The sequence below is a fragment of the Oncorhynchus gorbuscha genome, linkage group LG04 (genome assembly GCF_021184085.1).
Source record: "Oncorhynchus gorbuscha isolate QuinsamMale2020 ecotype Even-year linkage group LG04, OgorEven_v1.0, whole genome shotgun sequence".
Lineage (NCBI taxonomy): Eukaryota > Metazoa > Chordata > Actinopteri > Salmoniformes > Salmonidae > Oncorhynchus > Oncorhynchus gorbuscha.
The window spans coordinates 78,969,735-79,041,823 of record NC_060176.1 but is presented as its reverse complement, the minus strand read 5'-3'; the positions used below and the strand labels follow the sequence as shown (position 1 = coordinate 79,041,823).

Sequence of the window (72,089 nt, the reverse complement as noted above, 5' to 3'; positions counted from 1 at the left end):
GTGTCGCGCCTGCAGGGTTGATATATGCTACTCTCTCTTTGTTTACTGTTGTGCTATCATCAGATAATAGCATCTTATGCTTTCGCCGAAAATCCTTTTTGAAATCTGACATGTTGGCTGGATTCACAACGAGTGTAGCTTTAATTTGGTATCTTACATGTGTGATTTAATGAAAGTTTGAATTTTATAGTATTTTATTTGAATTTGGCGCTCTGCATTTTCCTGGCAACTGTCCCGCCTATCCCAGAGAGGTTTAAATAAAGGTGAAATTAAAAATTACAAAAAATTATTATAATAATTGTAAAAAATACCAAGAAGACAGTGAATGTTCCTGAGTGGCCAATTTACAGTTTGACTTAAATCTAGTTGAAAGTCTATGGTAAGACCTGAAAATGGTTGTCTAGCAATGATCACCAACCAACTTGACAGAGCTTGAAGCATTCTGAAATGAATAATGTTGCACAATCCAGGTGTAGAAATTTCCTTAGAGACTTACCCATAAATAAAATACATTTAAGAAAATTACTCAGGGGTGTGTTATCGTATATATATTAGATATTTATATTTAATTTTCAATCAATTTGCAAACATATCTAAAAACATTTAATACATTTTGAATTCAGGCAGTACATTTTTGGGGGGGAATAAGTCAAGTCATATGAATACTTTATGTATTAGAGAGGGAGAGGGAGAGGGAGAGGTACTTTATGTATGGAGAACAGTAGTAACGCCATGGTGCTACAGAATACAATACAGGAATAACAGTTCACCTCTATTAGAACATGTAGGAAAGTAACATAAGAGGAAGAGGGAGAGGGAGTGAGAGAGGACGAGGAAGAGGGAGAGGGAGAGGGAGAGAGAGAGAGAGGGAGATGGAGAGGGAGAGAGAGAGAGAGGGAGAGCGAGAGGGAGAGAGAGGGAGAGTGAGAGTGAAAGAGAGATAATCTTTTAGTTTTTTTCTACTCCCAGAAACAGCTAGCTATTATGAAGAAGGGAAAAAAAGGGATCTGCACCATTTGACACAGTTCTCTGTATCTCCTCAATCTGTTATGTCCCCATTAAAACCTCCAGTTCATGTACATATACTGTCCCCTGTCTGATGGCCCAGCAGCAGCAGCTGAGGAGGATGAAGAGCAAACTGTGCCTGAAAGACTAACAGAAACCTCATCCTGCATATTTTCTGCATCTTTCCTGCATATTTTCTGCATCTTTCCTGCATATTTTGTGCCCATCAGACAGCTTTCCTGCCACCCATTCATCTTTGCTCGAGTTATGGAGATATATACAGTGTCCTCAGAAAGATTTCAAGCCCCTTAATTCAAAAATTGATTAAATATAAAGTATGTTTTTTTACTCACAATACTACACACAATACCCCGTAATGACAACGTGAAAACATGTTTTTAGAAATCTTTGCTAATTTATTGAAAATTAAATACAGAAATATCTAATTTACACAAAATCTTTAAAAACATCAGCAAATCAGCTCCAAGTGATTTTAAGTTATGAAATGTGTTCAAAAGAATTTCCACGCGTAACAGAGAGATATAGGGAGCTCTAAAAGTATCAGGACAGTGGCATATTTGTTGTTGTTTTGGTCGACATCGTGAATAATTATGAGTCAGAAGGTTACAAAACGCACAAATATCATACCCTCAAGACATGCTAACCTCTCATCGTTACAATAACAGGTAGGGGTTAGCATGTTATATCATACCCTCAAGACATGCTAACCTCTCATCATTACAATAACAGGGAGCGGTTAGCATGTTATATCATAACCCCAAGACATGCTAACCTCTCATCATTACAATAACAGGGAGCGGTTAGCATGTTATATCATACCCTCAAGACATGCTAACCTCTCATCGTTACAATAACAGGGAGCGGTTAGCATGTTATATCATACCCTCAAGACATGCTAACCTCTCATTGTTACAATAACAGGGAGGGGTTAGCATGTTATATCATACCCTCAAGACATGCTAACCTCTCATCGTTACAATAACAAGGAGGGGTTAGCATGTTATATCATACCCCCAAGACATGCTAACCTCTCATCGTTACAATAACAGGTAGGGGTTAGCATGTTATATCATACCCTCAAGACATGCTAACCTCTCATCGTTACAATAACAGGGAGGGGTTAGCATGTTATATCATACCCTCAAGACATGCTAACCTCTCATCATTACAATAACAGGGAGGGGTTAGCATGTTATATCATACCCTCAAGACATGCTAACCTCTCATCGTTACAATAACAGATAGGGGTTAGCATGTTATATCATACCCTCAAGACATGCTAACCTCTCATCGTTACAATAACAGGGAGGGGTTAGCATGTTATATCATACCCTCAAGACATGCTGATCTCTCATCGTTACAATAACAGGGGAGGTTAGAATTTTTTGGGGTGGTATGAGTCATCACAAGTCATTCCCCAATCATGGTAGCATCAACATTAGCGTAGAAGTGTTTAGAAATATATTCAATTTTTATTTATAATAAAAGTGACACCAAAATGACACAACACGTGATTTACCATTGATTTCTAAATGGGCACAACATAATTTGAAACAGAACGTACACAAACAGAAAATTAATCCAACAAGTTTGTAGATTCACAAACTTGATGTAGTCATTGAGTGCTATGAATATGGGACTAAATACTATATGAATATGGGATCAAATACGATATGAATATGGGATCAAATACTATATGAATATGGGATCAAATACTATATGAATATGGGATCAAATACTATATGAATATGGGATCAAATACTATATGAATATGGGATCAAATACTTCTGTTTTTCTACTTTAATACACATAAGGGAATTTGTCCCAATACTTTTGGTCCCCTAAAATGAGGAGAATGTGTACAAAAAGTGCTGTAATCTCGAAACCGTTCACCCGATAAGGATGAAAATACCCTCTAATTAAAGGTGACAGTCTGCAATGTATTATTTCAAAACCAAAGTGCTGGAGTACAGAACCAAAACAATAATAAAATGTGTCACTGTCCCAACACTTCTGGAGCTCACTGGATATGTGGTCATATACAAATATAAGCAAGGTTTGAAATTATTACATTTTAGTCAAATATTATATATTTTTGGACTTCTTGCAGTCAATTTGCAGTCTACAAATAATTTGTGATTATATTCTGGCCCCCTGACCATCCACTCAAGGAAAAATCAGCCCGTGGCTGAATCTAGTTGATGATCCCTTCTATAGAAATTGTATAGAATCAGCTTGATCCCGTCGAAGATTCTTGGACCTTCTTTTTTGATATTTTCAGTGGTATTGTTAACAAACACGCCCCCATGAAGATAATGAGAATTATAAACAGGTTCAGCCCCTGGTTTGACAGTGATCTTGCAGAGTTACTCCACCTCAAGAATTGCATTTGGCGAAAAGCTCGGCACACGCATACTCAGGCTAACTGGCTCTCGTTCAGGCAAATGAGAAATAAGTGCACTCAGGCTATCTGGAAGGTCAAAGTTAGTTACCTTAATTAAGGAGCACTACTCTCTCTGTGGGTCTAACCCCAATAAGTTCTGGAGAGGACAAAAAACAGTTAACCACCGAGGAACTTAATTTAACCTTGCCCTAGATGCAGTTGCACCCCTAAAAACTAAAAACATTTGTCATAAGAAACTAGCTCCCTGGTATACAGAAAATACTCTGAAAATGCTCTGAAGCAAGCTTCCAGAAAATTGGAACGGAAATGGCGTCACACCAAACTGGAAGTCTTCCGACTAGCTTGGAAAGACAGTACCGTGCCGTATCGTTGAGCCCTTACTGCTGCTCCACCAAACTGGAAGTCTTCCGACTAGCTTTGAAAGACAGTACCGTGCCGTATCTTTGAGCCCTTACTGCTGCTCGATCATCCTATTTTTCCAACTTAATTGAGGAAAACAACAATCCAAAATGTATTTTTGATACTGTCACAAAGCGAACTAAAAAGCAGCATTCCCCAAGTGAGGATGGCTTTCACTTCAGCAGTAATAAATTAATGAACTTCTTTGAAGAAAAGATCATGATCATTAGAAATCAAATTACTTACTCCTCTTTAAATCTGTGTATTCCTTCAAAGATCAGTTGACCTGAGTCTGCACAACTCTGCCAGGACCTAGGATCAAGAGGGACAATGATGAAAATAATCATGGCCTCTAAACCTTCAAGCTGTTTACTGAACTGTGGTCCAACTAAACTACTGAAAGAGCTGCTTCCTGTGCTTATAATAAACGTCTCTCTATCCACCGGATGTGTACCAAACTCACTAAAAGTCGCAGTAATAAAGCCTCTCTTGAAAAAGCCAAACCTTGACCCAGAAAATATAAAAAACTATCGACCTATATTGAATCTTCCATTCCTCTCAAAATGTTTTGAAAAAGCTGTTGCACAGCAACTCACTGCCTTCCTGAAGACAAACAATGTATACGAAATGCTTCAGTCTGGTTTTAGACGCCATCATAGCACTGAGACTGCACTTGTGGAGGTGGTTACCTTTTAATGCCATCAAAATGAGGCTCTGCATCTGTCCTCGTGCTCCTAGATCTTAGTGCTGCTTTTGATACCATCGATCACCACATTCTTTTGGAGAGATTGGAAACCCAAATTGGTCTACACAAGTTCTGTCCTGGTTTAGATCTTATCTGTCAGAAAGATATCAGTTTGTCTCTGTGAATGGTTTGCCCTCTGACAAATCAACTGTAAATATCGGTGTTCTACAAGGTTCCATTTTAGGACCACTATTGTTTTCACTAAGTATCTTACCTCTTGGGGATGTCATTTGAAAACATAATGTTAACTTTCACTGCTATGCGGATGACACACAGCTGTACATTTCAATGAAACATGGTGAAGCCCCAAAATTGCCCTCGCTAGAAGCCTGTGTTTCAGACATAAGGAAGTGGATGGCTGCAAACGTTCTACTTTTAAACTCGGACAAAACAGAGATGCTTGTTCTAGGTCCCAAGAAACAAAGAGATCTTCTGTTGAATCTGACAATTAATCTTGATGGTTGTACAGTCGTCTCAAATAAAACTCTGAAGGACCTCGGCGTTACTCTGGACCCTGATCTCTCTTTTGACGATCATATCAAGACCATTTCAAGGACAGCTTTTTTCCGTCTACATAACATTGCAAAAATCAGAAACTTTCTGTCCAAAAATGATGCAGAAAAATTAATCCATGCTTTTGTTACTTCTAGGTTAGAATACTGCAATGCTCTACTTTCCGGCTACCCAGATAAAGCTCTAAATAAACTTCAGTTAGTGCTAAATACGGCTGCTAGAATCCCGACTAGAACCAAAAAATGTGATCATATTACTCCAGTGCTAGCCTCCCTACACTGGCTTCCTGTTAAGGCAAGGGCTGATTTCAAGGTTTAATTGTTAACCTACAAAGCATTACATGGCCTTGCTCCTACCTATCTTTCTGATTTGGTCCTGCCTTACATACCTACACGTATGCCACGGTCACAAGACGCAGGCCTCCTAATTGTCCCTAGAATTTCTAAGCAAACAGCTGGAGGCAGGGCTTTCTCCTATCGAGCTCCATTTTATGGAATGGTCTGCCTACCCATGTGAGAGACGCAGACTCGGTCTCAACCTTTAAGTCTTTACTGAAGACTCATCTCTTCAGTGGGTCATATGATTGAGTGTAGTCTGGCCCAGGAGTGTGAAGGAGAACGGAACGTCTCTGGAGCAACCGCCCTTGCTGTCTCTGCCTGACTGGTTCCCCTCTCTCCACTGGGATTCTCTGCCTCTAACGCTATTACAGGGGCTGAGTCACTGGCTTACTGGTGCTCTTTCATGCCGTCCCTAGGAAGGGTGCGTCACTTGAGAGGATTGAGTTACTAACGTGATCTTCCTGTCTGGGTTGGAGCCCCCCTTGGGTTGTGCCGTGGCGGAGATCTTTGTGGGCTATACTTGGCCTTGTCTCAGGATGGTAAGTTGGTGGTTGAAGAAATCCCTCTAGTGGTGTGGGGGCTGTGCTTTGGCAAAGTGGGTGGGGTTATATCCTTCCTGTTTGGCCCTGTCCGGGGGTATCATCGGATGGGGCCACAGTGTCTCCTGACTCCTCTTGTCTCAGCCTCCAGTATGTGTCGGGGGACTAGGGTCAGTTTGTTATATCTGGAGTACTTCTCCTGTCTTATCCGGTGTCCTGTGTGAATTTAAGTATGCTCTCTCTAATTCTCTCTTTCTCTCTTTCTTTCTCTCTCTCGGAGGACCTGAGCCCTAGGACCATGCCTCAGGACTACCTGGCATGATGACTCCTTGCTGTCCCCAGGCAACCTGGCCGTGCTGCTGCTCCAGTTTCAACTGTTTCGCCTGCGGCTATGGAATCTTGACCTGTTCACCGGACTTGCTACCTGTCCCAGACCTGCTGTTTTCAACTCTCTAGAGACAGCAGGAGAGGTAGAAATACTCTTAATGATTGGCTATGAAAAGCTAACTGACATTTACTCCTGAGGTGCTGCCTTGCTGCACCCTCGAAAACTACTGTGATTATAAATATTTGACCATGCTGGTCATTTATGAACATTTGAACATCTTGGCCATGTTCTCTAATAATCTCCACCCGGCACAGCCAGAAGAGGACTGGCCACCCCACATAGCCTGGTTCCTCTCTAGGTTTCTTCCTAGGTTTTGGCCTTCCTAGGGAGTTCTTCCTAGCCACCGTGCATCTACACCTGCATCGCTTGCTGTTTGGGGTTTTAGGCTGGGTTTCTGTACAGCACTTTGAGATATCAGCTGATGTACGAAGGGCTATATAAATACATTTGATTTGATTTGAAAACGGTTAAAGACCTGGAGAATAAACCCTCTTCCTCACAGCTGCCCATGTCCCTTAATGTTGATGATGCAGTTGTTATTGACAATAAGCACATGGCTGAGCTCTTTAATAAGTCAGGATTCCTATTTGACTCAGCCATGCCTTCTTGCCCGTCCAACATTTCCTCATCTCCCACCCCTTGTAATGGGACTATCCCTGATGCTCCTCCCACTTTTTAGCCCTGCCCCGCTACAAAGTTTCTCCCTGCAGGCGGTCACTGAGTCTGAGGTGCAAAAGGAGCTCCTGAAACTTGGCCCCCAAAAAAACCATCTGGGTCAGATGGTTTATACCCTTTCTTCTTTAAGGTTGCTGCACCTATCATCGCCAAGCCTTTCTCTAACCTTTAACCCTCTCAGGGGAGGTGCCCATTGCTTGGAAGGCAGCCACGGTTCATCCTTTATTTAAAAGGGGTAGATCAACCTGATCCAAACTGTTATAGGCTATGTCTACTTTGCCCTGGTTTATGAAAAGTGTTTGAAAAACCTGTCAATAATCAACTGACTGGCTTTCTTGATGTCTATAGTATTCTCTCTGGTATGCGATCTGGTTTCCGCTCAGGTTATGGATGTGTCACTGCAACCTTAAAGGTCCTCAATTATGTCATCATTGCCCTTGATTCTAAGCAATGTTGTGCTGCTATTTTTATTGACTTGGCTAAAGCTTTTGATATGGTAGACCATTCCATTATTGTGGGCCAGCTAAGCAGTATTGGTGTATCTGAGGGGTCTTTGGCCTGGTTTGCTAACTACCTCTCTCAAAGAGTGCAGTGTATAAAGTCAGACAATCGGCTGTCTCAGTCACTGCCTGTCACCAAGGGAGTACCCCAAGGCTTGATCCTAGGCCCCATGCTGTTCTCAATTTACATCAACAACATAGCTCAGGCAGTAGGGAGCTCTCGCATGCATTTATATGCATATAATACAGTCTTATACTCAGCTGGCCGCTCCCCAGAATTTGTGCTAAATGCTCTACAACAAAGCTTTCTTAGTGTCCAACAAGCTTTCTCTGCCCTTAACCTTCTTCTGAACACGTCCAAAACAAAGGTAATGTGGTTTGGAAAGAAGAATGCACCTCTCCCCACTGGTGTGATTACTACCTCTGAGGGTTTAGAGCTGGAGGTAGTCACCTCATACAAGTACTTGGCGAGTATGGCTAGACGGTACACTGTCCTTCTCTCAGCACATATCAAAGCTGCAGGCTAAAGTTAAATCTAGATGTGGATTCCTCTATCATAATCGCTCCTCTTTCAGCCCAGCTACCAAACTAACCCTGATTCAGATGACCATCCTACGCATGCTAGATTATGGAGACATAATTTATAGATCAGCAGGTAAGGGTGCTCTCGAGCGGCGAGATGTTCTTTACCATTCGGCCTTCAGATTTGCCTCCAATGCTCCTTATAGGACACATCACTGTACTCTATACTCCTCTGTAAACTGGTCATCTCTGTATGCCTGTCGCAAGAACCACTGGTTGATGTTTATTTATAAAATCCTCTTAGGCCTCACGAGCTGCACCAAACACTCAAACTGGACAGTTTTATCACAATCTCTTCATTCAAAGACTAAATCATGGACACTCTTACCGACAGTTGTGGCTGCTTTGTGAGATGTATTGTTGTCTCTACCTTCTTGCCCTTTGTGCTGTTGTCTGTGCCCAATAATGTTTGTACAATGTTTTGTGCTGCTACCATGTTGTGTTGCTATCATGCTGTGTTGTCATGTTGTGTTGCTACCATGCTGTGTTGTCATTTTGTGTTGCTACCATGCTGTGTTGTCATTTTGTGTTGCTATCATGCTGTGTTGTCATTTTGTGTTGCTACCATGCTGTGTTGTCATTTTGTGTTGCTACCATGCTGTATTGTCATTTTGTGTTGCTACCATGCTGTGTTGTAATTTTGTGTTGCTACCATGCTATGTTGTTGTCTTAAGTCTCTCTTTATGTATTGTTGTCTCTCTTGTCGTGATGTCTTTTGTCCTATATTTATTTATATATTTGTATTTATTTTTGTTATTATTACTATTTATTATTTATTTTATTTTTAACCCCTTGCAGGAGGCCGTCATTCTTAAACTGACTTGCCTAGTTAAATAAATGTTAAATAAAATAAAAATCCCTGATGTAGAAGGATCTTTGGTGGTGATTACTGCTTTGATTAGTCTTGGGTATGTGCTCATCAGCTTTGATTAGTCTTGGGTATGTGCTCATCAGCTTTGATTAGTCTTGGGTATGTGCTCATCAGCTTTGATTAGTCTTGGGTATGTGCTCATCAGCTTTGATTAGTCTTGGGTATGTGCTCATCAGCTTTGATTAGTCTTGGGTATGTGCTCATCAGCTTTGATTAGTCTTGGGTATGTGCTCATCAGCTTTGATTAGTCTTGGGTATGTGCTCATCAGCTTTGATTAGTCTTGGGTATGTGCTTATCAGCTTTGATTAGTCTTGGGTAGCTTTGATTGTCTTATCAGCTTTGATTAGTCTTGGGTATGTGCTCATCAGCTTTGATTAGTCTTGGGTATGTGCTCATCAGCTTTGATTAGTCTTGGGTATGTGCTCATCAGCTTTGATTAGTCTTGGGTATGTGCTCATCAGCTTTGATTAGTCTTGGGTATGTGCTCATCAGCTTTGATTAGTCTTGGGTATGTGCTCATCAGCTTTGATTAGTCTTGGGTATGTGCTCATCAGCTTTGATTAGTCTTGGGTATGTGCTCATCAGCTTTGATTAGTCTTGGGTATGTGCTCATCAGCTTTGATTAGTCTTGGGTATGTGCTCATCAGCTTTGATTAGTCTTGGGTATGTGCTCATCAGCTTTGATTAGTCTTGGGTATGTGCTCATCAGCTTTGATTAGTCTTGGGTATGTGCTCATCAGCTTTGATTAGTCTTGGGTATGTGCTCATCAGCTTTGATTAGTCTTGGGTATGTGCTCATCAGCTTTGATTAGTCTTGGGTATGTGCTCATCAGCTTTGATTAGTCTTGGGTATGTGCTCATCAGCTTTGATTAGTCTTGGGTATGTGCTCATCAGCTTTGATTAGTCTTGGGTATGTGCTCATCAGCTTTGATTAGTCTATGTGGTCAGCTTTGATTGCTCATCAGCTTTGATTAGTCTTGGGTATGTGCTCATCAGCTTTGATTAGTCTTGGGTATGTGCTCATCAGCTTTGATTAGTCTTGGGTATGTGCTCATCAGCTTTGATTAGTCTTGGGTATGTGCTCATCAGCTTTGATTAGTCTTGGGTATGTGCTCATCAGCTTTGATTAGTCTTGGGTATGTGCTCATCAGCTTTGATTAGTCTTGGGTATGTGCTCATCAGCTTTGATTAGTCTTGGGTATGTGCTCATCAGCTTTGATTAGTCTTGGGTATGTGCTCATCAGCTTTGATTAGTCTTGGGTATGTGCTCATCAGCTTTGATTAGTCTTGGGTATGTGCTCATCAGCTTTGATTAGTCTTGGGTATGTGCTCATCAGCTTTGATTAGTCTTGGGTATGTGCTCATCAGCTTTGATTAGTCTTGGGTATGTGCTCATCAGCTTTGATTAGTCTTGGGTATGTGCTCATCAGCTTTGATTAGTCTTGGGTATGTGCTCATCAGCTTTGATTAGTCTTGGGTATGTGCTCATCAGCTTTGATTAGTCTTGGGTATGTGCTCATCAGCTTTGATTAGTCTTGGGTATGTGCTCATCAGCTTTGATTAGTCTTGGGTATGTGCTCATCAGCTTTGATTAGTCTTGGGTATGTGCTCATCAGCTTTGATTAGTCTTGGGTATGTGCTCATCAGCTTTGATTAGTCTTGGGTATGTGCTCATCAGCTTTGATTAGTCTTGGGTATGTGCTTATCAGCTTTGATTAGTCTTGGGTATGTGCTCATCAGCTTTGATTAGTCTTGGGTATGTGCTCATCAGCTTTGATTAGTCTTGGGTATGTGCTCATCAGCTTTGATTAGTCTTGGGTATGTGCTCATCAGCTTTGATTAGTCTTGGGTATGTGCTCATCAGCTTTGATTAGTCTTGGGTATGTGCTCATCAGCTTTGATTAGTCTTGGGTATGTGCTCATCAGCTTTGATTAGTCTTGGGTATGTGCTTATCAGCTTTGATTAGTCTTGGGTATGTGCTTATCAGCTTTGATTAGTCTTGGGTATGTGCTCATCAGCTTTGATTAGTCTTGAGTATGTGCTTATCAGCTTTGATTAGTCTTGGGTATGTGCTCATCAGCTTTGATTAGTCTTGGGTATGTGCTTATCAGCTTTGATTAGTCTTGGGTATGTGCTTATCAGCTTTGATTAGTCTTGGGTATGTGCTCATCAGCTTTGATTAGTCTTGGGGGATTTTCATCAGCTTTGATTAGTCTTGGGTATGTGCTCATCAGCTTTGATTAGTCTTGGAGTATGTGGTCATCAGCTTTGATTAGTCTTGGGTATGTGCTTTCAGCTTTGATTAGTCATATTTATCAGCTTTGATTAGTCTTGGGTATGTGCTCATCAGCTATTGATTAGTTTGAGTATGTGCTTATCAGCTTTGATTAGTCTTGACATTGCTCATTCTTGATTAGTCTTGGGTATGTGCTTATCAGCTTTGATTAGTCTTGGGTATGTGCTTATCAGCTTTGATTAGTCTTGGGTATGTGCTTATCAGCTTTACACATCTGGATTTGGGGATTTTCTCCCATTCTTCCCTGCAGATGTTTAGTTAGATGGGGAGTAGTGGTGAACAGCAATCTTCAAGTCTTTCCACATATTTTCAAATTGGATTCAACTATTGGTTTTGGCTGGGCAACTCAATGACATTCACATTCTTGTTATTTTAAATTGTACCTTTATTTAACTAGGAAAGTCAGTTAAGAACAAAATGTCTTATTTTCAATGACGGCCTAGAATCAGTTCTGAAGCCATTCCAGCATTGTGTGGCTGTTATACTTGGGGTCATTGTCCTGTTGGAACTTAGATACTCTCTCCCAGCATTGTGTGGCTGTATGCTTGGGGTCATTGTCCTGTTGGAACTTAGATACTCTCTCTCAGCATTGTTTGGCTGTATGTTTGTTTGGCTGTATGCTTGGGGTCATTGTCCTGTTGGAACTTAGATACTCTCTCCCAGTCTAAGCTCGTTTGCACTTTGAAGCAGGTTCTCGTCAAGGATTTGCCTGTCGTTGGCTCCTTTCATTGTTCCCTCCATCCTAACCAGTCTCCTAGTCCCTGCCATCCTCATAGCATGATGATAACGCCACCATGCTTCATGGTGGGGGTGGTGTTAAGACATAGTGATGAGCTGTGTCTGGTTTTCTTTGAATTCAGGCCAAACAGTTCAATTTGTGTTTTTATCAGACTACAGAATAGTTTGTTTGGGTAGTTTCATATGTAACATTTCTCAATGATGGAGACCACTTTGCTTATGGAAACGTTCAACCCTCTGGAAATGGTTTTATACTCTTCCCCAGATATATATCTCAGAGATCAACGGACAGTTCATTGGACTTCATGGAATAGTTTCTGCTCTGACATGCACTGTAAACAGTGGGACATTATATAGACAGGCGTTTGTCTTTCTAAATCATGTCCATGTGACATCTAAAGGACGGTCAATGCACCTGAGTCGTGGTAAAGGGGTGTGAGATATTTCTGTATTTCATTATTTTCATAGATTTCTACAAATATGTCATTATGGGTTATTGTGATGTCATTATGTGGTATTGTGATGTCATTATGGAGTTATTGTGATGTCATTATGGGGTATTGTGATGTCATTATGGAGTTATTGTGATGTCATTATGGGGTATTGTGTGTGAGAAAAAATATATATTTAATCCATTTTGAATTCAAGCTGTAACACAACAAAATGTGGAATAGGTCAAGGGGTATGAATACTTTTTGAAGGCACTGTATGTGCCAAAAACACAATAACAAATAATAAATACATTGTTATAATCACAATACTCTTGGCAGGCATTTATCCCCATAGCTGTCCATTCACCATGCCCATAACATGATACTAACTCACATTTACAAATGTTTGTTATTAATGTAATAATGTATTAATATACACTGAGTGTACAAAACATTAGGAACACCTGCTCTTTCCATGACATAGACTTGACCAGGTGAAAGCTATGATCCCTTATTGATGTCACCTGTTAAATCCACTTCCATCAGTGTAGATGAAGGGGAGGAGACATGTAGGTGAAGGGGAGGAGACATGTAGGTGAAGGGGAGGAGACATGTAGATGAAGGGGAGGAGACATGTAGATGAAGGGGAGGAGACATGTAGATGAAGGGGAGGAGACATGTAGATGAAGGGTAGGAAACAGGTTAAAAATAATGATGTTTAAGCCTTGATACAATTCAGACATGGATTGTGTATGTGTGCCGTTGAGGGTGAACGGGCAAGACAAAAGATTTAAGTGCCTTTGAACGGGGTACGGTAGTAGGTACCAGGCCGCACTGATTTGTGTCAAGAACTGCAACGCTGCTGGGTTTTTCACGCTCAACAGTTTCCCGTGTGTATCAAGAATGATCCACCATCCAAAGGACATCCAGACAACCTGACACAACTGTGGGAATCATTGGAGTCAACATGGGCCAGCATCACTGTGGAACACTTTCAACTCCTTGTAGAGTCCATGCCCCGACAAATTGAGGCTATCCTGAGGTCAAAAGGGGTTGCAACTCAATACTAGGAATGTGTTCCAAATGTTTTGTACATAACCATACCTCATATCTAGTTCTATCTTTAAAAAAAAAATTATTGAAGAAATTAAATATATTTACAATTCAGAGCTAACAAAATATTTAAATTATTTATGCAGAATCCAAAGGAATTTACAAAAAAATAAAATAAAACTGTACAACAAAAGAGAATAACAGAAGAACTAAATACATTTCAACAAATAATTTTGAATAATAATAATACAGTATAATTTACAAGCTAAATTAACTATTGGTCTGATTGAATCTAGGCCTAACTCTTGTCCAGTGTGAATTCGTCCTTTTTCTGTTTCGCTAAACCCATATATTTTTTTAAAAGTTACATTACATAATTTCATTGTTGATCATTTTGGCTCTAACAAACCCTATTCTAAGGCCTAATCCACAAGGTTTTGACATATAGGGTTTAAACCTAATCCCTAACTTTTTTGCCAGCTCTAGTTTCCTGTACAGCACAATCTGAACCTAAGGCCACTCCTGACACCAACAAATGCCTACAAAGCCACCAAGAAATGTGTTGGGGTTCATTTTAAGAGTCCCACCCTAAAAAATAGCCATATACTTCTTTCTATTACCAGAGAAAATATATACTGTTTTTCCGACTGAAACTCAGGGAAAGTGGTTGGTTGGACGCACCGTCACATATATAAGAATCATGTAGGGACCACAGGCATAGTCAGACGCTAGATACCTCTAACACAGCAGCCCTCTCTGTGGTTCTTTCTCAAGGACTTTAAGGCATACACAAGAAAAATGACTCTCTTTCTCGTTACATACTACCAATCAGAATAATTTGAAGCATTTAAAAAAAAAAAAAACGTTGATAAACATGATTTATCTCTTTAGTAGACCCATTTTTACAATAGGGAGGTTCGGGTGGGGTTGGGGTCGCCATGGTGATTATACAGCCTTTCCAAACAACACATTCCGTTAAGAACACCAAAACACACCTCCAAAGTCATACGTTGTTTTCATTGGACATCCTTCCTTCTTTATCCACCTCTACTGCCTTTCCATTTTTTTTTCCCCTCAACAATGATACATGAGATCATCATTAGTCAATAAATAAACGTGTGTAAGTATATGCATGTACAGTGCGTATGGATAGATATATAGACAAGAGTTCAAAGCTTATTGAATCACTTGGTTTTGTCTGTAATCGCGGTACTGCAGCTCCTCCTAAAGCGGTGCAGTTGTATTGGTTAATGGGGTAGAGAGGCGGGGTAGGTGGGAGGAGCTAGGGTTTCGGGGTCAGAACAGGGGTGAAGACACTGTAAAAAGACACAAAACGTTGTCCGTCTGTTGCTAGGTTACATGCACTTGGCCCGGCTCTGCCCTTTTCTTTCCTGACAATTGCAGTGATAGGTCAGTTCGTCCCATCCATCAAAACAACAGGATGTGAAGGGAGGAGCCAGAGGATGTTATCTGGGCTTGTCCAATCAGAGTCAGGTTTGACAGTCCATCGTTGGTAATCATTGGTGGTGCCACGTCCTGACAGATTGCTATAACATACAGATGATGTGGTTAGCCGATACGTAAAATACGTATCCAAGCTTTGTAAGATCTGGCATGCGTCAGCAACGCCTGGGCAGAGGAACGCACCCATAGCGTTAACAAGATGATTAAAATCAGGAATCTGGAGATTGAAGAAGCAAGTTTAAACCGGTTGTCCATTTGTATTTACTCCACAAAGAGATGTGGAGATTGTCGACAGCTGTATCACACACACTAAGAAAGCGTTTATTTTCTGTTTTTATAACAAAACTACTTTTCCTACGTACGTCCTACTACAAAGCAGGGGATCTCTGGGTGAATGAACCTCAGAGAAAAGCATGTCGGCATGGATCCATTGGATGACAAGTCCTTTAACCAGTCTCTGAAATGTTCCATTAACAATTAGCACTAGCATTAGCATTAGAACTAGCATTAGCGCGTTAGCATAGCATTGGCATTCAAAGAGTGGCACAGCTAGATGAATGATAGATAGAGTATACTCTGTAGCATGGTAGCATGGTAAAGTAAAACACAGCTAGGGATAGTATACATTATGTGATGGGGCCAAGGCAGTCAGTAGCTAGCCTTGTCTCCTTTCTGTAAAATATCCCCAGGCAGTTTGGTGTGTGTGTGTGAGTTTAGTGGACATCCATACATAGGGAAGTATAGCGTATTTGTGCCTGCATGCTTGCACATTAATGCATGTTTATGTCTGTGAGTGTGTGTGTTTCATACGCCTCTCCATAGTACAATAATTACACTTTAAACCAGTCATATCAAGGTCTCTTCTCCATGAGTATCCCATCGTCTTGTGCTGTAGTATGCTGTATATCCATCTTTGGCCCTCTGAATCCTTTTCCCCTATCCACCTTCCACCCTCATCCTCTACTGTGGCCTCTGGGCCCTGGGTTCAGTCTAGGGTTGCAAGTCTAGGGTTCTGGCAACTTTCCCGAAATCCCTAGGCTGGAGGATATACAGATGTCCGACTTATTCCCTCTTGATTCCAGGAATCTCCCAACCAGGATTCCTGGAAAACCTGAATTTTGGAATCCTAGTTGAGTCGGTCAGGTCAGAGTGGCCCCTGAGGCTCTTGGGGCGCCTGGCTGTCCTCCAGACCCCTCAGGGTAACGTAGATGAAAGGCACCAGGCCCCGCTGGGCCCCCAGGGAGCAGAAGAGCCAGTCGGAGTCAGCCCGGCTCAGGACACTCAGTACGTCCCCTTTATGGAAACTCAGCTGGTCAGGCTCTGTGGCTATGTGGTGGCACAGGGCACGCACCTCACTGGGGGGGGGGGGAGCAAGAGAGAGAAAGAGAAAGAGAAGGAGAGAGAGAAAGAAGGACAAAAAAATATTGTTGCTGGTATCCTGTATTTTTTAATTGTCCATGTTGTATTGCAGTGTTTTTAGTCTATTGTATTGCTGTGTTTTTAGTCTATTGTATTGCAGTGTTTTTAGTCTATTGTATTGCTGTGTTTTTAGTCTATTGTATTGCTGTGTTTTTAGTCTATTGTATTGCTGTGTTTTTAGTCTATTGTATTGCTGTGTTTTTAGTCTATTGTATTGCTGTGTTTTTAGTCTATTGTATTGCTGTGTTTTTAGTCTATTGTATTGCTGTGTTTTTGTCTGTGTTTTTAGTCTATTGTATTGCTGTGTTTTTAGTCTATTGTATTGCAGTGTTTTTAGTCAAATCAAATCAAATCAAATCAAATTTTATTTGTCACATACACATGGTTAGTCAGATGTTAATGCGAGTCTATTGTATTGCTTGTGCTTCTAGTTTTTAGTCAATGCAGTGATAACCAACAAGTAATCTAACTAACAATTCCAAAACTACTGTGTTTTTATCCTTTAAGTCTGATAACAAATCAAGAAGATAATCAGATATGTCGTATTTCGTACAGCTTTGGTTTATCTTACCACAGCTGTTTGGTTTGGGTCTCCTGTGGCGGCTGAGGAGGTGGAGAGGGTTGGTTCAGAGTGGGAGGGGCCGGAGGAGCTGAAGGCTCCACCCTCTTCACTGTCCCCACCCCCACCGTCTGGGCTAAGAGGTCCAGCACGGACATGTCCAGACCTGTCAGCCATCCAGACGGCAGCCTGCTAGGGACAAACAGAACAAAGAGAAATGTATTACAAAGAGTTAATTCATTTATTACCGTAGCACCTGTACATCACTTCACTTCAGTCACCTGCTCCTCTTGCTTTTGGATGGTCTCTGCTCTGCTCCATCTGGCCTGGAGGGGGGGCCACCACCACCCATGCTGGACCCAAACAGTCTGACCCAGCGCATGCTCTGGCCCTGGGAGGGGTCTTCAGTCTGGGCTGCTGGCTGGGTTGCTGTGGCTTCTGTGGCCCTTGTGGTTCCTGGATCCTTCTCTTTCTCCTTGTCCTGGGTGAGCACTGACTCTGGGGGACTCCCCATCCAGGATGGTCTTCCTCTTCCTCTGGACCCCGTCCACTCACCACTGGCGCTGCTCTTGCTGCTTCTCTCCCTAAGAACCTCCTCTTCCTGGCTAGACTCTGCCCCTTCCACAACACCCTTCCTGGGGAGTGGGTGCTGACTCTGGCTCCGCCTCTCTGCAGACTTCTTCCTCTTCTCGCTCTTAACGAACTTTGACCCACCCTGAGCTGATTGGTCGATGTAGACCTGGGAACTCTGCATGAGCTGGTACCACCAGCCCGCCTGGCGATCACGCTCCTGCTGCTGACGACCCTCCTCCGCCCAATCCCTCTCTATCCCCTTCGTCCTCTCTTCCTTCTCTCTCTCCTCCTCATGGCTTACTCCTCCCACCCCCTTCACTCTCTTTCCTGTGCCCTTCCCCCTCCCGCTCTCTCTCCACAGGTTTGCAAATCCTGTCCCTACTTCGGTTGTCATTGGCTGTGCTTCTACAAGCCCCGCCCCTAAACTATCAATCCCCACCCCCTCTCTCCTCGACCCCATCCTCTGCATCATCCCCTCTCTCCTCCCTCTCTCTCCAACCCCTTCCATCCTCGGCCACGTCCCCTCTCGTCTCAGCCCCAACCTTTCTCTGTTCCCCACCCCGCCTCCTTCCTTTTTAACCTCTGCCCCTTCTCTCATAGACTCTGCTCTCCGTGACTCAGAGCTCCACCCCCTCATGAGCTGGAAGGTGGAGCATGCTGATTGGTCCAGGCCCTGGCCAGCGGAGGCGGAGCAGAGCTGTTCCTTGCTTCTCAGGTGTTCCTGGTTCCTCTGGACCAATCGCGGCTCAAAGAGCAGATCCAGATCAAAGGGCAACAGAGACAGAGGCTGGAGGAGGAGGAGGAGCTCCTCCAAGAGAGGCTGGCACGGCCCCTGGGACAACGGCAGGAAACCCCACGGATGGTAGTGAGCCGATACGATGTCTGGGGGGGACAGGCAGAGGAAGAAGAAGTAGAAGAAGAAGTAGAAGAAGAAGAAGAAGTAGAAGTAGGAGAAGAAGAAGAAGTAGAAGTAGAAGAAGAAGTAGAAGAAGTAGAAGAAGTAGAAGTAGAAGAAGAAGTAGAAGTAGGAGAAGAAGAAGTAGAAGTAGGAGAAGAAGAAGTAGAAGAAGAAGAAGTAGAAGAAGAAGTAGAAAGAAGAAGAAGTAGAAGAAGTAGAAGTAGAAGAAGAAGTAGAAGAAGAAGTAGAAGTAGAAGAAGAAGAAGAAGTAGAAGAAGAAGAAGAAGTAGAAGTAGAAGAAGAAGTAGAAGTAGGAGAAGAAGAAGAAGAAGTAGAAGTAGGAGAAGAAGAAGTAGGAGAAGAGGAAGAAGAAGAAGTAGAAGAAGAAGTAGGAGAAGAAGAAGTAGAAGTAGAAGAAGAAGATGTTAGACTATCGGAAGCAATACAATACCAAACCTGGATGAACTGTTCTCTTTCAAAGACTTTAGCTAGGTGTGCTTGAATTGACTTACCTTCATGAGTGTAGAGATGGTTGAACCAAAATTCCAAAGATCTCAAGCTGAAAACAGAGAGAAACAAAAGAGAGTCGTTAACTTGACTCTTTCACTTGTACATGCTGCTGGCAACAATAAACATACCTGTTTGATGGTGACGAGACACCAGTAAACAGTTGTAGTATAGAGCACATAGAGGGTACTCACTTCAGCAGTCCAAAGATGAATGAGTTGAGTCTCATGCTGTGGCTGGTGAGCTCTGAGTACTGGGACACCTTGGAGAACAGGCTGTGGACAACACAGGTGGATGGGCCTGATGTAGGTATCACGGGGGCGGGAGTGGGGATTGATATATAAACATGAGAGAGACAGAGAGAGAGAGACAGAGAGAGAGAGAGAGAGAGACAGAGAGAGAGAGAGAGAGAGAGAGAGGGAGAGAGAGAGAGAGAGGGAGATAGAGAGAGAGAGGAGGTCAGAATTATAACACCTAGGAGACCCCTGCTCCATTTGAAAAGACTCATTCATCTGTTAATTCACACAAAAACGTTATTGAATCATCTTCATAGTCATCATCATCATTAATATCATCTTCCTCACCACTCCACCTGCTCCACCCCCTCCTCCTCCTGCCTTCTCCTCCTCCACTTTCCAGACATACCTAGTTGTGTGGAGGCCTCTACCAGGCTTCAGGGCTTATGGCCTAATCATCCTCATCGTCATCATCACCATCATCATCATCACCTAGTTGTGTGTGGAGGCCTCTTCCAGGCTTCAGGGCTTATGGCCTAATCATCATCATCATCATCACCTAGTTGTGTGGAGGCCTCTACCAGGCTCCAGGGCTGGTTGCGTCTCTGTCCAATTATCAGGTCCAGGACGTAGGCCTTCAGCCCATCCCCCAGCACCTCCCTTAGGGCCGGACACAGGTACTTCAGGATCAGGTGGCCCACGTTGGGACTCACCCAACTGTTACCCAGCTTCGCCTAGAGGACGAGGGAGGGTGGGGGTGGGACGAAGGAGAGGGGGAGCGGTAGAAGGAGAGAGTGTGAACAGGATGTGGAAGGAAGGAGAGAGAGAGGAGGTGGTGGAAGGGGAGGAAAGAAAAAAGGAGAGGTTAGACAGATCGATAGAGAGAAATAGAGAGAAATGGGGAGAAAAAGGGGGAGAGAAATAGATAGAGAAAGGGGGAGAGAAATAGAGAGAGAAAGGGGGAGAGAAATAGAGAGAGAAATAGAGAGAGAGCGAGAAATAGAGAGAGAGGAATAGAGAAATTATGATTAGGAAAAATAGACATTCTAATGTTGCAAAATCAGAACAGTCCCCAACAAGAGAAGTAAACTCACAGAATGTAATATAACAGAACTATATAGTTGTCTTTAGGGGTAAATCACCCAGTAGAACACAATACCTTAACATCAGGGTCCCGACTTGTGCCAAAATGAGCCACGATTAAATCTACCGCTGTATTGATGGCTTTGACTAAACCTGAGACAGAGAAATAAAGGGAGAGAGGAGGGAGAGACAGCAAGAGAAGAGGTAGTCGATTACAAGAGGCACTTCACAGCCTCTCAGCAGTAAGTATAGTCTAATACAGGCTGCAGTCACACTCTTGTATGTTATGGTAATCACTCGTTTCTCCTTTCCACAATGAGAATTAGTTAGTCCCCAATGGACAACCTAAAGCAGAAAATGTTGATTTGCAAGGCTTGAAAGTAGATGTACATGTCTTCATTATAGACAAAGCTGTTGTGAAGATGAGGAGGGCCTTGGAACAGTGGGTTAACTGCCTTGTTCAGGGAAAGAACAACAGATTTTTTAACCTTGTCCGCTCTGGGATTTGATCTAGCAACCTTTCGGTTACAGATCCAACGCTATAACCACTAAGCTACCTGCCGTTCTTGATCACTGTAATACGGTGCAGTAAAGAATGATAGAGCAAAGCAACATGTTCAAAAACAAAAGTTATACTTTGACAGAATATTTTGTGCAGATCATTGACAAAAAAAAAGGACAATTCAATCCATTTTAATCCCACTTTGTAACAACAACAAAATGTGGAAAAAGTCAAGGGGTGTGAATACTATTCTGCAGGCACTGTATCTTTATCATATTTTGTGGATACTGGTTTAGGAGTTCAGAGTCACTAGTGGGAGTTAGTGGGGTCTAGTGGAAGGACAAAGATCAAAGACCTAGTGACACTCAGAGAGAGATTACAGGGAGAGAAAAGACAGATCGCGAGAGAGAGAGATAGTGAGAGAGAGATAGTGAGAGAGAGAGAGGAGGTAGTGAGAGAGAGGAGAGAGAGAGAGAGAGACCTCCTGCCAAATGTATGACCATATTAGAGAAACATATTTCCCTCAGATTACACAGATCCACAAAGAATTCATAAACAAATCCAATTTAGAAAAACTCCCATATCTACTGGGTGAAATTCCACAGTGTGCCATCACTGTTGCCACAAGAAAAGGGCAACCAGTGAAGAACACGCACCATTGTAAATACAACCCATATTTATGCTTATTTATTTTATCTTGTGTCCTTTACCATTGGTACACTGTATATATAATATGACATTTGTAATGTCTATATTGTTTTGAAACTTCTGTATGTGTAATGTTTACTGTTATTTTTTATTGTTTATTTCACTTTATATATTATCTACCTCACTTGCTAGGGTCAGTCTGTTATATCTGGAGTATTTCTCCTGTCTTATCCGGTGGCCTGTGTGAATTTAAGTATGGTTCTTTCTTTCTTTCTTTCTTTCTTTCTTTCTTTCTTTGAGGAGGACCTGAGCCCTAGGACCATGCCTCACGACTACCTGTCCTAATGACTCCTTGCTGTCCCCAGTCCACCTGGCCGTGCTGCTGCTCCAGTTTCAACTGTTCTGCCTTATTATTATTCGACCATGCTGGTCATTTATGAAAATTTAAACATCTTGGCCATGTTCTGTTATAATCTCCACTGGCCACCCCTCTGGTTCCTCTCTAGGTTTATAATCTCCAGAAGAGGACTGGCCACCCCTCATAGCCTGGTTCCTCTCTAGGTTTCTTCCTAGGTTTTGGCCTTTCTAGGGAGTTTTTCCTAGCCACCGTGCTTCTACACCTGCATTGCTTGCTGTTTGGGGTTTCAGGCTGGGTTTCTGTACAGCTCTTTGAGATATCAGCTGATGTAAGAAGGGCTTTATAAATACATTTGATTTTAGTGGAAAAAAATGGCCTGAATGGACTATTACTACCAAGTACTATCAATAAAACACTTTAACAAACCAAAACCTGCATTAGAAACACAGCACACAGTACTTAACCAAGGTGGGCCTACAGCAGCACCTATATCTTCTGCACAGATTCTGTCAGACCTGGGCCCTGACAGTCAATCTCAGTAAGACAAAAATAATGTTGTTCCAAAAAAGGTCCAGTTGCCCCGAACCCAATTTCCACCTAGACACTGTTACCCTAGAGCACACAAAAAACGATACATACCTTGGCCTAAAGATAAGCGCCACAGGTAACTTCCACAAAGGTGTGGACGATCAAAAGGAACATCAAATTTGACATACCAATTAGAATCTGGCTAAAAATACTTGAATCAACCTTTATTGTTGTGAGGTTTGGGGTCCGCTTACCAACCAAGAATTCACAAAATGGGACAAACACCAAAAATATCCTCAGTGTACAACGTTAAACACCAAATAACGTATGCAGAGCAGAGTTAGGCCGATACTGTCACGCCTTGGTCATTGTATTTTGTGTTTTTGGTATATGTTTGGGTAGGCCAGGGTGTGACATGGGTTAATATGTTGTGTTTCGTATTGGGGTTTGTATTAATTGGGATTGTGTATGATTTGGGGTGTGTCTAGTTAGGCTTGGCTGCCTGAGGCGATTCTCAATTTGAGTCAGGTGATTCTCGTTGTCTCGGATTGGGAACCATATTTAGGTAGCCTGGTTTCGCTGTGTATTTTGTGGGTGTTTGTTCCTGTCTCTGTGTAGTGTTCACCAGATAGGCTGTAATAGTTTTCACGTTCCGTTTGTTGTTTTTGTATTTATTCAGTTATTTCATGTACCGCGATATATTTCATTAAAGTCATGAGTAACCTACACGCTGCATTTCGGTCTGACTCTCTTCATTCAACAGACGAACAACGTTACAGAAACACCCACCACTCACAGACCGAGCAGCGTGTGAACTGGCAGGAGCTAAAGGACAACGTTATGGACAGCAGAAGCATGGAGTATACTACGTGGGAAGAAATCGACAGGTGGGCGGCCGACCCAGAGCGAGTGCAGGAGCCCGCCTGGGATTCGCTCCAGCAGTGCGAAGAGGGCTACAGGCTAATGGAGTCTAAGAGGAAAACACGGCGACGCAGAGCGAAAACCGAAAGTAACTGGGGAGAGAGCAGAGAGAGAGTGGCTGAGTCAGGAGTCAGACCTGAGCCTACTCTCCCTGTTAATCGTGAAGAGCAGTTGCAGTGGGAGAGGCTGCACCACTTGGAGATTTGGACATGGGAGGAGGAATTAGACGGTAAAGGACCCTGGGCGCAGCCGGGAGAATATCGCCGTCCCAAGGAAGAAATAGACGCAGCTAAAGCGGAGAGGCGCAGGTATGAGGAGGCAGCACGGCGACGCGGTTGGAAACCGGAAAAACAGCCCCAAAAAATTATTGGGGAGTGGCTAGAAGGGAGAATAGTTATGCCAGGTAGGAGACCTGCGCATACTCCCTGTGCTCACCGTTGGGCTAGAGAGACCGGGCAGGCACCGTGTTATGCTATGGAGCGCACGGTGTTTCCAGTGCGGGTGCAGAGCCAGGTGCGGCACATACCAGCTCTTCCTATTGGCCGGGCTAGAGTGGGCATCGAGCCAGGTAAGCTTGGGCAGGCTCGGTTCTCAAGAGCTCCAGTGCGCCTGCATGGTCCGGTCTATCCAGAGCCACACCTACACACCAGTCCTCCGGTAGCAGTCATGAGTAACCTACACGCTGCATTTCGGTCTGACTCTCTTCATTCAACAGACGAACGACGTTACAGATACCCTCTAATTATCAAAATCCAGAAAAGAGCCGTTAAATTGTACAACCACCTAAATGGAAGTGATTCCCAAACCTTCTATAACAAAGCCATCAGCTACAGAGGAACGAAACTGGAGAAGAGTCCCCTAAAGCAAGCTGGTCCTGGGGCTCTGTTCACAAACACAAACACACCCCACAGAGCCCCAGGAGAGCAGCACAATTAGACCGAACCAAATCATGAGTAAACAACAAGATAATTACATGACACGTTGGAAAGAATTGACAAAAATACAGAGCAAACTAGAATGCTATTTGGCCCTAAACAGAGAGTACACAGCGGCAGAATACCTGACCACTGTGACTGACCCAAAATTAAGGAAAGCTTTGACTACAGGCAGACCTGGCTGTCAAGAGAAGACAGGCTTCCCATGCCAATAAACCCCCTTAAATTGAAATTGAATTGAAATTGATAGAAAGAGGGAGCCAGGGAGAGATAAAGACTACACTTAACATACTGCGGTGTTCAGTACCACAGTCAAGGAAAGTAAATATATGCTATTATATCCTGTCATAAGCACAAACATCCAGCGCCTTCGGAAAGTATTCAGACCCCTTGACATTTTGGTACATTACAGCCTTATTTTAAAACATATTCAATAGTTTGTACACACAATACCACATTTTTTTAACATAAAATGTTTTAAAAAATCAAATATCACATTTACATTAGTATTCAGACCCATTACTCAGTACTTTGTTGAAGCACCTTTGGCAGCAATTACAGCATTGAGTCTTCTTGGGTGTGACGCTACAAGCTTCGCACACCTGTATTTGGGGAGTTTCTCCCCGTCTCTCTGCAATCCTCTCAAGCTCTGTCAGGTTGGATGGGGAGCGTTGCTGCACAGATATTTTCAGGTCTCTCCAGTGATGTTCGATCAGGTTCAAGTCCGGGCTCTGCCTAGGCCACTCAAGGACATTCAGAGAATTGTCCCGAAGTCACTCCAGCATTGTCTTGGCCGTGTGCTTAGGGTTGTTGTCCTGTTGGAAGATGAAACAACACCCCAGTCTGAGGTTGCTCGGTAGTCCTTCTGTAGCTCAGTTGGTAGAGCATGGCGCTTGTAACGCCAGGGTAGTGGGTTCGATCCCCGGGACCACCCATACGTAGAATGTATGCAAACATGACTGTAAGTCGCTTTGGATAAAAGCGTCTGCTAAATGGCATATATTATATTATTATATTATTATTATTAGGTCCTGAGGCTCTGGAGCAGGTTTTCATCAAGGATCTCTCTGTACTTTGCTCTGTTCATCTTTACCTTGATCCTGACTAGTCTCCCAGTCCCAGCCTCTGAAAAACATCCCCACAGCATGATGCTGCCACCACAATGCTTCACCGTAGGGATGGTGCCAGACGTGACACTTCGCATACAGGCCAAAGTGTTCAATCTTGGTTTCATCAGACCAGAGAATCTTGTTTCTCATGGTCTGAGAGTCTTTAGGTGCCTTTTGGTAAAACTCCAAGCAGGCTGTCATGTGCCTTTTACTGAGGAGTGGCTTCCATCTGGTCATTCTACCATAAAAGCCAGATTGGTGGAGTGCTGCAGAGATAGTTGTCCTTCTGGAAGGTTCTCCCTACAGAGGAACTCCAGAGCTCTATCAGAGTGACCATCGGGTTCTTTGTCACCTCCCTGACCAAGGCCCTTCTCCCCCTATTGCTCAGTTTGGCATTTAATAATGATGGAGGCCACTGTGTTCTTGGGGACCTTCAATGCTGCAGAAGTGTTTTCATACCCTTCTCCAGATCTGTGCCTCGACACAATCGTGTCTCGGAGCTCTACAGACAATTCCTTCGACCTCATGGCTTGGTTTTTGCTCTGACATGCACTGTCAACTGTGGGACCTTATATAGACAGGTGTGTGCATTTCCAAATCATGTCCAATCCATTTAATTTAGCACAGTTGGACTTCAATCAAGTTGTAGAAACATCTCAAGGATGATCAATGGAAACAGGATGCACCTGAGCTCAATTTCGAGTTTCATAGTAAGGGGTCTGAATCCTTATGTAAATAAGGGGGGGGGGGGTGTTTTGTAAATTTGTCAAAGGGCCCTTGACCTTTAAAAAAAAAAATGTTTAGATAAAGCTGTAATGTAACAAAATGTGGAAAAGGTCAAGGGGTCTGAATACTTTCTGAATGCATGGTTTATACTACACCACTTCATCACACCTCTCTTCTGCTGCAGGTTCACAGAGATGTGGGATTGTGAGGAAGTGGAGGACGATGACGAAGAGGAGGCGTCAGGAGAGAGACAGAACTCGTCTGGAGGACGCTCCGTCAGGGAGAAGTAGTCTGGCAGGAAGTCACTGTAGTACTGCTGCAGCTGCTTCACAGACTGGCCTGAGAACACACATGGGAGGGATGAGAAAACCACACACACACACACACACACACACACACACACACACACACACACACACACACACACACACACACACACACACACACACACCTTACCATGCACACACACACACACACACCTTACCATGCACACACACACACACACACAGAAACACACCTTACCATGCACACACAGAACACACCTTACCATGCACACACAGAAACACACCTTACACCACACACACACACACACACACACACACACACACACACACACACACACACACACACACACACACACACACACACACACACACACACACACACACACACACACACACACACACACACATCAGCAATGTTAGTAGTATATGTGCACCATTGAGTCGTCCCAGGGGGGCGTGGCCACTAGAGGCCGGAGGGAAGTCAAACACATTCCGTCGTGTGATTCGCTGTCCCCTGGCCACGCCCCGACGACCATTCCCATCCAGACTGCCTGATAGGGCAGGTACGCCTGATCCCCCAGAGGAACACCTCTCCACCCCCAGGGGGTTCCTACGACGATACTCCCTCCATTTCAGAGTCTGGGGAGAGAGGTGGTGTCCTGTGGGGGAGGATGGGCGGAGGGGACAGGGGGAGGATGGGCGGAGGGGACGGGGGAGGGGAGGATGGGCGGAGGGGACGGGGGGAGGATGGGCGGAGGGGACGGGGGATGGGGGAAGATGGGGGGACAGGGGGAGGATGGGCGGGGGAGGATGGGCGGAGGGGACGGGGGAGGATGGGCGGAGGGGGAGGATAGGCGTAGGGGACGGGGGAGGATGGGCGGAGGGGACGGGGGAGGATGGGCGGAGGGGACGGGGGGAGGATGGGCGGAGGGGACGGGGGGACGGGGGGATGACGAAGTGGGTGTGAAAAGAGAAGGAGCCAAAAGAGGGGTGATGGTAGACAGGGAGATGAGAGAGGTTTGTTATCATGTGGAGGATTGGGGAAAGCAAGATTAAATGAGGAGAGAGAGGTCGACAAAGTGTACATGGTACAAGGCAGAGGAAGAGGAAGGTTGAGAAAATGAGAGAGATGGGGTGAGTGTACATGGTAGAAGGCAGAGGATAAGAATAAGAAATTATTATGGATAAGAAGAAAAAGAAAGACGAGAGTCACTAAGAGAGTGTATCTGTTAAATCACCATGACTACAGTATATCTGTTAAATCACCATGACTACAGTATATAACACTATATCTGTTAAATCACACTAATTACAGTATATAACAGTATATCTGTTAAATCACCCTGACTACAGTATATCCGTTAAATCACCATGACTACAGTATATAACAGTATATCTGTTAAATCACCATGACTACAGTATATAACAGTATATCTATTAAATCACACTGACTACAGTATATAACAGTATATCTGTTTAATCACCATGACTACAGTATATAACAGTATATCTGTTAAATCACCCTGACTACAGTATATCTGTTAAATCACCATGACTACAGTATATCTGTTAAATCACCATGACTACAGTATATCTGTTAAATCACCATGACTACAGTATATCTGTTAAATCACCTGACTACAGTATATCCATTAAATCACCATGACTACAGTATATAACAGTATATCTATTAAATCACCCTGACTACAGTAAAAACAGTATATCTATTAAATCACCCTGACTACAGTATATAACAGTATATCTATTAAATCACCCTGACTACAGTATATAACAGTATATCTGTTAAATCACCATGACTACAGTATATAACAGTACATCTGTTAAATCACCCTGACTACAGTATATAACAGTATATCTGTTAAATCACCCTGACTACAGTATATAACAGTATATCTATTAAATCACCCTGACTACAGTATATATCAGTATATCTATTAAATCACCATGACTACAGTATATCTGTTAAATCACCCTGACTACAGTATATATCAGTATATCTATTAAATCACCCTGACTACAGTATATCTATTAAATCACCCTGACTACAGTATATCTAAGTATATCTATTAAATCACCCTGACTACAGTATATCTATTAAATCACCCTGACTACAGTATATAACAGTATATCTATTAAATCACCATGACTACAGTATATCTATTAAATCCCCCTGACTACAGTATATAACAGTATATCTATTAAATCACCATGACTACAGTATATCTATTAAATCCCCCTGACTACAGTATATAACAGTATATCTATTAAATCACCCTGACTACAGTATATCTGTTAAATCACCACGACTACAGTATATCTGTTAAATCACACTGACTACAGTATATAACAGTATATCTGTTAAATCACCCTGACTACAGTATATAACAGTATATCTATTAAATCACCCTGACTACAGTATATCTGTTAAATCACCCTGACTACAGTATATCTGTTAAATCACCATGACTACAGTATATAACAGTATATCTATTAAATCACACTGACTACAGTATATCTATTAAATCACCCTGACTACAGTATATATCAGTATATCTATTAAATCACCCTGACTACAGTATATCTGTTAAATCACACTGACTACAGTATATCTGTTAAATCACTGACTACAGTATCTGTTAAATCTGTTAAATCACCATGACTACAGTATATCTGTTAAATCACCATGACTACAGTATATCTGTTAAATCACACTGACTACAGTATATAACAGTATATCTGTTAAATCACCCTGACTACAGTATATAACAGTATATCTGTTAAATCACCCTGACTACAGTATATCTGTTAAATCACCCTGACTACAGTATATCTGTTAAATCACCCTGACTACAGTATATCTGTTAAATCACCAGTATATGACTACAGTATATCTGTTAAATCACTGACTACAGTATATCTATTAAATCACTGTTAAATCACTACACTGACTACAGTATATCTATTAAATCACCCTGACTACAGTATATCTGTTAAATCACCCTGACTACAGTATATCTATTAAATCACTACCTGACACCATGACTACAGTATATCAGACTACAGTATATCTTAAATCACCCTGACTACAGTATAAATATGACAGTATATCTATTAAATCACCCTGACTACAGTATATCTGTTAAATCACCCTGACTACAGTATATAACAGTATATCTATTAAATATCTGTTTAATCACCATGACTACAGTATATCTGTTAAATCACCCTGACTACAGTATATCTGTTAAATCACCATGACTACAGTATATCTGTTAAATCACCCTGACTCCAGTATATCTTAAATCACCCTGACTACAGTATATAACAGTATATCTGTTAAATCACCATGACTACAGTATATCTGTTAAATCACCCTGACTACAGTATATAACAGTATATCTATTAAATCATGACTACAGTTTAATCACCATGTATACTGTTAAATCAGTAAACAACAGTATATCTGTTAATTCACCCTGACAACAGTATATCTGTTAAATCACCATGACTACAGTATATCTGTTAAATCACCCTGACTACAGTATATAACACTAAATCATGACTACAGTATAAATCTATTAAATCCCCTGACTACAGTATATAACAGTATATCATTAAATCATAACAGTATATCTGTTAATATCAATCCCTGACAACAGTATATCTGTTAAATCACCACTGACTACAGTAAATTAAACAGTATATCTGTTAAATCATCTGTTAAATCACCATGACTACAGTATATAACAGTATATCTATTAAATCACACTGACTACAGTATATCTATTAAATCACCCTGACTACAGTATATACTATAGTTAAATCACCACTGATCAGTATTAATATCTGTTAAATCACCCTGACTACAGTATATCTGTTAAATCACCTGACTACAGTATATCTGTTAAATATGACTACAGTATATCTGTTAAATCACCCTGACTCATCTATTAAATCTGTTTAATCACCTGACTACAGTATATCTATTAAAATCACTACAGTATATGACTACAGTATATCTGTTAAATCATCTGTTAAATCACCATGACTACAGTATATCTGTTAAAATCACAGTATATGACTACAGTATATCTGTTAAATCACCATGACTACAGTATATAACAGTATATCTGTTTAATCACCATGACTACAGTATATCTGTTAAATCACCCTGACTGACAGTATATCTGTTAACAGTATATCTGTTAAATCACCCTGACTACAGTATATCTGTTAAATCATCACAGTATATCTGTTAAATCACTGACTACAGTATATCTGTTAAATCACTGACTACAGTATATCTGTTAAATCACCACTGACTACAGTATATATCAGTACAGTATATCTATTAAATCACACTGACTACAGTATATCTACAGTATATCTATTAAATCACCCTTAAATCTATTAAATCACACTGACTACAGTATATCTGTTAAATCACCATGACTGACTACAGTATATCTATTAAATCACCTGACTGACTACTACAGTATATCTATTAAATCACCTGACTACAGTATATCTACAGTATATCTGTTAAATCACCCTGACTACAGTATATCTGTTAAATCACCCTGACTACAGTATATCTATTAAATCACCCTGACTACAGTATATAACACTATATCTGTTAAATCACCACGACTACAGTATATAACAGTATATCTGTTAATTCACCCTGACAACAGTATATCTGTTAAATCACCACGACTACAGTAAAAACAGTATATCTGTTAAATCACCATGACTACAGTATATCTATTAAATCACACTGACTACAGTATATCTGTTAAATCACCATGACTACAGTATATAACAGTATATCTGTTAAATCACCCTGACTACAGTATATCTATTAAATCACACTGACTACAGTATATCTGTTAAATCACACTGACTACAGTATATCTATTAAATCACCATGACTACAGTATATCTGTTAAATCACCATGACTACAGTAATATACTACAGTATAGTTAAATCATCTACAGTATATCTGTTAAATCACCATGACTACAGTATATCTGTTCCAAATCTGTTAAATCACCCTGACTACAGTATATCTGTTAAATCACCATGACTACAGTATATAACAGTATATCTGTTAAATCACCCTGACTACAGTATATCTATTAAATCACACTGACTACAGTATATCTGTTAAATCACACTGACTACAGTATATCTGTTAAATCACCCTGACTACAGTATATCTATTAAATCACACTGACTACAGTATATCTATTAAATCACCCTGACTACAGTATATCTATTAAATCACCCTGACTACAGTATATCTATTAAATCACACTGACTACAGTATATCTGTTAAATCACCCTGACTACAGTATATCTATTAAATCACAGTATATCTATTAAATCACTGACTACAGTATATCTGTTAAATCACCCTGACTACAGTATATCTGTTATATAACTACAGTATATAACAGTATATCTATTAAATCACACTGACTACAGTATATCTGTTAAATCACCCTGACTACAGTATATCTATTAAATCACCCTGACTACAGTATATAACACTATATCTATTAAATCACCATGACTACAGTATATCTGTTAAATCACCCTGACTGACTACACAGTATATCTGTTAAATCACCATGACTACAGTAAACAACAGTATATCTGTTAAATCACCATGACTACAGTATATAACAGTATATCTGTTAAATCACCATGACTACAGTATATCTGTTAAATCACCATGACTACAGTATATAACAGTATATCTGTTAAATCACCCTGACTACAGTATATCTGTTAAATCACCCTGACTACAGTATATAACAGTATATCTGTTTAATCACCATGACTTCAGTATATAACAGTATATCTGTTAAATCACCCTGACTACAGTATATCTGTTAAATCACCATGACTACAGTATATCTGTTAAATCACCCTGACTACAGTATATAACAGTATATCTGTTTAATCACCATGACTACAGTATATAACAGTATATCTGTTTAATCACCATGACTTCAGTAAACAACAGTATATCTGTTAAATCACCCTGACTACAGTATATAACAGTATATCTATTAAATCACCCTGACTACAGTATATCTGTTAAATCACCATGACTACAGTATATCTGTTAAATCACCATGACAACAGTATACAACAGTATATCTGTTAAATCACTATGACTACATTATAGCTGTTAAATCACCATGACAACAGTATACAACAGTATATCTGTTAAGTCACCATGACTACAGTATATCTGTTAAATCACCATGACTACAGTATGTCTGTTAAATCACCATAAGAGGTGAGTTGACCGCAAACAAATAACGTACAACAGAAATAAAATAAGAAAAAAGACTGAAAGAAACCAGTAGGAGACACGAGGGGGACAGGACTGGCCATAATCCAGCAACCTCACTGATACCACCACATCCATGACAACTCCTGACCGGACCGCACTGAGACAGAGACACCTACCATGTTGTGTCGCGGACCCTGGTCCTCTGCTCCCCTCCACAGAGTCTGACGTCTCCTCGTATCGCAGTGAAATCTCACTGTCCTGGAGCACGACCGGCAGGACGGGGAGGGTCCCACGGCGGTAGTGCTGGTGACACTGACCCTGCACCTGGCCCTGGACCGGAGGCAGCATGGGGGGCACCGCACCCCGCTTCACCCCCTGGGGCGGAGGTGGAGGAGTGGGAGGCAGAGGGGCAGCCGCCAGTCGTGCTGGTGGTGGATGGGTATGGTGGAGGGGCAGGAGCTCGGCCGACAGGGGGCAGGAGAGGCTGCGAGGAGTCTGGGGGCTGGGGGTGCAGGTAGAACAGGAAGTCGTCAGCCCCTGGAGACGGACGGGGGAATAGCTACCCAGCGGCGAGGGCCGGACCGAGCCAGGGCCGAGCGGAGCCACCGCTGATACCATTGCACCCATCGTACCCCCACTCTGGCGCAAAGAGTCTTCCCATCGGTCGTCGTCGACTCCATCAGACCCCTCTGGACCTCCAGAAGGCCCTCCACCGCGCGCCTGCATCCCAGAAACGTAGCCCGTCAGCAGGGGAAGAATGGGCTTGGGCTGGGACAGCTTGGAGAACTGGTGGTGGAAGGTGAAGGGTTGAATGGGGAGGGTGGTAGGACGCTGGTCTTTAGTGTAGCGGACAACAGCAGAGCTGCACGAAGAGCTGGAGAGACCACCTGAAAGAAAGAAAGAAAGAAAGAAAGAAAGAAAGAAAGAAAGAAAGAAAGAAAGAAAGAAAGAAAGAAAGAAAGAAAGAAAGAGACAAGGTCAGTAAAGGTTAACCCATTTCTCTTGGCACAATTCTCAATTTTAGCTGTCATCATAATTTACAAAGCATGTGTTATTCCCTGATAATAACTGATAACACAGGAAGTGTATCAGCCATTACACAGTCTGTATTACAAATGAATGAACATGTAGGGAAAATGAAGGTTAAGTTGAATTGATCCACAGAGACAAACACAAATTGCCCAGAAAGCTGCTAGTATCAACAGACTGATAGTCCTGATCACATACAGCCCAGACTGCCTTGTAACTAGAGATACAGTATACTGTGATAGGCAGGCACACACACACACAGGCAGGCACACACACACACACACACACACACACACACACACACACACACACACACACACACACACACACACACACACACACACACACACACACACACACACACACACACACACACACACACCTGGAGAATACTGCGTCTGTCCTAAAGCAGAAACACCAAAGAACAGCCTTTTCCCAGTATTTTCTTCTTTCTGTCTCTCTGTGTATCCGTATCAGTGTGTGAGCATGTACTGTATAGCGTGTCAGTGTGTGTGTGTGTGTTGTATTCCTCGATCTGGTCGCTGCGTGAGCAACGGGGGTGTGTGTGACGTCAGCAGCAACATTGCGCAAGCTGTTTATGCTCTGCCATGGAATGTCAGTCAGCCTGGATGCAGTAACACATCTCAGCCACAGAGGCAGTATTGAGTCGTGAGTACTGTCCTCTGACTGGAAAACATCTCTCCCTCTCCTCCCTTCCCCTCTCCCTCTCCTCCCTTCCTCTCTCCCTCTCCTCCCTTCCGCTCTCTCTCTCCCTCTCCTCCCTTCCTCTCCCTCTCACTCTCCTCCCTTCCTCTCCTCCCTTCCTCTCCCTCTCACTCTCCTCCCTTCCTCTCCTCCCTTCCTCTCTCTCTCCCTCTCCTCCCTTCCCCTCTCCCTCTCCTCCCTTCCTCTCTCTCTCCCTCTCCTCCCTTCCTCTCCCTCTCCCTCTCCTCCCTTCCTCTCCCTCTCCCTCTCCTCCCTTCCTCTCCAATTTCATGAATGAATCGATTATCCAGCTAAGGGTTTTTAGCCAGCTCATCTCTCCCTGTAGGCATCATTATCTTGGTTTGGTTTAGGCTACTACATGATACTAGAATTTTCCCAATAACCATCAAGACATTGCTACAACCTAGCCTACGATTTAAAGTTCACAACATAGGTGCACAGGTAGAAAGAAATTAGAGTCATCAAGGTGACAGACAGTGACACATTCAATAACACCTTGAACACTCTTGCCTGCATCTAGGTGATCTGGGGTTTAATGATTAGTCCAACAGTTGCAAACGAGAGTTTCTATTGGAAATATTCAGGTATGTTTATCCTCGTTTTTAATTCCGTTTAAGATGTTTGTTTTTTGTCAACAGAATCAGTGGAATAAACACACCCTTGATTACACGCAAACACAGCCACAAATAACGTAAACCGCATTATCACTTTGCTCGTTGTATAAATAATACCTTCTCGCATCTACGCTCTCTCCTGCTATCACCTTTTCCTTTCGCTTGTGGACTTCAGCATACAATACAACACCTGCCTGTGACCAGGGGAATAAACCTTTCCGAGGCCAAACTTCAATACCATAACCGCTACACACAGCCTACATCGTTTTCACCATATTAACGTCATTAGTCAACATAGCTACTAGAACTAACGCGTTAGTAAACCCGTTACAATCATGCAGTAGTGTACCGTCAGCAAGCAGTTTAGCAGTTACACTGGTGGGCTCCGGAGGCAATAAATTAATACAACCAAAAGTTTACCTTGACTTGGAAGAGTTCCAGTGTTGGATAACCATAGCCAGGTTACTAACATAGATAGCATCCCTCTCTGTTTGAGCCGGGTGTTTGAATAGGCTAAACTAGCTAGCTGCATTCGCTAGCTAAGTGAAAGTGAAAAATATATTCTACAAAATATAGCTAGCTCTCTCTCTCTCTCTCTCTCTTGCTTCTACTTAATTTTGGAAGAAATTAATTTGTTCAAAACTGTTCAACTAACTAGCTGCAGCTTAAGCTTTCAGTACTATATTCATTCTCTGATCATTTGTTCAAATAACTAGCTGTAGCTTAAGCTTTCAGTACTATATTCATTCTAGCGACTTACTCTGATCATTTGTTTGGGTGGACAACATATCAGTTCATGCTGCAAGAGCTCTGATAGGTTGGAGGACTACCTCTGGAAGTTGTCTTAATTACTGTGTAAGTCTGTGGAAGAGGGTAAAAACCATGAGCCTCCTAGGTTTTGTATTGAAGTCAATGTACCCAGAGGAGGACGGAAGCTAGCTGTCCTCCGGCTACACCATGGCGCTACAGAGTTCTGCTGAGGCAACTGTAGACCTTCATTGCAAAAGTGTGTTTTAATCAATTATTTGGTGACGTGTGAATATATTTAGTGTAGTTTTATAGTTTAGTTTTATAGTTTATAGTTTATAGTTTATAGTTGTATAGTTTATAGTTGTATAGTTTTATAGTTGTATAGTTTATAGTTTATAGTTTTATCTAAAAAAGTACAACTTTTTTAACGCTTTACTGTTTTTATTTGTAAGATATTTACTGAGAAGGATGGTCCTCCCCTTCCTCCTCTGAGGAGCCTCCCCCTGCAGCCCCTGCGAAGCGTGGGTCCCGCCAACCACAAATGGTACTGAAAAATCATACCGTCTGCATTTCGAAATACCCCCCCGAATATTGTATTTATTATGGATCCCCATTAGTTCCTGCCAAAGCAGCAGCTACTCTTCCTGGAGTCCGGCAAAATGAAAGCAGTTTATACAATTTTAAAAATACATTCACAGATTTCACAACACACTGTGTGCCCTCAGGCCCCTACTCCACCACTATCACATATCTACAGTACTACATCCATGTGTATGTTATCGTGTGTGTGTGTGTGTGTGTGTGTGTGTGTGTGTGTGTGTGTGTGTGTGTGTGCCAATGTTTGTGTTGCTTCACAGTCCCCTCTGTTCCATAAGGTGTTTTTTCATTTGTTTTTTAAATGTAATTTTACTGCTTGCATGAGTTACTTGATGTGGAATAGAGTTCCATGTAGTCATGGCTCTATGTAGTACTGTGGAATAGAGTTCCATGTAGTCATGGCTCTATGTAGTACTGTGGAATAGAGTTCCATGTAGTCATGGCTCTATGTAGTACTGTGGAATAGAGTTCCATGTAGTCATGGCTCTATGTAGTACTGTGGAATAGAGTTCCGTGTAGTCATGGCTCTATGTAGTACTGTGGAATAGAGTTCCATGTAGTCATGGCTCTATGTAGTACTGTGGAATAGAGTTCCATGTAGTCATGGCTCTATGTAGTACTGTGGAATAGAGTTCCATGTAGTCATGGCTCTATGTAGTACTGTGGAATAGAGTTCCATGTAGTCATGGCTCTATGTAGTACTGTGGAATAGAGTTCCATGTAGTCATGGCTCTATGTAGTACTGTGGAATAAAGTTCCATGTAGTCATGGCTCTATGTAGTACTGTGGAATAGAGTTCCATGTAGTCATGGCTCTATGTAGTACTGTGGAATAGAGTTCCATGTAGTCATGGCTCTATGTAGTACTGTGGAATAGAGTTCCATGTAGTCATGGCTCTATGTAGTACTGTGGAATATAGTTCCATGTAGTCATGGCTCTATGTAGTACTGTGGAATAGAGTTCCATGTAGTCATGGCTCTATGTAGTACTGTGGAATAGAGTTCCATGTAGTCATGGCTCTATGTAGTACTGTGGAATAGAGTTCCATGTAGTCATGTCTCTATGTAGTACTGTGGAATAGAGTTCCATGTAGTCATGGCTCTATGTAGTACTGTGGAATAGAGTTCCATGTAGTCATGGCTCTATGTAGTACTGTGGAATAGAGTTCCATGTAATCATGGCTCTATGTAGTACTGTGGAATAGAGTTCCATGTAGTCATGGCTCTATGTAGTACTGTGGAATAGAGTTCCATGTAGTCATGGCTCTATGTAGTAGTGTGGAATAGAGTTCCATGTAGTCATGGCTCTATGTAGTACTGTGGAATAGAGTTCCATATATTTTATACTGTATGACATTATGTCCTTATTTTATACTGTATAAAATGTCCTTATTTTCCACTTCTTATTATCAACCTCTTTCAATCCCCTTCTCTCCTCCTCTCTCTCTCCTCTTTCAACCCCCTTCCTTCTCCCCTCCTCCCCTTCTCTCTCCTCTTTCAACCCCCTTCTCTCCTCCTCTCTCCCCTTTCAACCTCCCCTTCCCCCTCTCTCCTCTTTCAACCCCCACTTCTCCACTTCTCTCTCATCTATGATTCATCTCTCGTTCTCTCTCCCCCCTCCCTCACTCATTAATATGTATAATTCCAGACAGTGCAGTATATATTATAATAGCTCCTGTTTTGTATTATAATCATATATTCCAATAGTGTATTGGATTCGTAACATTCAAACAGTGTATAAACAGTAGTGACGTTGACACTGTGCTAGTTGCCATGAAATAAATATTCTATCCTCGTTATGGCCCTGGGCTACCTACCTTTCTCTCTCTCTACCTCCCCCTCATCCCTCCATTCACCTCTCTTCAGTCCTCCCCTTACACTGCTCTATGTCTATCCACACCCCCCTCCACATCCCCTCCACATTCCCTGGCTTTAATCACAGCCCTCCTAACACTCCATATTCTCAACCTAAATTAAAAGGCTGTCTCCCTGTTTTACTGTGACAAAGTGTCTGTACATCTGTGTTGGCCACTCTAGGGTGACTGGAATGTGTGTGTTTTTTTCCCCCTCGGTCCTCTCTCTCTCCCATTGGACTGAAGCACTAATATGCTAATATGCTCTCTCGGAGTCCCTCCCACATTGGCAACAGCTGGGCCAGTCTGTCTGTCCTACTAGAACATTCCATTCGGAGTCCTCTGACACTCAATGTTCCGCAGAGAAATTCTTAGGAATTTCAAACGCTTTCGAAACACTGTCACTTTAGTCCTGAAAACGACACGTCAAGGACCAAAGCTTTATTATCAGCAGGGATAAACACTCCAACTCTCTGTCACTGTAGTTTTAGTCCTGAGGCCTGGAAAGGACACGTCAAGGACCAAAGTGTTATTTTCAGAAGGGACAAACACAGTGAGCAGGGGGAACAGGCCTGTTCTGCTACTGTTTATATCATCATCACCATCACCACCACCACCTGCACTCTCACATACTATTTCATTCTGTTCCCATACACTGTACATCTTGGCTACTGAACATCTTGGCTACTGTTCATCTTGGCTACTGTACATCTTGGCTACTGTACATCTTGGCTACTGAACATCTTGGCTACTGAACATCTTGGCTACTGTTCATCTTGGCTACTGTACATCTTGGCTATTAACATCTTGGCTACTTAACATCTTGGCTACTGAACATCTTGGCTACTGAACATCTTGGCTACTGAACATCTTGGCTACTGTACATCTTGGCTACTGTACATCTTGGCTACTGAACATTGGGCTACTGTACATATTGGCTACTGAACATCTTGGCTACTGAACATCTTGGCTACTGAACATCTTGGCTACATCTTGGTTACTGAACATCTTGGCTACTGAACATCTTGGCTACTGAACATCTTGGCTACTGAACATCTTGGCTACTGAACATCTTGGCTACTGAACATCTTGGCTACTGAACATTCTACTGAACATCTTGGCTACTGAACATCTTGGCTACTGAACATCTTCTGTACATCTTGGCTACTGAACATCTACTGAACATCTTGTCTACTGAACATCTTGGCTACTGAACATCTTGGCTACTGAACATCTTGGCTACTGAACATCTTGGAACATCTTGGCTACTGAACATCTTGGCTACTGAACATCTTGGCTACTGAACATTGGGCTACTGTATGTCTAGAGTATATCTAGTCACAGCGATTCTTACCTGTTCAAACATAATATGGAAAGGAATGATATTGCATAAAGCAAGTAGACAACCAAACTAGTTGATACATAGATACATAGACTGGGGAAATAAACACTGTCCACAAAACATCCTATAGCACTTGACCCTCAGAAGCTGTGTATGTAGCTAGAGTATGGCTCAGCGAAGGCTGTTCTCTGCAGTACAAACTACAGTCCTATTCGTCTCACGTTCCCCACAGTTCCCCTTGCTACCCAGTACCTTTGCTGACAAAGTTTACAACACTATATGATTAAAGTGAGTTTCAGGAGCCTACGCACATACACACACACACAAAACACACAGCACTTTTCCCTGTCCCCAGTTCTCTTCAAACAAGAAGTTAGATAAGTTACAGGTCTAACTCACCTCTTACCAGCTGTGTTATGTAATAAAACGCACAAACAGCAAACTTTCACTATCATACCACTGCACTTATCAATGATCAACCAAACAACCTCAGCCAATGACCCTTGACCCTATGCAACAGGAAGCACATCATTTTAATGGATTTCCTGTCCACAAAGGCGCAAAATAAACAAAAAAGGTATGTTTGTATAAACGGTTTGCCTTCAACATCAACAATCAGGCATCAGATTGCTATATCATACGATGTGGTTGGCTGCTATGTTAAATAGATCCTCAGATTGCTATATCATATGATGTGGTTAGCTGATATGCTAAATACCTATCCACGCATTGTGACATCTGGCAGGCGACTGCAACGTAGTCACGCTGGAACATGGCCATAATCGTTTTATATAATTATAGCTCCTAATAGGTGCTCTTCTTCTCTTCTTACCTTCAGCCGTGGAGCATGTTTCTCTGGCGCCACCACCAGGGCGGTCCACACTGCCCTGGCTGGAGCAGCGCTGGAAGGGCACACTGTGGCTCGGACCCTGACCCAGGCCCTCCAGGTTGGGGGAGAAGTCGGTCGAGGAGTGGGACTGGGTCGAGGAGTGGGAGTGGGCCGAGGAGTGGGAGTGGGCCGAGGAGTGGGAGTATGCTGAGTGGGTGGAGGAGAAGGGATCTGAACATCCCCCCGTCCTGAGAGAAGGAGAGCCAGTGCTTCCTCCGTTTTTCCTCTTGCTCCTGGCGATCTCAGCGAAGGAAGTAACCCGTGGCGGAGTGGGAGGGCCGAGGTGGACGGCGCCCTCACTGATATGAACAGGGCAGCTCAGCATGTGCTCCAATGAGCCAACCCGAGGGGGCGGGGACTTGTGCAGGTTCCGGTCGTAGCTACGGGAACGGGGAGTCCCGCCTCCGATGGGTCCTTGGTCAACCACGGGAGGGGAGATGTTAATGTACATCTGTCCCTCGATGATGAGGTCTGAACAGGCTCCGCCCATCTGCTGCTGCTCCCTCTTCTTCCTCTCCTCTTCCTCGTCATCATCCTCTTCCTCATTTTCATCATGCTGTGGAGAGAGAGGGACAGAGACGGGTTAGATCCAAGTTCACCAAGCCTCCAATAGCCACAGCCACTCCACTTATGGGGTCTATACCGGTATAGCAACAATGATTCAACTGGTCAACGAAACATCAAGACTTTTCAGTAATTTAATCTTCACCGTAATATTTTTTCTCCGATTCAGTAAGTTACTGATGTTACCTTTAAGTCCCAAGAGATACTTTTTATGACAGAATATGTCCTTGAGAGCCACAGGTGTTTTATTTATTTATTTATTTATTATTTAACCAAGCAAGTCAGTTAAGAACAAATTCTTATTTACAATGACGGCCTACACCGACGCTGGGCCAACTGTTCACCACCCTACGGGACTCCCAATCACAGCCGGTTGTGATACAGCCTGGATACGAACTAGGATGCCTGTAGTGACGCCTCTAGACGCCACTGAGATGCAGTGCCTTAGACCGCTGCACCACTCTGTGGCCCCAATAATAGCATGGATATCCTCAGACTGCAGCACTGATAGCTACTGTAAATAGAACTATCTTTATTGGGTCAACAACACACCCACTGAAGGCATGTAGACAGAATATGGGACAGACACACTCTCCAGGAATACACTCTTACAGGATTCCCAGCTGCCTCAGTGCAACGGTAATAGATGGTAGTAATGGTCTATTACGCCACCAGGCCCGGGACTTAAACCAGCAATTAAACGTGCCAATTCTGTCAAACGAACAGGTGTAATGTGTTTCCATTCAAAAAGATGGCCGCATTAAGCTATTGTTATTGTAAATAAGAATTTGTTCTTTAACCGACTTGCCTAGTTAAATAACAAGGTCATTTTTAAAAACGTACTGAATTATTCATTAAAAAAAAAAATCACTGAATCAGGGATAGTGTACACAGACACTTCGGCTTTACAGCCTTCTTTAATGTGTAGGTCAAATTTAATTTAAATTCAAAACAGCATTTATAAAGAACGACAGATGAGTAGCAGTTGGTTCTAATCAGGGTTGATGGCCCCTCTTGTCTACCTGTATACAAATCACAAAGAAATACAGAATAATGGGCTATGGGACCAGGAAAGAAGGGCAAGTCCCAAATCAACCCCCCCAGGTGTCCGCTCACCTAAATACATCATGTCAATTCATGAGACAGCCCACCACAAAGAACATCAGGCACAGCCGTTCATAAATACGTGGGGCCAACTCAAACGATATGCAAAATCTGATATGGACAGTGTTTCTTGTATAACTTGTTAATTGTCTACTCCATGTGTAACTCTGTGTTGTCTGTTCACACTGCTATGCTTTATCTTGGCCAGGTCGCAGTTGCAAATGAGAACTTGTTCTCAACTAGCCTACCTGGTTAAATAAAGGTGAAATAAATTAAAAAATTAAAAAATAACGGTCTAAATTTGGCTTATAGGAAGGAGGAGGAAATCTAATGATTTGTTTAAACTGTGCGGAGATACAGAATTGAATGTATAAATCCACATGGCTTCTCTTCGGAGTTATTTGTTGTCATAGTTACCTCCTCTACGTGGTGGATGAACTTTTTTCCCCATCCTGACGCGACCTAATTCATGAACAGAAGGATGTTGTTCTGTATCTCTCAACTGGTGAGGGGATATCTTTACGTGGTATAGTTTATGTTTTCCAAGGCGTACTTTCAAACAGCGGGATGTTTTTATAAATCTGATCACAAGAACACCGTAAAATATCAATAACTCTTTACATAATCTGTCTGGAAACAATCGTTGGAGAAATGACAAAGTAGATGTCCTAACCGACTTGCCAAAACTATAGTTTGTTAACAAGTAATGTGTGGAGTGGTTAAAAAAAATCTGTTTTAATGACTCCAACCTAAGTGTATGTAAACTTCCGACTTCAACTGTATCAACTCCTTTAGTAGTGCAAATTATACATTACTTTACCAAATAGGTTCTAGAAGTCGGAGGTCAAGGAGGGTACAGTACCAGTCAAACGTTTAGATACACCTACTAACCAGATGGGATGGCGTATCGTTGGAGAATGCTGTGGTAGCCATGCTGGTTAAGTGTGCCTTGAATTCTAAGTAAAATCACAGACAGTGTCACTGTCAAAGCGCCCCCCACACCATCACACCTCCTCCTCCTCGCTTCGCTGTGGCAACCAAACATGCGGAGATCAGCCGTTCGCCTACTCTGCATCTCACAAAGACACGGAGGTTGGTTTCTCTGCAGAAATTTGACCATGAAGGCCTGAGTCACGCAGTCTCCCCTGAACAGTTGATGTGGAGATGTGTTATTTGGGCTGCAATCTGAGGTGCAGTTAAATAGGGCTGTTTTCTGATTGGTTCAAACCGCATTAAGAAGGAAAGAAATTCCACGAATTAACTTTTAACAAGGCACACCTGTTAACTGAAATGCATTCCAGGTGACTACCTCATGAAGCTGGTTGAGAGAATGCCAAGAGTGTGCAAAGCTCTCATCAAAGCAAAGGGTGGCTACTTTGAAGAATCTCATATATAAAATATATTTTGATTTGTTTAACAATTGTTTGGTTACTACATGATTCCGTCAGTATTATTCCATAGTTGTGATGTCTTCACTATTATTCTACAATGTAGAAAATAGTAGAAAATAAAGAAAACATGTAGAATGAGTAGGTGTGTCCAAACCTTTGACTGGTGCTGTACATGTTGGTAATTGAAATCTCAATCCCCACCTCCCTTATATGATCTCTGTAATATGAATTGAGATGTCATACATTAAGTCATTAAGTCATCTTTTTTACCCCTGGAAATATTGTGTTTACGTTGTAATATTGAATGTAATGTAAAATGTAATGTAAAATGTAACACTGGTTCACCTCTCCGAACCTCTGAGCTACATATCACCCCTATTTACAGAAAACAGAACTCTGTCTGACTCTTTAAAAAAAACAACGAATTATACCATTTAGCAGACACTTTCACCCAAAGTGACCTACAGTCCATTTTATACATATGTGTGGTCCAGGGCATCGGACCCTCTATCATTGAGTTTCAGGCAATATGCTCCACCAACTGAGCTTCAGAACTAACATCTTCCTCCACTTACCTGTGACAACTCTCCCTCCTCATCTTCCTCTTCGGCCTCCTTTTCCTCTTCCCCAGGTGGCCGTCTGAACAGGTAGTATTCGGTTGGCTGGGTGGTGTTGGGCGTGTCGGGAGCGGGGCTTTCCTTGCTGTGCTCGTCAGAGCAGCTGGTAAATGACGCGGAGCTTCCCACAGGGCTCGGTGGCGACTGAGATGAAAGGTCACAGGTCACCAACTTGTAGTAGTTCTGGGTGGCTACCACGAGACGGGCCGGGCTCTGCCGAAGAAGAAGCAGAAGAAGCAGAAGAAGAAGCAGAAGCAGAAGAAGAAGCAGAAGAAGGATTACTTTATTGTGCAATTAAATACAATTCTAACTTGAAATTGACTCCCTCGGAAAGGCTGGAGCAGAGGGCAGCCATACTACGGCGCCCATGTAGCAGTTGCCCGAAAGGCTCAACAGAAGGAGATTTAGGATTTCATACCTGCAGACAGGATGTGAGGTCACTTCCTGAGTCTGAGTGGTGGGGAGGCTGGTAAGAATTGCAGTTGGCGTCCAGATCTAGCGCCCCCATGCATGCGGAGGTGTTGGTGTAGGAGTGGAGTCCAAATGACAGGGTGCTATTGGAGGAGCAAGATGGTTGATGAGAGTTGGGGGGCTCGGTGGGGGAAGTGTGGAGGTCGAGGTAGAAAGCACCCCTGTCTCTGGCTCTTCCTGGGCTCCCTGCCTCCCCACCCAGTACAGAAGAGGTGCAGACAGAGGAGGTGTAGGAGTGGTCAGTGGAACTGTTCAGGTTGGTGGTCGTGGCAGGAGGAGGTGGCTCGGAGGAGTTCGAAGGGACACTGTTATTGATCTTGTTATAAATGGCACTGAAGTTGACCAGCATGCCATCCGAGCTGTTGCAGGACGATTCACTGCCGTAGCCCAGCTGGCATTCCAACGACTGGGAAAACTGTTCTGGGAAGTGTTCGTGAAACGTCTGTGAGACACCGTAGCAGGAGCAGAGCTGGTGGGCGGAGCTGGAGGAAGAAGAGTCAGCCTGGCTACTGCTCCTCCCACCACCCCTCATTGGGTCTTCCTCCTCCTCCTCATCATCCTCGGCCCACTCCTGCTCTCCGCAGTCCATGGAGAGGGTGGAGCCGCTGCTGCCGTGTCGGCGAGGACCATCCAATACCAGCAGGTCTAGGCCCTCCAGGTGGGCGGAGAGATCGGAGGCAACACCCCTGAGGGAATCCAGTCCCCCAGAGCAGCCCCAGGAGTGCTTTCCCAGGGTGCTTTGCAACAGGAAGGGCTTGTGTGTGGTGAACCCCAGGTCGTGGAGGTGAAAGGGCGTGACCCCGTCTCCCTCGTCATCTAGGGTGGAGTTTGTATTGCCATGGAGATGGAAGGATGAATCTTCCAGGTAACCGTTGAGATTATCACTATCGTCTTCGTCCTCTTCCTCCTCGTCATCATCCTCCTCCTCCGTGTTGAGCAGAAAAGGGTTGTGGCGGAGCCGGAGAGGGTTGTTGGCCTGTTCCCTTGGTTTCACCCTGAGCAGAGTTTTGTCCACCATCACCTGGTCCTCCGAGTTAGTGGACATCACAGACAAATTATCGCTCCCTGTGCTGCCGCCTCCTACTCCTCCTCCTCTCCCTCGTTCTCCTCGTTCTCCTACTCCTCGTCCTCCTCCTCTCTCTCCTCCATGTCCTCCACTCTCTCCTCCCCCTCCCCATCTTCCTTCTCTTCCTCTTCCTCCTCCTCCTCCTCCTGTAGAGGTCTGGATGAGGCTGCTGTACACCAGGGCTTCCCTCTGAGTACATCTCCCTCAGGGAGGGAGGTGGTGGGGCTCAGGCCCAGGTTCTCTGGTTGGTTCGACCTCTTCAGGGACCCCCTCCTCCTCCGCTGTAGCCCTGCCGACCCCGGTCACCTGGCAGTGTACCAGGGGATGTGATGAACGATCAGGGTCTCGCCAGACAGCTTGGAGGGGCTGTCCATGGTCCTCCGGGTATGGGGGTTTGGACAGGGGGTAGGGGAAAAGGCTGTGTGAGTGCTGGGGTGGGGGTATAGGATATGTGGAGGGATATAGGGCAAGGGGTTGGTTCAGTGGTTTGATGCTAGGCCCAAGGCTTCAGGGATTGGGATGGTGAAGGAGAGGTCAAGGAAATCGACTATGTAGTCCGAGTGGTACATCTGGAAGAGAGAGAGAGAGATGGTATATATATATATATCATTCTGAAACGTAATGTTAACTTTCACTGCCATGCAGACGATATACAGCTATACATTTAGATGAAACATGGTGAAGCCCCAAAATTGCCCTCCCTGGAAGCCTGTGTTTCAGACATAAGGAAGTAGATGGCAGAAAATGTTCTACTTTTAAACTTGGACAAAACAGAGATGCTTGTTCTAGGTCCCCACTCGATTCTCCAATTACCTTGAATGAACTACAGGACAAAATAAAAACTCTCCAACCCAAAAAGGCCTGTGGGGTTGATGGTATCCTAAATGAAACTATAAAATATACAGACAAATTCCAATTGACTATACTAAAACTCTTAAACATCATCCTTAGCTCTGGCATCTTCCTCAATATTTGGAACCAAGGACTGATCACCCCAATTCATCAAAGTGGAGACAAATTTGACCTCAATAACTACTGTGGGATATGCGTCAACAGTAACCTTGGGAAAATCCTCTGCATTATCATTAACAGCAGACACATACATTTCCTCAGTGAAAACAATGTACTGAGCAAATGTCAAATTGGCTTTTTACCAAATGATCGAACGACAGACCACGTACTGACCCTGCACACCATAATTGACAAACAAACAAACCAAAACAAAGGCAAAGTCTTCTCATGCTTCTTTTGATTTTCAAAAAGACTCAGACTAAATTTGTCATGAGGGTCTGCTATTCAAATTGATGGAAAGTGTTGTTGGGGGTAAAACATATGGCATTATATAATCCATGTACACAAACAACAAGTGTGCGTTCAAAATAGGCACAAAAAAATCTGGGCCCTGACAGTAACCCATTGCCCCTTTATGGTTGTGAGGTCTGGGGTTCGCTCACCAACCAGGAATTCACAAAATGGGACAAACACCATATTGAGACTCTGCATGCAGAATTCTGCAAAAAATATCCTTAGAGTACAACGTAAAACACCAAATAATGCATGTAGAGAAGAATTAGACCGATACCCGCTAATTGTCAAAATCTGGAAAAGAGACGTTAAATTCTACAACCACCTAAACGGAAGCGCTTCCCAAACCTTCCATAACAAAGCCATCACCTACAGAGAGATGAACCTGGAGAAGAGTCCCCTAAGCAAGCTGGTCCGGAGGCTCTGTTCACAAACAAAAACACACCCCAAAGAACCCCAGGACAGCAACACAATTAGACCCAACCAAGTCATGAGAAAACACAAGATAATTACTTGACATAATGGAAAGAATTAACGAAAAAAACAGAGTAAACTAGAACGTTATTTGCCCTTAAACAGAGAGTACACAGTGGCAGAATACCTGACCACTGTGACTGACCCAAACTTAAGGGAAGCTTTGACTATGTACAGACTCAGTGAGCATAGCCTTGCTATTGAGAAAGACCACCATAGCCTGTCTTCTCTTGAGAGCCAGGTCTAACTATGTGCCCACTGCCAACAAAATTAGGTGGAAACTGAGCGGCACTTCCTAACCTCCTGCCAAATGTAATGACCGTATTAGAGACACATATGTCCCTCAGATTACACAGATCCACAAAGAATTCAAAAACAAACACGATTTTGATAAATATCTACAGTGTGAAATATCACTTGCTTTGGCAATGTTAACACGTTTCCCATGCCAATAAAGCCCTTGAATTGAATTGAGAGAGAGAGAGAGAGAGAGAGAGAGAGAGAGAGAGAGAGAGAGAGAGAGAGAGAGAGAGAGAGAGAGAGAGAGAGAGAGAGAGAGAGAGAGAGAGAGAGAGAGAGAGAGAGAGAGAGAGAGAGAGAGAGAGAGAGAGAGAGAGAGAGAGAGAGAGAGAGAGAGAGAGAGAGACACAGACAGACAGACAGACAGACAGACAGACAGACAGACAGACAGACAGACAGACAGACAGACAGACAGACAGACAGACAGACAGACAGACAGACAGACAGACAGACAGACAGACAGACAGACAGACAGACAGACAGACAGACAGACAGACAGACAGACAGACAGACAGACAGACAGACAGACAGACAGACAGACAGACAGACAGACAGACAGACAGACAGACAGACAGACAGACAGACAGACAGACAGACAGACAGACAGACAGACAGACAGACAGACAGACAGACAGACAGACAGACAGACAGACAGACAGACAGACAGACAGACAGACAGACAGACAGACAGACAGACAGACAGACAGACAGACAGACAGACAGACAGACAGAGTAAACACAACAGGCAGATACTCTACACTGTCACATGATTTCCACCACCACTAAAGATCTTAAGCGACTTGTGAAGCTGTTAAATAACAAGTCTTCTCATTACAGCAGGGGAGTCATGAGTCACTGCCATGTGAGGTGGAAACAGTGAGACAGGTTCTCTCTCACACACAGTATGAGCTCACACATCTGATCTTCCACTCTCTCTTACTTTCATTGCTAACATCTAATCAATGCCGTTGGATATGTCTACGGCTAGACAGGCATCTCATAAACTCCCTGGCGCAGGGCGGTGACAGGTGTCAACACGGGCAGAGAGGTGGCCGCTGGCAAGTCTAATCCAGACTCAACACCTACTCGGGAGTAATCCTGGATAGATTAATTCTAACTCAGACATAATCCTAGGTATATTTATAATCCCAATTGTTACAGAGACTGACAGTGCAGGTGGGGTTAGAGACAGCAGACCAGTAGCTCTACCTGCTCAAACACACACACACACACTCACGCACACACGCACACACAGGTCAAATCCAATCAATTTCAAGGGTCAATTACAGGTCTATCTGAAATGCCTGAGGCAGAAGGGAGGCACAGACAAAGACACTGACAGAATCCCCACACCCCACTTCCTGTCTCTGAGCCAGCTCAATGAGTCATAGAGGAAGTTGTCAGAGGATCATCCCCCTTACGTAAATCCGCTCTCCCCATCTTCTCCTCCTCAACGTCCCCCTCCCCCCCTTCAACAATTATCACTCCTTCGCCATCCATCTCCATCCAACTTTCAAAACAAACTTCTCTCCTCCATTCTCCTTAACAAGAACCTAGCGTCTCCTGACATAACAATGTCCAGCGCACGGCCATCTAGTTAATCAGTTACCCAGCAAACATACAACCTTTCAAACAGTGAATACGGTTTAAATACCGTCCTAAACCCACAGTTGCAGCTACACTGCTGTAGTGTGTCTGTATGACCAGCTGTTCCCAGAGAGAGAAAGTGGTCAATGCTAACAGGATTAGCCTATTAGCTTAGTTTAGCACTTTGAGGACAAGCCAACACCCACCACACCAGATCCTCAAAGCAATAGCCTAGCATATTAGCAGTCTAAGGACAAGCCAACAGTCACCACACCAGATCCTCAAAGCCAGGGGTGTCAAAGTCAAATGGACGGAGGGCCAAATAAAAAATTTAGCTACAAGCCGAGGGCCGGACTGTTCGAATGTTCATTGAAAAATTTTTAAATGACGCATATAGTCTAGTGAACCTAATTGAACCTACTGAAAACCTAACAAATATATTCCAATATGATCAGATAAATAAAGCAATATTTTCTTATGGCTCTGTCAGTAATCTTTAATTTTCAACAGACACAAAAGACAAATTTCCTTTATATAAAAATCCCCATAACATGAACATTAAATGAAAGAAACCGGTATTCAAGGCACCATCAGTAGCCTATATTTTCTATTTTAGCAAAAGTGGGCTAAATTTACTTCAAAGAAAAAAACAATAATAGCAATTTTCTATCATCCACTCAACTGAAATATTTTTAAAATATAATTGGATTGAAATACAATAAAATAAAGTGCAAAAATCTATTAATCATGGTCTACTCTCTCGGCAATGGTGTTTCTGCTCAGACTCACATTTAAAAAGAGTTGCCTTTTTTCTGGGCAAACTTCGTCACAAACTTTAATCATGCAGTTTTTGATGAAATCCCCCTCCGTAAATGGCCGGGCTGATTTAGCGATCTCTTCTGCCAAAATAAAACTGGCCTTGACAGCAGCCTGGCCTTGTGATTTGGCTTTTTTGAACAGAGCCTGTCGAGATTTGAGGCCTCGTTTTAATTCCTCTGCCTTTTGTAGCCTTTGTTCCATGTCCATATTCTTGTTTTTGTCCGCGTGTTTCGTTTCATAATGTCGTCTCAGATTATACTCTTTCAGTACCGCCACACTTTCTCCACACAGAAGACACACAGGTTTTCCAGCTACCTCCGTGAACAAATACTCCGACTCCCACCTTGTTTGAAACCCCCGGTTCTCAGTGTCCACCTTCCGTTTTGCCATTTTTGATGGGTATCTGAAAGTTAATTTTACTGTGATGCTGACAACTGCTGTGCCAATAAATATTGAAATGAAGCAGCCTACTGCTCGGTGCGTCACCGTTGCATTGTGGGAAATGTAGTATTGGTGCGTGTAAAAGATCTGCGGGCTGCCGGCTTGCTGCGGTCTGCGGGCCGGTTCTAATAATAAATCAAGATCATCCCAGGGGCCGTAAAAAACCTTCTCGCGGGCCGGATGTGGCCCGCGGGCCTTGACTCTGACATATGTGCTCAAAGCAATAGCCTAGCATATTAGCAGTCTAAGGACAAGCCAACACTGACCACACCAGATCCTCAAAGCAATAGCCTAGCATATTAGCAGTCTAAGGACAAGCCAACAGTCAAACCACACAAATTCAGCCTGAAGCTAACCGCATTGGCCTAACGTGTAGCACTCACCCACCCCACCGTTGACTCTTCAAACGAGATTAAGGGATTGGCTGAAGGATCAGATTGGGGTTAACTGTCCCGTACTGTTTTTTTTTAAAGACTAGAACGGTACAATCCCTGCTTAGTGTCGGCTACTGTCTTTGATGGCTATACTGTATCAAAATCAACAGAGGTAGTAGTAGCAGTTCACTTTAATATGCCTTATGTTCAATGCCATCTGCAAGAGCACACAGCAGTAGGGGGTTATCGGTGTTTATGATAACTCAAACGATGCATTATGACACCATTATAATGCATTATTGCCTACCTTGGGGCAGCAGGGTAGCCTAGTGGTTAGAGTGTTGGGCTAGTAACCGAAAGGTTGCAAATTCAAATCCCCAAGCTGACAAGGTACAAATCTGTCATTCCTCCCCTGAACAAGGCAGTGAACCCACTGTTCCTAGGCCGTTTGTTGAAAATAAGAATTTGTTCTTAAATGACTTGCCGAGTTAAATAAAGGTAAAAGAAATCAAATAACACTTTTTTTTTTTACTAAAGTCAATAAGTGTTAACAGTTGGCACTAGTGTTCCTCTGATGTGACATTCTGTGCCTTTTTGTTTCAGTGGAAGAAAGGAACAAACAACCAGAGTCATGGGATAACAGAGTGAAACACACAGATAATGTCCCAAAATGAAGAAACCCACAGATAATGTCCCAAAGGAACAAACAACCAGAGTCATGGGATAACAGAGTGAAACACACAGATAATGTCCCAAAGGAACAAACAACCAGAGTCATGGGATAACAGAGTGAAACCCACAGATAATGTCCCAAATGAAGAAACACACAGATAATGTCCCAAAACGAAGAAACCCACAGATAATGTCCCAAATGAAGAAACCCACAGATAATGTCCCAAAGGAACAAACAACCAGAGTCATGGGATAACAGAGTGAAACACACAGATAATGTCCCAAATGAAGAAACACACAGATAATGTCCCAAATGAAGAAACCCACAGATAATGTCCCAAAGGAACAAACAACCAGAGTCATGGGATAACAGAGTGAAACACACAGATAATGTCCCAAATGAAGAAACACACAGATAATGTCCCAAAGGAACAAACAACCAGAGTCATGGGATAACAGAGTGAAACACACAGATAATGTCTCAAAATGAAGAAACACACAGATAATGTCCCAAAGGAACAAACAACCAGAGTCATGGGATAACAGAGTGAAACACACAGATAATGTCCCAAAATGAAGAAACCCACAGATAATGTCCCAAAATGAAGAAACCCACAGATAATGTCCCAAATTGAAGAAACCCACAGATAATGTCCCAAATGAAGAAACCCACAGATAATGTCCCAAAATGAAGAAACACACAGATAATGTCCCAAAATGAAGAAACCCACAGATAATGTCCCAAATGAAGAAACCCACAGATAATGTCCCAAATGAAGAAACCCACAGATAATGTCCCAAAGGAACAAACAACCAGAGTCATGGGATAACAGAGTGAAACACACAGATAATGTCTCAAAGGAACAAACAACCATAGTCATGGGATAACAGAGTGAAACACACAGATAATGTCCCAAATGAAGAAACCCACAGATAATGTCCCAAAGGAACAAACAACCAGAGTCATGGGATAACAGAGTGAAACACACAGATAATGTCCCAAATTGAAGAAACACACAGATAATGTCCCAAATGAAGAAACACACAGATAATGTCCCAAATGAAGAAACCCACAGATAATGTCCCAAAATGAAGAAACACACAGATAATGCCCCAAAATGAAGAAACACACAGATAATGTCCCAAATGAAGAAACACATGGATAATGTCCCAAATGAAGAAACACACAGATAATGTCCCAAAATGAAGAAACACGCAGATAATGTCCCAAAATGAAGAAACACACGGATAATGTCCCAAAATGAAGAAACACACAGATAATGTCCCAAAATGAAGAAACACGCAGATAATGTCCCAAAATGAAGAAACACACAGATAATGTCCCAAATGAAGAAACACATGGATAATGTCCCAAAATGAAGAAACACACCGATAATGTCCAAAAATGAAGAAACACACAGATAATGTCCCAAAACGAAGAAACACACAGATAATGTCCCAAATCCCGGATAAAAATGAAGAAACACACAGATAATGTCCCAAATGAAGAAACACATGGATAATGTCCCAAATGAAGAAACACACAGATAATGTCCCAAATTGAAGAAACCCACAGATAATGTCCCAAATGAAGAAACACATGGATAATGTCCCAAATGAAGAAACACACAGATAATGTCCCAAATTGAAGAAACACACAGATAATGTCCCAAATGAAGAAACACACAGATAATGTCCCAAATTGAAGAAACACAAGGATAATGTCCCAAATGAAGAAAGAAACACATGGATATTGTCCCAAAATGAAGAAACACACAGATAATGTCCCAAATTGAAGAAACCCACAGATAATGTCCCAAATTGAAGAAACCCACAGATAATGTCCCAAATTGAAGAAACCCACAGATAATGTCCCAAATTGAAGAAACCCACAGATAATGTCCCAAATGAAGAAACACATGGATAATGCCCCAAATTGAAGAAACACACAGATAATGTCCCAAAATGAAGAAACACGTGGATAATGTCCCAAATGAAGAAACCCACAGATAATGTCCCAAAATGAAGAAACACACAGATAATGTCCCAAAATGAAGAAACACACAGATAATGTCCCAAAAAATGAAGAAACACACAGATAATGTCCCAAAATGAAGTAGTACACTATATTGAGAATAGGTAGCCATTTGCTTTAAAGTTAAAACCACATAGTCTGAAATAAACATCCAGAGAGCTTCTGTATTGCCCAAAACCCCCCCTCTATTTACATGAAATAGTTCGGTCCTGCCCCCCAAACCAGGAACAAACGGTAATTGCTAGCAGTGAATTGTGAGTGAGGAGTGCCGGTGGAGCATCATGTCTCAGCTTCCTAAAGAAACATCGGTCTTCCCAAAAACGAAAAGGAAAGAAAAGACAGGAGAGAGAAAAGAAGAAGGCGACAGTATGTCACACAATTTTCACAAAAGAAGGTGAGTGATGGAAATTGTCCTGTTAGCTCAGGCCCTAGTGAAATACGCTACTTTTGCTCCCCTAACATTAGTTACTAAATACCTTCACAGAATTTTCTGAGTGTTTACATTTCACTCCTCTTTTAGCCGACATTTAATCAATGCAGGCAAACTATTAGCGAGCTATTCATACTAAATCAGTTGTCCCTGCCTGGTGCCAGGCCCAACAGATACAGCTTCAGACTCACCAGCCCTGTCTCCCCATCCCCATCCCCCTGAACCAGCCCTGTCTCCCCATCCCCCTGAACCAGCCCTGTCTCCCCATCCCCATCCCCCTGAACCAGCCCTGTCTCCCCATCCCCCTGAACCAGCCCTGTCTCCCCATCCCCTGAACCAGCCCTGTCTCCCCATCCCCCTGAACCAGCCCTGTCTCCCCATCCCCCTGAACCAGCCCTGTCTCCCCATCCCCCTGAACCAGCCCTGTCTCCCCATCCCCCTGAACCAGCCCTGTCTCCCCATCCCCCTGAACCAGCCCTGTCTCCCCATCCCCCTGAACCAGCCCTGTCTCACCATCACCCTGAACCAGCCCTGTCTCCCCATCCCCCTGAACCAGCCCTGTCTCCCCATCCCCCTGAACCAGCCCTGTCTCACCATCACCCTGAACCAGCCCTGTCTCCCCATCCCCTGAACCAGCCCTGTCTCCCCATCCCCTGAACCAGCCCTGTCTCCACATTCCCCTGAACCAGCCCTGTCTCCCCATCCCCATCCCCCTGAACCAGCCCTGTCTCCCCATCCCCCTGAACCAGCCCTGTCTCCCCATCCCCTGAACCAGCCCTGTCTCCCCATCCCCCTGAACCAGCCCTGTCTCCCCATCTCCCTGAACCAGCCCTGTCTCCCCATCCCCCTGAACCAGCCCTGTCTCCACATTCCCCTGAACCAGCCCTGTCTCCCCATCCCCATCCCCCTGAACCAGCCCTGTCTCCCCATCCCCCTGAACCAGCCCTGTCTCCCCATCCCCCTGAACCAGCCCTGTCTCCCCATCCCCCTGAACCAGCCCTGTCTCCCCATCTCCCTGAACCAGCCCTGTCTCCCCATCCCCCTGAACCAGCCCTGTCTCCACATTCCCCTGAACCAGCCCTGTCTCCCCATCCCCATCCCCTGAACCAGCCCTGTCTCCCCATCCCCTGAACCAGCCCTGTCTCCCCATCCCCTGAACCAGCCCTGTCTCCCCATCCCCCTGAACCAGCCCTGTCTCCCCATCCCCCTGAACCAGCCCTGTCTCCCCATCCCCCTGAACCAGCCCTGTCTCCCCATCCCCATCCCCTGAACCAGCCCTGTCTCCCCATCCCCATCCCCCTGAACCAGCCCTGTCTCCACATACCCCTGAACCAGCCCCGTCTCCCCATCCCCCTGAACCAGCCCTGTCTCCCCTGAACCAGCCCCGTCTCCCCATCCCCCTGAACCAGCCCTGTCTCCCCATCCCTCTGAACCAGCCCTGTCTCCCCATCCCATCCCCCTGAACCAGCCCCGTCTCCCCACCCCCTGAACCAGCCCTGTCTCCACATCCCCCTGAACCAGCCCCGTCTCCCCATCCCCTGAACCAGCCCTGTCTCACCCCTGAACCAGCCCTGTCTCCCCATCCCCTGAACCAGCCCTGTCTCCCCATCCCCCTGAACCAGCCCTGTCTCCCCATCCCTCTGAACCAGCCCTGTTTCCCCATCCCCCTGAACCAGCCCTGTCTCCACATCTCCATCCCCCTGAACCAGCCCTGTCTCCCACCCCTGAACCAGCCCTGTCTCCCCATCCCCCTGAACCAGCCCTGTCTCCACATCTCCATCCCCCTGAACCAGCCCCTGAACCAGCCCTGTCTCCCCATCCCCCTGAACCAGCCCTGTCTCCACATCCCCCTGAACCAGCCCTGTCTCCCCATCCCTCTGAACCAGCCCTGTCTCCCCATCCCTCTGAACCAGCCCCTGAACCAGCCCTGTCTCCCCATCCCTCTGAACCAGCCCTGTCTCCCCATCCACATCCCCTGAACCAGCCCTGTCTCCACATCCCCTGAACCAGCCCCATCTCCCCATCCCCCTGAACCAGCCCTGTCTCCACATCCCCCTGAACCAGCCCCGTCTCCCCATCCCCCTGAACCAGCCCTGTCTCCCCATCCCCCTGAACCAGCCCTGTCTCCCCATCCCCCTGAACCAGCCCTGTCTCCCCATCCACATCCCCCTGAACCAGCCCCGTCTCCCCATCCCCCTGAACCAGCCCTGTCTCCCCATCCCTCTGAACCAGCCCTGTTCCTAATCCCCCTGAACCAGCCCTGTCTCCACATACCCCTGAACCAGCCCTGTCTCCTCATCCCCCTGAACCAGCCCTGTCTCCTCATCCCCCTGAACCAGCCCAGTCTCCACATCCCCATCCCCCTGAACCAGCCCTGTCTCCCATCCCTCTGAACCAGCCCTGTCTCCCCATCCCCCTGAACCAGCCCTGTCTCCCCATCCCCCTGAACCAGCCCTGTCTCCCCATCCCCCTGAACCAGCCCTGTCTCCCCATCCCCATCCCCCTGAACCAGCCCTGTCTCCCCATTCACATCCCCCTGAACCAGCCCCGTCTCCCCATACCCCTGAACCAGCCCTGTCTCCACATCCCCTGAACCAGCCCTGTCTCCCCATCCCTCTGAACCACCTGTCTCCCCATCCCTCTGAACCAGCCCTGTCTCCCCATCCCTCTGAACCAGCCCTGTCTCCCCCTGAACCAGCCCTGTCTCCCCTGAACCAGCCCTGTCTCCCCCTGAACCAGCCCTGTCTCCCCCTGAACCAGCCCTGTCTCCCCCTGAACCAGCCCTGTCTCCCCCTGAACCAGCCCTGTCTCCACATCCCCCTAAGAACCAGCCCTGTCTCCACATCCCCCTGAACCAGCCCTGTCTCCACATCCCCTGAACCAGCCCCGTCTCCACATCCCCCTGAACCAGCCCTGTCTCCACATCCCCCTGAACCAGCCCTGTCTCCCCATTCCCATCCCCCTGAACCAGCCCATTCTCCATCCCCATCCCCTGAACCAGCCCTGTCTCCCCATCCCCTGAACCAGCCCTGTCTCCCCATCCCCCTGAACCAGCCCTGTCTCCCCATCCCCTGAACCAGCCCTGTCTCCCCATCCCCCTGAACCAGCCCAGTCTCCCCATCCCTCTGAACCAGCCCAGTCTCCCCATCCCCCTGAACCAGCCCTGTTCCCCATCCCCTGAACCAGCCCTGTCTCCCCATCCCCTGAACCAGCCCTGTCTCCCCATCCCCTGAACCAGCCCTGTCTCCCCATCCCCTGACCAGCCCTGTCTCCCCATCCCCCTGAACCAGCCCTGTCTCCACATCCCCCTGAACCAGCCCTGTCTCCACATTCCCATCCCCTGAACCAGCCCTACTCACAACTGAAGAAGGAGGTGAGCAGCATTGGGTTAAATGACATGTCAATTGGCATAATTGCAGGTACTGCAATGCACTGTGGACAGGAATGTGATTATCCTGTCAGGAAAAATCTCACTTGACACAGAGGCAGCCAATATCAGAGCCTTAAAAGGAAGAGATGCAGGCTCTTAGAGATGGATGGGAGTATTTAAAGTCTGAGGCAACACTGATTCGCAAATGTGTGGGCGGCAGCGTAGCCTAGTGGTTAGAGTGTGATATCTTTTCGGGGACTAGTAACCGGAAGGTTGCGTGGGGTTCAAACCCCGAGCTGACAAGGTACAAATCTGTCTGGGTTCTGCCCCTGAACAGGCAGTTAACCCACTGTTCCTAGGCCGTCATTGAAAATAATGATATGTTCTTAACTGACTTGCCAGGTTAAATAAAGGTTAAAAAAATAATGGATTTGATTTGAACTTTAGCATGGAACACAGCCGCCAGAGGAAAAAAGAGATTCCACGATGAGACCTCTCAAGAGGAGACGGCTCAGGACAGTGGAGCAACGGTGTTTTGGAACAGTGGTTTTTTACTGCTGTGGACGACATCATAAGTGACTTGGACACACGGTTCCACACCACTGCAAAAAGTGTAGAATCATTTCCTGCTGTTCTGACAGTTGGTCAGATGAGTGAGGATAAAGTCCCCTCTGTGTGCCAACCACTGATCATGAAGTATTCCAGAGATCTTACACCTGAGTTTCAAAATGAAGTTCAACACCTGAACACTGTACATGCTGACTCTCTCCCCTCCTAACCTGTCCCCTCTTGGTCTCCTGAACACTGTATATACTGACCCTTCCCCTCCTAACTTGTCCCCTCTTGGTCTCCTGAACACTGTATATACTGACCCCTCCCCTCCCTAACTTGACCCCTCTTGGTCTCCTTAATGTAATTTGTAAGATACAGCTGCAAAGCATTTTTGGAGAAGTGTGCATTGCTTTAAGTATGTTTTGTACAATGCATGTGACTGTTCCTGGTTGCGATAAAGTATGTCAGTAAGTTAAAACTGATTTTTTTAACTACTTGAGGTCCACTATGTCCCAGGACAGGCTTTGCAGTGTTGCCATGCTGTCCATTGAACGTCAATTAGCTAGAAAGCTGGACTTCAAAGACTTGATCAGTGACTTTGCTAGCAAGAGCGAGGGCCAGTGATACCTGTTAAATGGCATCGCTATGGATACTGGATCACTACACACATAATTCCCACTGGCTAAGAACAAGACTGAGAACAAGATATATCTCAAAGTAATGGCTGGATTTACCATTTAAAAAATTGTGCACAATCAAGACCCCAAGTGGAAGAAACCTGTTGGTTTGGTGACCTCTTGACCTTCCCTTTAGCGCCACCATCAGGCCTCTCAATTTCCATTGTTTTTCCATTTTCCATCTGCTTATTTTCTAGGTGGTATGTGACTTAGTTTTAAAAAAAATCTGCTGCTGATTTTATTATTTGGTTTGTTATATCATTCTATCGATGATCCTGTTCATTTATTTTAATTATAAGAGGTTAATGTATATTCAAGTTATATCTTATTTTAAGTTATTCATTAATGTTAAGATCATTTTTCAGTGTAAGAGTGTAAAAGATGATACATTTCTTAAAGAAGGTATCAGTCTTGCATCAAATAGTGAATTCCACTGTATGCAGAATATGTGGTCCTTCTGTAGCTCAGTTGGTAGAGCATGGCGCTTGTAACGCCAGGGTAGTGGGTTCGATCCCGGGACCACCCATACGTAGAATGTATGCACACATGACTGTAAGTCGCTTTGGATAAAAGCGTCTGCTAAATGGCATATATTATTATGTCTGCACAGCGTTATATCATCACAGCTCTCTGTCAGTAAATATCACACAGTAAAGATTGGGACTACAAGACAGTTGCAAGCCTGCAAAAGGTAGAGTTATTTAAAGCTTTGAAAGTGTCGATTGGGTTCTGGAGGTGTGTGGTTAGAGCTGTTGCGTAGGGTTGGTGTGGCCTGTGGTGGTGGGGGGGTCCAATGTGATATCTTTTCGTGGGGCCCACAATCCCTGGCGGCGCCCCTGCCAGCAGGCCTTGTCTGGGTAAATATTAGCCTAAACTCAACACAGGCAATGGATAGAGTGAGCCGGACCAACACGTGGCTAACGCCCCAAAACCTACATCTCATATTGAGGCCAGGCTGAAATGTTTTTCCAATAATATTAGCATTTTCAAGAAAGTAAACATAAAAATGTCTCAAACTTGATGAAAATGTATATTTTCTTTAGTTATTCATACTACCGTCAACTACCTTCGTCAACATTTTCATAAATGTTAACCCCTTTATAATGGACATACATTAATACTTTTAAAAGCTCACTTGATTAAATTACACATCATTGTTTAACTTACTTTGAAAGAGCTGGTGATTGGGTCCAGGCATCAGTGTATTTGTCTTCAACTGCCATTTCCTGAACGTCAGACACTTCCCACATGCCAACTGATTTTTTTTCTCAGCCTCAGAAACATCTGCATCTACTACATGTTGTGTAAAACAACACCTATCATACTACTATGACTGACCCTGTAAAACAACACCTATCATACTACTATGACTGACCCTGTACAACAACACCTATCATACTATGACTGACCCTGTAAAACAACACCTATCATACTACTATGACTGACCCTGTAAAACAACACCTATCATACTACTATGACTGACCCTGTAAAACAACACATTACACTGCATCTATCCAGTGTATGTGACTACATATATATCTTGTATAATCATCATTAGCAAACAGCCAAACCCTAAAGTTAGTGTTTTGGCGCAACCCCCCCCCCCCCTTGGGTTGTGCCATGGCGGATATCTTTGTGGACTATACTCAGCCTTGTCTCAGGATGGTAAGTTGGTGGTTGAAGATATCCCTCTAGTGGTGTGGGGGCTGTGCTTTGTCAAAGTGGGTGGGGTTATATCCTTCCCGTTTAGCCCTGTCCGGGGGTGTCCTCGGATGGGGCCACAGTGTCTCCTGACCCCTCCTGTCTCAGCCTCCAGTATTTATGCTGCAGTAGTTTGTGTCGGGGGGCTAGGATCAGTTTGTTATATCTGGAGTACTTCTCCTGTCCTATTCGTTGTCCTGTGTGAATTTAAGTGTGCTCTCTCTAATTATCTCTTTCTTTCTCTCTCTCGGAAGAACTGAGCCCTAGGACGATGCCTCAGGACTACCTGACATGATGACTCCTTGCTGTCCCCAGTCCACCTGGCCGTGCTGCTGCTCCAGTTTCAACTGTTCTGCCTTATTATTATTGGACCATGCTGGTAATTTATGAACATTTGAACATCTTGGCCATGTTCTGTAATAATCTCCACCATAGCCTGGTTCCTCTCTAGGTTTCTTCCTAGGTTTTGGCCTTTCTAGGGAGTTTTTCCTAGCCACCGTGCTTCTACACCTGCATTGCTTGCTGTTTGGGGTTTTAGGCTCAGTTTCTGTACAGCACTTTGAGATATCAGCTGATGTACGAAGGGCTATATAAATACATTTGATTTGATTTGATTTTACACACCACACACCTCCACCACACCACAAAGGTTAACATCAAATCTCTACAGCACAACCAACCACACACTAAATATTCCTATTTTGAGTCAAAGAACGTACACACTTTAAGGAAAGGAAAAGCTACAAACAAAGGACATCCTTCCTCCCCTCCCCCTCTCCCTGCCTCCCCCTTCCTCCCTCTTACATCATCAGGACTATACTTCCAGGAACAGGGCTGGGATTCAGAGCAGACCTCCCCAGAGAAGCTACAGAGACAGCCAGCGAAGGGTGTGGTGGAGATGGACATCATTACCGTAATACCATCTATAGTATTGTGTTTAGAGTCAAATGTTAGGAGCCAGAATGGCTTTTACAGACAATTGTGTGCCTTTGAAATTAAACAAAGAACCTCTCTTGCTTTTAGAATTAATTTCTTTGTGTTTTTATTTTTTTATTTTCTGGATTACTCAAAAGTCTTGATTGTTTGTTGTTGCTAGTTGTGTGTCCAACGGTTACCCTGTCTAAGAAAGTGCCCATATATATACGACGGGATGTCACTAGCAACCTCGTCCCTAACCTTCTCCATGTCTCTTTCCTCCCTCCCTCCTTCTCTCAGCCTTTACACTGCTTTATGAATGTCAGATGTACTTGTGTGTGCATGGTAAGGTGTGTTTCTGTGTGTGTGTGTGTGCATGGTAAGGTGTGTGTGTGTGTGTGTGTGTGTGTGTGTGTGTGTGTGTGTGTGTGTGTGTGTGTGTGTGTGTGTGTGTGTGTGTGTGTGTGTGTGTGTGTGTGTGTGTGTGTGTGTGTGTGTGTGTGTGTGTGTGTGTGTGTGTGAATGTTCACTGACTAAAAGAGCCTTTGTCCTCCTCACACAGAGACACACACCACCACGGTCCGGCCCGGGATGCAACGCCTGGCCCGGGATGCAAACCCACGTTCACCACAACCCACGTTCACCACAACCCACATTCACCACAACCCACATTCACCACAACCCACATTCACCACAACCCACATTCACCACAACCCACATTCACCACAACCCACATTCACCACAACCCACATTCACCACAACCCACATTCACCACAACCCACATTCACCACAACCCACATTCACCACAACCCACATTCACCACAACCCACATTCACAACAACACACATTCACAACAACCCACATTCACAACACTAACGTACACAGTCAATCGTACTAACTAACCTGTGTGTGTGTTCCTTCGGCAGGACAGCGTACATTCACCCCTATTTCCTCTGTCATTGGAAACAACGGAGTGTTAGGATCACTCACTGATCTCACTGGCTAAAAACAGAACAAGAGTCACACCGTCTCTGATCCCTGATCATGTGTGTGTCAGGGCTAAAGACAGCACATCACCCTCTCTGATCCCTCCTCTCTTCCTTCCCTTACCGGCCTATAGGAAGATTACTCTCTTTACGTAACACAGTAAGCTTGTTGTACAAGTAGACCTCTAAGTGAAATGTCTACTAAGTGTACTGTAGTGTAAACACAGGTAAGTAGAGCCTGCAACTTCACTCTCTGTCCGCAACGCAGGGTGGATGTTGTATCTGTGTTCTGTAACGTCGTCTTCACATTCTGTAGACTGTCCTTGGGGGTGTACATGATCCCTGCTAGTGTCCTGTCCCTGGCGGTGTACATGATCCCTGCTAGTGTCCTGTCCCTGGCGGTGTACATGATCCCTGCTCGTGTCCTGTCCCTGGCGGTGTACATGATCCCTGCTAGTGTTCTATCCCTGGCGGTGTACATGATCCCTGCTAGTGTCCTGTCCCTGGCGGTGTACATGATCCCTGCTAGTGTCCTATCCCTGGCGGTGTACATGATCCCTGCTAGTGTCCTGTCCCTGGCGGTGTACATGATCCCTGCTAGTGTCCTGTCCCTGGCGGTGTACATGATCCCTGCTAGTGTCCTGTCCCTGGCGGTGTACATGATCCCTGCTAGTGTCCTGTCCCTGGCGGTGTACATGATCCCTGCTAGTGTCCTGTCCCTGGCGGTGTACATGATCCCTGCTAGTGTCCTGTCCCTGGCGGTGTACATGATCCCTGCTAGTGTTCTATCCCTGGCGGTGTACATGATCCCTGCTAGTGTCCTGTCCCTGGCGGTGTACATGATCCCTGCTAGTGTCCTATCCCTGGCGGTGTACATGATCCCTGCTAGTGTCCTATCCCTGGCGGTGTACATGATCCCTGCTAGTGTCCTGTCCCTGGCGGTGTACATGATCCCTGCTAGTGTCCTATCCCTGGCGGTGTACATGATCCCTGCTAGTGTCCTATCCCTGGCGGTGTACATGATCCCTGCTAGTGTCCTGTCCCTGGCGGTGTACATGATCCCTGCTCGTGTCCTGTCCTTGGCGGTGTACATGATCCCTGCTCGTGTCCTGTCCCTGGCGGTGTACATGATCTCTGCTAATGTCCTGTCCTTGGCGGTGTACATGATCCCTGCTAGTGTCCTGTCCTTGGTGGTGTACATGATCCCTGCTAGTGTCCTGTCCTTGGCGGTGTACATGATCCCTGCTCGTGTCCTGTCCCTGGCGGTGTACATGATCCCTGCTCGTGTCCTGTCCCTGGCGGTGTACATGATCCCTGCTCGTGTCCTGTCCCTGGCGGTGTACATGATCCCTGCTAGTGTCCTGTCCCTGGCGGTGTACATGATCCCTGCTAGTGTCCTGTCCTTGGGGGTGTACATGATCCCTGCTCGTGTCCTGTCCTTGGCGGTGTACATGATCCCTGCTAGTGTCCTGTCCTTGGCGGTGTACATGATCCCTGCTAGTGTCCTGTTCTTGGCGGTGTACATGATCCCTGCTAGTGTCCTGTCCCTGGCGGTGTACATGAACTCTGCTAGTGTCCTGTCCCTGGCGGTGTACATGATCCCTGCTCGTGTCCTGTCCCTGGCGGTGTACATGATCTCTGCTAATGTCCTGTCCTTGGCGGTGTACATGATCCCTGCTCGTGTCCTGTCCCTGGCGGTGTACATGATCCCTGCTCGTGTCCTGTCCCTGGCGGTGTACATGATCCCTGCTCGTGTCCTGTCCCTGGCGGTGTACATGATCCCTGCTCGTGTCCTGTCCCTGGCGGTGTACATGATCCCTGCTAGTGTCCTGTCCCTGGCGGTGTACATGATCCCTGCTAGTGTACTGTCCTTGGGGGTATACATGATCCCTGCTAGTGTCCTGTCCCTGGCGGTGTACATGATCCCTGCTCGTGTCCTGTCCCTGGCGGTGTACATGATCCCTGCTCGTGTCCTGTCCCTGGCGGTGTACATGATCTCTGCTAATGTCCTGTCCTTGGCGGTGTACATGATCCCTGCTCGTGTCCTGTCCCTGGCGGTGTACATGATCCCTGCTCGTGTCCTGTCCCTGGCGGTGTACATGATCTCTGCTAATGTCCTGTCCTTGGCGGTGTACATGATCCCTGCTCATGTCCTGTCCCTGGCGGTGTACATGATCCCTGCTAGTGTCCTGTCCTTGGGGGTGTACATGATCCCTGCTCGTGTCCTGTCCCTGGCGGTGTACATGATCCCTGCTCGTGTCCTGTCCCTGGCGGTGTACATGATCCCTGCTCGTGTCCTGTCCCTGGCGGTGTACATGATCTCTGCTAATGTCCTGTCCTTGGCGGTGTACATGATCCCTGCTCGTGTCCTGTCCCTGGCGGTGTACATGATCCCTGCTAGTGTCCTGTCCTTGGGGGTGTACATGATCCCTGCTCGTGTCCTGTCCTTGGCGGTGTACATGATCCCTGCTAGTGTCCTGTCCCTGGCGGTGTACATGATCCCTGCTAGTGTCCTGTCCTTGGGGGTGTACATGATCCCTGCTAGTGTCCTGTCCCTGGCAGTGTACATGATCCCTGCTCGTGTCCTGTCCCTGGCGGTGTACATGATCCCTGCTAGTGTCCTGTCCTTGGGGGTGTACATGATCCCTGCTAGTGTCCTGTCCCTGGCGGTGTACATGATCCCTGCTCGTGTCCTGTCCCTGGCGGTGTACATGAACTCTGCTCGTGTCCTGTCCCTGGGGGTGTACATGTACATCAAGCTGCCTCATGCTAAATACACAGGAGACAGGCATATTTATTTATTTTACTCACCTCCCTATAGTCACCGTCTAGTGTCCTCCCTATAGTCACTGTCTAGTGTCCTCTCTATATTCACCGTCTAGTGTCCTCACTATAGTCACCGTCTAGTGTCCTCACTATAGTCACCGTCTAGTGTCCTCACTATAGTCACTGTCTAGTGTCCTCACTATAGTCACTGTCTAGTGTCCTCTCTATAGTCACTGTCTAGTGTCCTCACTATAGTCACTGTCTAGTGTCCTCCCTATAGTCACCGTCTAGTGTCCTCACTATAGTCACAGTCTAGTGTCCTCACTATAGTCACTGTCTAGTGTCCTCACTATAGTCACTGTCTGCTGAAATCGTAGCACCACTGTGAGCCTATTAGAATATCTGTCAAGAGGTCTGGACTTTATAAGGCCCATGTTTTATAGCACAACTGTTACATTAAGGCAGAGTTGCTGCTTGAAGACCCTCTGTTAGCCTCTTACTAAATATGAACACTGGCAGATGCTCCAATCTTCCAGAGACAAGGAGTTTTGGCCATATGCATGTGTCTAAGGTGGCATTCCAAATGGCAGCCTATTTGACCACGGGCCATAGTGCACTTCCTCAACATAAACAAAGGAGCTGATCGTGGACTTCATGGGTACAGCAGGGGGAGCACACCCCCTATCCACATTGACAGGGCTTTTCACCCTCAGAGAAGGTGAAAATAATTATTGGCGTACACATCACTGACAATCTGAAATGGTTCCACCCACACAGACATTGTGGTGACGAAGACGCAACATCATCACCTCTTCAACCTCCAAGAGGCTGAAGAAATTTTAGCTTGGCCCCTAAGACCCTCACAGACTTTTTTACAGATGCACCGTTGAGAGCATCCTGTCGGGCTGTATCACCGCCTGGTACGGGAACTGCACCGTCCGCAACCACAGGGCTCTCCAGAGGCTGGTGCAGTCAGCCCAACGCACCACCGGGAGAACACTGCCTGTCCATCAGGACGTCTACAGGCTCCGGTGGCACAGAAAGGTCCAGAAGATCATCAAGGGCCTTCTCCCATTTCAGCCACACCCGTTGCTGACAGATGTATAAAATCGAGCACACAGCCATGCAATCTCCATAGACAAACATTGGCAGTAGAATGGACTATAGTGAAAAACATCAATGACGTTCAACGTGACACCGTTATAGGATACCACCTTTTCAACAAGTGTCGAATTTACTGCCCTACTAAAGCTGCCCCGGTCAACTGTAAGTGCTTTTATTGTGAAGTACAAAATGTCTAGGAGCAACAGCGGATCAGCCGAGAGAGAAGTGGTAGGCCACACAAGCTCACAGAACGGGGCCGCCGAGTGCTGAAGGGCGTAGCACGTAAAAAATTGTCTGTCCTCGGTTGCAACACTCACTACTGTTTTCCAAACTGCCTCACTTCACCATCTGGCAGTCCGACGGACAAATCTGGGCTTGGAGAAAGCTACCTGCTCCAATGCATAGCACCAACTGTAAAGTTTGGTGGAGGAGGATTTATGATATTTGGCTGTTTTTCATGGTTTGAGCTAAGCCCCTTAGTTCCAGTGAAGGGAAATCTTAACGCTACAGCATACAATGACATTCTAGATGATTCTTTGCTTCCAACTTTGTGGCAACAGTTTGGGGAAGGGCCTTTCCTGTTTCAGCATGTCAATGCCCCCGTGCACAAAGTGAGGTCCATACAGAAATTGTTTGTCAAGATCGGTGTAGGAAAACTTGACTGGCCTGCACCGAGCCCTGACCTCAACCCCATCTAACACCTTCGGGATGAATTGGAACGCCAACTATGAGCCAGGCCTAATCGCCCAACATCAGTGCCCGTCCTGACTAATGCTCTTGTGGCTGAATGGAAGCAAGTCCCTGCAGCAATGTTCCCTTTCTAGGGAGTTTTTCCTAGCCACCGTGCTTTTACACCTGCATTGTTTGCTGTTTGGGGTTTTAGGCTGGGTTTCTGTACAGCACTTTGAGATATCAGCTGATGTACGAAGGGCTATATAAATAAATTTGATTTGATTTGATGTTCCAACATGTAGCGGAAAGCCTTCCCATAAGAGTGGAGGCTGTTATAGCAGCAAAGGGGGGGGAACAACTCCATATTAATGCCCATGATTTTGGAAGGAGATGTTTGACGAGCAGGTGTCCACATACCTTTGGTCATGTAGTGATATACACACACTCCAGACTCCAACATTCGGGGTGGCAGTGGTTAGAGCATTGGACTAGTAACCGAAAGGTTGCAAGTTCAAATCCCCGAGCTGACAAGGTACAAAATCTGTCATTCTGCCCTTGATCAGGCAGTTAACCCACTGTTTCTAGGCTGTCATTGAAAATAAGAATTTGTTCTTAACTGACTTGCCTAGTAAAATTAAAATAAATTCCTTGTCTGAATATTTATATGCTTTAATTCTATTATTTGACTTTCAGATTTGTGTGTACTGTTATGTTAGATATTACTGCACTGTTGGCGCTAGCAATATTAGCATTTCGCTGTGTATGCAGTAGTGGGGAAAGTACCCAATAATACTACCTGAGTAAAAGTCTAAAAGTATTTCGTTTTAAATATACTTATGTATCAAAAGTTTAAAAAATAAATTCAAATTCCTTATATTAAACGAACCAGGTGGCACTATTGTCTTTTTTGTCTTTTTTAAATTGACACACTCCAACACTCAGACATGATTTACAAACAAAGCATTTGTGTTTAGTGAGTCCACCAGATCAGAGGATGACCAGGGATGTTCTCTGTTTAGTGAGTCCACCAGATCAGAGGGAGTAGATGACCAGGAATGTTCTCTTGATAAGTGTGTGAATTTGACCATTTTCCTGTCCTGCTTAGCATTCAAAATGTAATGAGTACTTTTGGGTGTCAGGGAAAATGTATGGAGTAAAAAGTACATTATTTTCTTTAAGAATGTAGTGGTGTAAAAGTAAAAGTTGTCAAAAATATAAATAGTAAAGTACAGATACCCTAAAAAAATATTTAAGTAGTACTTTAAAGTATTTTAACTTAAGTACTTTACACAAATGTGTGTATGGACCAATAACATTTGATTTGAGAAGTAGCGCACTATGTTGGGATATAGGGTGCCCTTTTCCTTATCATTTAACCCCTTCAGTCACTCAGTCTGTTTATGTCTCAAAATACTGAAGAGATTTGATTGTAATCTTCTCCGTCTATAGAGCCAGGACCAGTGGGAACTTGATCTGAACAGGGTGGTGACAGAGTTAAGCCGCAGCCGGGCTACTAGAGGCCTGGGGCGAGTATAGGAAAATACCTAGACATATGTGAAATATTTGCACATTTGAAGCCTATCATTGTAATGATTGCCTCACTCTGTCTGTGTTGAGCGGAATCAATTCGGGACACTAAACTTTTGATTAGCCAGATTGAAGATGGAAATATTTTTATTTTACTAGGCAAGTCAGATAATAACAAATTCTTATTTTCTCGGGGATTCGATCTAGCAACCTTCCGGTTACTGACCCAAAGCTCTAACCGCTAGGCTACCTGCTGGTTACTGACCCAAAGCTCTAACCGCTAGGCTACCTGCTGGTTACTGACCCAAAGCTCTAACCGCTAGGATACCTGCTGGTTACTGACCCAAAGCTCTAACCGCTAGGATACCTGCTGGTTACTGACCCAAAGCTCTAACCGCTAGGATACCTGCTGGTTACTGACCCAAAGCTCTAACCGCTAGGATACCTGCTGGTTACTGACCCAAAGCTCTAACCGCTAGGCTACCTGCTGGTTACTGACCCAAAGCTCTAACCGCTAGGATACCTGCTGGTTACTGACCCAAAGCTCTAACCGCTAGGATACCTGCTGGTTACTGACCCAACACTCTAACCACTAGGATACCTGCTGGTTACTGACCCAAAGCTCTAACCGCTAGGATACCTGCTGGTTACTGACCCAAAGCTCTAACCGCTAGGCTACCTGCTGGTTACTGACCCAAAGCTCTAACCGCTACTAACCGCTAGGCTACCTGCTGGTTACTGACCCAAAGCTCTAACCGCTAGGCTACCTGCTGGTTACTGACCCAAAGCTCTAACCGCTACTAACCGCTAGGCTACCTGCTGGTTACTGACCCAAAGCTCTAACCGCTAGGCTACCTGCCGCTCCTGATTAACGGGTTGTATAACTGGAGGATAGGCGACACAGACAAGCTTGGTATCGGGATTTATTGTCATGGTAACCATGTTAGCATTGTCAAAGGAAGTGAAATAGATAACAAACAAAAATTAAATGAACAATCAGAAATGAACAGTGAACATATTTCTCTCTTTCTTCTGTCAAGCTTCTCCAATGCAAAGCAGGAATGACCACTCGCCGATATAGGTGAAATAATAAGCATTTTCATTTGTAAAGCATCTTCTACTACTCAAGGCGCAAAATAATAACACAACTAATAAAAACAATCCAAACCACAGAACACAGACAACAAACAAAACTATATACAGCTGGACATGAGGACAGAATTAGCAGAGGTTCTGGAAAGCTTTACTGAACCGCACGGTCTTGAGCTGTGCCATAAAGGAGAACAGAGACTCTGGAAGTGGGTTCCACAGCCGCAGAGGCGACAATAAAAACGCGACAATAACAACACAGCGCAGTTATAGAGACAAGAGCAGAGCACAAGAACAAGCGCTGCTTTGTTGTCACAAGTCTCAACATAGGGTATGCTATCAGAAATAGTCTGAGTATTTCACGTAAATACATTGCTTAGGCTAATATAGAGCATCTATAAACTGGGTCATTCTACGAAATGATTCCATTTGCGTCCCTTTTGATATTCTAAGTAGAAATTGTGCAACAATACTTCATTTTCAAAAAGCCTGTTATATTCAATGAAGTGCGCTGTCATATAGACCACATGGCGAATTCAGCACCAACACCAAGATCGAAACGACTATTGTTGGAGACAGTTTTGTAAAGGTTTATAGCAGACCGAGGCCCGTTTCATGGCAGCGTATGATTCCTTCACAGAAAGGTTCGGCTGCAGACTAAGATCCGCTACTGGCTACGGTAGTCTAAAATGCATCCGAAGCGATATAGGCCCATTATCAATAACGACATTTTTTGTTGCAAGACCGGTTTTTGCTGTTCCTTTACCGTTATGGTGATACGGCGTGATTTTCCAGCTTCCGATGTGATGCTGTCCAAGCAATGCTGCATTGCTTCTCCCCTCTCCCTCTCTTACCATTATATCACAGCCTTCTACTAGAAAGACACGAAGGCGACTATACTTACGTTTAAGCAGGTTGCCAACGATGTTATTATCGTGTCAATAGTATCCACCTTGTCCTTTGTCCTCAATATTCACGCGAATAATAGGCCTAATCACTGACGCTTGGAATATGTTGGTTTTTTGCTCGCGCCCAGCGCTCGACAACGCAGAAGAGGCGCATAAACAGGTCTACAGTACGTTATTACGTCACCCCGGATTCAGCTCAGCCCTCTCTCATAGGGATTCCGTCAGGTCCAATACCGTGAGGATCAAGTACATACGTTCTGGAGGTCAGCTACCCGCTTTTGGGCGATCCGCAGTTAGGTGGGGGCCAAACTTGGGCGGTTTCTTCTACGACACTAACCCGGTTTCCATCCAACTTTTTTTTAATGCGAGTTAGGTATGTCGGGCAAAACATTTTAATGACAAGCCTGATGGAAACAGAACAACTTTCCAAATGTCGACAAAAACAAAATAGGAAAGACAAGGTGAGCTATTTTTTTGTCGGTAAAATTAATTACGCGTGAAATGTAGGTGGAAACGCTTGTATTCACAAATATATATATTGTTAAGTAGGCAAATCAGTTAAGAACAAATTCTTAGTTTCAATGACAGCCTAGGAACAGTGGGTTAACTGTTAACGACAGATGTGTTCCTTGTCAGCTTGGGGGTTTGAACTTGCAACCTTCAGGTTAGTAGTCCAACACTCTAACCACAAGGATACCCTGCCGCCTACACTCTAACCACCACGCTACCCTGCAGGATCTATGGTTGATTCTAGATGAAATAGTCAACTCTGTTACAGTCAACCCTGTCACTTTATTTGGCACTTAATAGGCACTTGCTATAGTATGTATTTGTTACTTTTGAGATGGGAAAACATGTTTTATATTAAGTTGAACATGTGCTATTTATGACAGAATATTATAATTAGGTGAAATAAAAGTTACACTCCCCAAAAGGTACTCAATTGGTGGAATGACCCGAGTACTGAACTGGAGGTGGGAGAGCTAACGATGCATCTACTGTTGCTCTCTCCTCAGACTCTTAGAGAAGCTATTTCAATCTGATATTTCTCCTATGGTCTAAAATAGATGTGTATAGAGGACTCCTCTCTAATATAACATGTCACACATTGTATCAAACTGATGGAATGTTAGGTGTCTCATTGAAAGTCTAACATCTACCATGACTACTGGATGTTTCAATTCTAATAAATAACAAAACAATCCACACCGTAACAACAATATTGCTTTTTTACTAAATGCTTTTATTAATGAATAAAACTTTGTAACAAAAATGACATCATCAAACATCACTGGCCTGACTTGAGCAGCTCTGCCCGGGGATGGAGCCAGCAACTTAGCTGCTACCGGTCCGGTCCAGGCTACCTGCAGACCTCCTCCCAGACCTCCTTTTCAGCACCTCCCCTTAACGGGAGAAGTGGCGGAAATGATCAGAGTTGCATTCAACTAGAATAAAGATGAGAAACTCTGGTCTGTGGAGCCACTGGTCTGAGGGGAGGACTTCTGTTGAAACCATTTCCATTTTTGGGATGTTTTCTAGGACTGTAGAGGTGGTAAGCAGAGATGAATTTAACTAGGATACAGATGAGAGTCTCTGTTCTTGGGAGGAGGGTCACTGACCTTCGATGGTTTGTTGCCTGATAATGAGGATACTTGCTGGCTTGAGGAGACTATAATGTTTTGAGGAGGAAATGTGGCTCGATGACTTAAAGAGGAGGAGGAATTATTGGGCGACACTTTTAATTACCAACGTAACCTCAGTGGAACTGTGGCTTCATTGAGTTCCAGCTCTAG

General features: G+C 44.4%; 2 protein-coding genes across 2 annotated transcripts in view; both read right to left on the bottom strand.

Moving 5' to 3' along the window:
- Positions 1-13,412: 13,412 nt before the first annotated feature.
- On the bottom strand, positions 13,413-45,746 carry LOC124033058 (AP-4 complex accessory subunit RUSC2-like). The gene is made up of 13 exons (XM_046344982.1): positions 44,474-45,746; positions 44,014-44,268; positions 40,323-40,935; positions 32,757-33,467; positions 26,686-26,910; positions 26,136-26,306; positions 20,317-20,393; positions 19,717-19,891; positions 19,116-19,221; positions 18,927-18,973; positions 17,225-18,398; positions 16,956-17,135; positions 13,413-16,320 (listed from the first exon to the last, which is right to left on the bottom strand). The coding sequence occupies exons 1-13, from the start codon at positions 45,569-45,571 to the stop codon at positions 16,110-16,112; spliced, it is 5,043 nt and encodes a 1,680-aa protein (XP_046200938.1). The 5' UTR covers positions 45,572-45,746; the 3' UTR covers positions 13,413-16,109.
- Positions 45,747-71,540: 25,794 nt separating this feature from the next.
- LOC124034690 (chemotaxis regulatory protein ChePep-like) overlaps positions 71,541-72,089 on the bottom strand; it is a 2,078-nt gene continuing 1,529 nt past the window's right edge. Inside the window, exon 3 of the mRNA XM_046348166.1 lies at positions 71,541-72,089. This exon is cut by the window's right edge and continues 21 nt beyond it. Within this exon, the coding sequence (XP_046204122.1) occupies positions 72,086-72,089 (4 nt within the window). The 3' untranslated portion in view covers positions 71,541-72,085.

What these genes read in the sequence shown, in the direction of transcription:
- LOC124033058 (XM_046344982.1), bottom strand. Translation starts at nt 45,571, where the DNA reads ATGTCCACTAACTCGGAGGACCAGGTGATGGTGGACAAAACTCTGCTC. An exon ending in GAACCTGCAGCAGAAGAGAG is followed by an intron (nt 20,394 to 26,135) that starts GTGTGATGAAGT and finishes TCTCTGTCTCAG; the next exon opens with GTTTAGTCAAAGCCATCAAT. An exon ending in GTCGGGACCCTGATGTTAAG is followed by an intron (nt 19,892 to 20,316) that starts GTATTGTGTTCT and finishes CTCGTCCTCTAG; the next exon opens with GCGAAGCTGGGTAACAGTTG.